Here is a 72,089-nt window from a genome sequence, read left to right on the forward strand (position 1 = left end):
TATATTCCAGAAAAACTGAACCTTCTCTCTAAAATGTCCTGAGTTTTACAAACTGTGTTATATTATTAATGTTTTCACTGCTTTAGGAACACCCTTTCCCCAAATTTTCCACTTGTTGAAATTCTGCTATTCCTTTAAACCTACATCATGAAACATTCTGATTCTCCTGTTTCAACCACTCCTCAGTAAGACCATTTTGACTTGCTCTGAAACTCCAAGAGAATTTACTTTTACATTTGAAATCAGATTTGAGTTGTTTCTATTTGTGTCTTCACTTCCTTCTAACAATTCTTTTCTCCTCCCAGAGAGAGAGAGAGAGAGAGAGAGAGAGAGTGGGGGAGGGGCAGAGAGAGAGATAATCTTAAGCAGGCTCCACTCTGAGTGGAGCCCAACATGGTTCTTGTTCCCAAGACCCTGGGATCATGACCTAAGCTGAAATCAAGATTCAGAGGCACAACCAACCGAGCCACCCAAGTGCCCCAAATAATTCTTAATTTAGAAGCTTAAACCCTGTCAAGACTAACCACAATACCTCATAAAGAGTGGGTACTTTAAAGTTGTAGAACAATCATATCCCTATGTTCAGTGATTTAGGTGACATTCATCTAACTGCAAAGAATGATTCAGCTATTCTTACAGGTGCTATGATGTACCTGTTGATTATAGAAAGAAACCAAGTACGTTAGAATTTAGAGATTAAGGTCATAGAATCATGGATTTCAGGATGAGAAGGTTGTTTCTATTACAGTGACATCATTTTGTAAATGGAAAATGAGGCTCAAAGAAAACTGAAAGATTACACAGAAGGTAAATGGCAAGCCCAGGGCTTGAACCTTGAGTCTTTATGTTTAATTCAGAAACATTTCGACCACTCTCAAATAAAAAAAAAATTTATATACTACTTTAAAAAGTGACAGGTCCTGGAGACAGAACATATGAACAGAGGTCGATGGTCATGCAATTCTGATTTTCAGTGGGTGTGTTCCTGACAAAGTGCTATGTACCCACACACATTCACACACAGACTCAGGCAGACTTGACACACTTCCTGCACAGATGTGTCAATACCACCAGACCTTAGTATGAAAGACAAGTTTCTATCTTAATGAAGTGGGAGGGATTGCCAGTTCCTGATTATAGTTTAAATGGGAATTTGCATTTTTTTCTATACAAACTCTAAGAAACTTGCTAATTACATTTTTCCCCCAATCCCTATTTGCTAAGGTCAGCGTAAAGTTTAATCTGTCATTCTTCATTTGTTATTCAATATCCTCCTGGAATGAATCTCTTCTCTTTAGGGTCTGTTGCATCTACATGAGATACAGGATACGGCCAGTTCCTCAGCCAGGTTTGTCTAAAGATAAGCAAGTGTAAAGACAAGTTTTCAGACACTTTAATAAACCATTTCTTCCCTTCTTTCACTCTGCTATGCTTTAGTCATTTACATACTAAATTCATTGATGAGCTCTAGAAAAGTAATGATTTTTGAGGCTATTACAGTGTATCATAAAAACTGATAACATCTAGACTCTCAGTGCTTCAAACAGCATCTCCATCACCTAAAGATATAGGAGGAGAAATATATATCTTTCCACCCCTAATATGCCCAGAAATACAGAAACAAGGAATGTTCATAAGCTCACCTTTCCGTTATGTTAGAAGAATCAATTATCTCAACAATCTAAGTCTTGAGCATCTAAATACGCTAAGATTCTGCATCAGACAATGCTCATGCTGTAGGTAAATGGACACCTTTTGAGAAGCAGTGTTATAGGACTTGAGACCAGTGATTATATATGACAACAGTGTATGTGAGCCTTCCTCCAGAATCAGCATATCTTCCTTGTATGCCTTCATGTGCCTTTTAGTGTACTCGCCTGACACTTGTCAGCACATTATACTTATTTCTTCTTTTATTTTGAATGTTTCTCTCTTTTTAAAAAATGTTTATTTATTTGTTTTGAAAGGGGGGAGGGATAGAGAGAGAGGGAGAGAGAGAATCCCAAGGAGGTCTGCCCACTTAGCCCAGAGCCTGACACGGGGCTTGATCTCGTGAACCTTGAGATCATGACCTGAGCTGAAATCAAGAGTCAGACACTTAACAAACTGAGCCACCTAGGCACCTGTCTTTTATTCGTTTATGGATACTTAGATACTATAGGGAAGTAATTAATTTAGCTGTGTAGAGTTGAACATGATGATTATTTGTCTTGATATTATCTTTATTCATGTACTAAAAAAGACCTCTAAAGCTAAAGTCAAATATTTTCAAATTGAAAAAATAATCAAATGATTGAAAATGGTTTTCACTGGGATCTGCTCTATATAAAATCTCTTGCCTCGTTGGAAGCCAGCCATTCTTCTAGTTCTAAATTTTATACCACTGTGAGTAGTGTAGCTTCTTGATATCAGAATCTACTATCTAACACTTCTCATACAGGTGTGTGTTTTTTTCTTAATTCCTTGATGTATATATGTTTGGGTGGGAATTTAATTGCTAACTGCTTCAATGATAGTTGGCCTTTTGAGTCCTAATGTTGTATTTACACATCACGTCTATTGAAAAAGTCAATCTCAGTGTCCAACTACATTTTAACAATTCAATGTTTCATAGAAAATAAATACATGAACCAAAAATATTCACTTAGTAGTAAAATATATTATTAAATAAATTAATTTGTATTGGTAACTGTATATCATCATCAGAACACTTTAGTTATATGTATAATATATATGAATTAGACATACAAAAATATATATAGCAAATATTTGAGTATTTACATGTGTCAGAAACTATCCTAAACACTTTTATTTTTTGAGAGTGAGAGAGAAAGAGAGAGACAGAGAGAGACAGAGTGTGAATGGGGGACAGGCAGAGAAAGGAAGAAGATCCATAATCTGAAGCAGGCACCAGGCTCTGAGCTGTCACCACAAAGCCCTATGTGGGGCTTGAACTCATGAACTGCGAGATCATGACTTGAACTGAAGTTGGACGCTTAACCAACTGAACCACCCAGGTGCCCCTGTCTTAAACTTTCTATATGCATTTTCTTGCCAAGTATCACAGCCATCTATGAGATAGGCAATTATAAACCAGTTTACAGATAAGAAAACTGGAGAGAGGTTAAAGATCTTGCCAGTAATCAACCAGGTAATACCGTGGGTGAAGCCAGGATTAGAAACCTAAGAGCCTAATTCCAAATCCCACGTTCTACGTACCATAATATATCTCTGATCCCTTGGTTGTTACTTGACAAGATCAGGTGAATGTCAAATACATTTTGCTATCAGATATAGATCCTAAGGTTTCCAGAATATGTTCAAACCTGCATTATTAGAAATCAAGTCCTGACTAAAACAAATAAAGATTTGTTAAGACCCAATGGGACACAGAGACAGGACATAAGAATGTGTATAAATAATACAAGACTGGATTGTTTATGTGCCCAGTGAGTAAATATTTAGATAATGTTACAGAGAATTGTCTGAAGAAAATTGTCAGCAGTTTTACTTAAATTCTTTCTGTCAGAAATGAATGTGTTGGAACTTTGGACAGGCAGTCCAAACAACATGTGGGTGGCAGGGGGCAAGGTTAGGGTACTGAGAAGCATAAATCCCAAGAGTAAAATAATCAGTCATGAGCACTTATAGTGTGTTTCCATGAAGAAAAATCTGCTGGTCAAGCTGGACTGTACAATTTTTAACAATGAAGATATTTGCTCTCTGTTCTTCAAAATACTTCCAGAACACAGTAAGTTTTCAATAAATCATTATTAGTGTGTGATTAACTTCATTAGAATGGCAAAGGATTAAAAATATTCCCTCCAGACAATTTTTTTATTTTTTTTAATTTTTTTTTAATTTAACAGTTTTAATACTCCTTACAATAATTAAAAAAAAGAAAAGAAAACAAATTGTACTGTGGGTGTGCTATATTGCAGTTACTACTCAGTATGCCAAATACTCCCCTCCGCAACCCAGAGGGCTGGTACATTCATGGATTCATACTTCCACAGGTGATAGATAGAGCTGCTATTTTGTGTGTGTGTGTATACACACACACACACACACACACACACACACATATATCTTCCTGGGACATATTATCAGGCCACACAGTTACTATAATAACACAGAAATTGCTTTGATGCTAAAAAAAAAAAAAATTTCCAGAACCTTATTAATTTCATGATTTGTGTTCCTTGTAATAGATTTTGTTAACACATAAGCAAACAAATGATATTTAATCTCCAATCTTAATAAGGAAAACAAATTTTAATACATAGCCTCATAATGCTATACAAGCTATATCATAACAAATAAAGAATATCAATGACATTCAGAAATAATTTTTATAATTGATTGATTACTGATCATCTTCTTGATGAATCCCTGCCTGCCTTGACAGAATATTGTCAATTCTAATAGAGTGGGTCAGATTTGGTTGGTGACATAATTATCCTTTACTTATATGTTTGGCATTTTTTTCTCTTTCAATGCCTATAAATACTGAACACTTGCATAAATTCCAAAGTTATCTGACCTTATATTTTCACTAGGTATCTATGAAAATAATTTATGGCAGAATTGGATATATAATTTGGGGAACTAAGTAGAAAGGCAAATTTCTCCTCAGATCCCCATTAATTGCATTTGCTATCAGAAAGAAATTAAGCTGCAGAAGATACAGCATTGTATCTACCGTGCTTTTTTAGCCTGCCTCTGATCCTTCTGTGTCTCACACAAACGAAGAATGTTTTGTATTTGGTTCCTAGAAGATACTGAAAGCCTGTTTCAAATAGACCTACTTGTGATTTCTTGTTCTGACAAGGACCAGAACAACAGCAGTGGTGTCCTTCCCATCATCAGTATCACTGTCAGGGAAAGAAGAGTGCCAGCACCGAGCAGTCTGCTCAGGCCTCTCTTGGCATCAGCAACCGTGGTGCTGACAGCTTCTTGGCTCACTGAACACTTCCAACATACCATGCAATCCAGACCCCGAGGGCCTAAATGGGCTGCACTTAACATTTTTCTTCTTATTTAGCATTAAGTAGAGTCATGTATGCATAAAATGATTTAACAAATGTTCTGTGACCATTTAAGCTATCTCAATAAATACATTCTTTAATGAAAAATGGTCCTCCAATGGTTCTCTTTCAACTGACTTTTTTTTCCTAGAAATATTTTCTAGATGGAATAGTAGTGGCCCAGTTAGCATGGAGGACCCTGCAGGTAATAATGGACAGAGTTAGGCAGAAGGTTAAGAATAATGGCTATTTCAAGTAGATAACTGTTGGGATCTTAGGTATTAGAAAAACCAAATACATGGCCACTTTACTTGACTTTGAAATAAATGCCTGAGATATATGCCGTTCTTTTCTCCTCCTAGCTCTGGTCTTCACAAAGCAGCTCCTACCAATGCAGGCTTTCAAGGCACTGATACATTTAAGAGCTGTTAGTCTGGATTGGAGGGAGTTGCTTCACAGACTCAGGAAATCTTGACATCTAATATTATTGCTTTATTATAATATAGACTTGCAGATTCTTGCAGACTTGCAAATTCAAGTCTTTACTGGGTGTGATTCGAAACAAGGGGTGTTTAGTGCATAATAATACTGTGAAGTCCCAGGGTCTTTCATAACAAGATCAGTTCCAGCCATTAAATTTTGGATGAGCTGAAGATTCCTTATACAAGTAAGGGATAATGCATTTGAGTGACTATATTTTTCTTGTTTTTGAGATTACTAATGTGTTCTTTTTCAAATTCCCAACAGTTCTTGATACATATCCAACTGTTTTTGTTTCATAGCCTTCTGTTTATTTTTAGAATGTTAGTCATATTTTTTGAGAAGCTTATTTAGTTTTATTTTAATTCTTTTTTAGATTACTCTTTTATTTATGTTACCTCAGGAGTAATCTCTCATTGGGATCTTTTCCATTAAATTAATTTTTCGTATGACAACCATATTTTGGGAAGAAATTTCTTGGCTGGCTGGTTGTTTTCTCTCCACACTTACTCCTCCATGTTTGTTTGCTCTGCACTTGTTTTCCCAGGACCCCAGAGTTCTCATATGAAAACCAGCTTTTATATTTCTGATTGTGTGTTGTTGTCTTCTGGAAATACAACCAATCCATTTCCAGGGTTAGTATGTCATTTGGCCCACTTTTTGATTGAGGGATCGTAACTGCCCTTCCTTGACACTCCAGAAATATTGCTTGTCATAGGCTACTCATCCTAACCAGAGTCAAAGCTATTTCCAGCCTCCATTTGCAAACTCCTGCTCTGTTCCTTCACAGTGGGTGGAAGATTGTTCGAGTTGCTTCTTGTGGGAGTTGAACACAAAGATGCTGCAAATTATTTATGATGTCCTGTAAGTCTGCCTCTTTGAGTTGCTATTTTTTTCATTCCATTTCTGCCGCTCAAATAAAGTTAATCTGCTTTTGTGCACAAGTAGGTCTTTTAAAATATTTCATCTTTATGTGTGTTTTTAGTATGGGGATTCAGTGCATACTATCTCTAACATGTTTTATTAGAAGACCTCCCAAAGGCATTTTTTTAAATATATTTTTGAGGTGCCTGGGTGGCTCAGTTGGGTAAGCGTCCTACTCTTGATTTCAGCTCAGGTCCTGAGCTTGTGGTTCATGAATTCAAGCCCCGCAAATCAAGGCTGCTTGGGATTCTCTCTCTGCCTCTCTCTCTGTCTCTCCCATACTCTCACTCTTACTCTCTCAAAATAAATAAACTCTCTCTCTCTCATATATATATATATGATATATATATATGATATATATATATGATATATATCATATATATATAAGGTTATATATATATAACCTTAGACACTTTTAAAATAAAGTCTGCAACAAAATCCAAATATCAGAAGAAATACAGAATATATTAAGTTTCAAATAAAAGCAGGATACTTATTTGAGCATGAGGTTCTAGATCCAAGTGTGGAGAGACCTAGGAGATCATTTTTAAGATAGATATATACAATATTTTACAGTTTTAATATATTTAGCCCATGGATACAAAATTTAAAATGTCAAAACATACCTATTGGGATCTATCAATCTATCGATTGATAAATCAGTAGATGATTTAAGAGATTCTGAGACTTGAGTATGTAATCCTGGCACATATAAGTCTTCAACAAAAGGCATGTTCAGATGCTGTCAATAAAGTACAATTGACTTTATCTTGTAAAATATCTTACTCTATAAAATATCTTACTCCCTTAAATACCTTTAAGTATCATCAATTAGTATTACTATTAGTATTTGACACAAAAGGTTGTTTTAAAAATCTAATATCACATTAAATCACTTTATTGCTTCAGTAAAAAAAAGCTTAAACTGGTAATATGAATATTCAGAATAAGCATAACGTAAATCAAATTTCTTACTGATTTAATCAATTTAAAATTCCAGAAGTCAGGGGCGTTTGTGTGGCTCAGTCAGTTAAGCATCTGACTTTGCCTCAGGTTATGATCTCTTGGTCCATGAGTTCAAGCCCTGCATTGGGCTCTATGCTGACAGCTCAGAGCCTGGAGCCTGCTTCAGATTCTGTGTCTCCCTCTCTCTTTGCCCCTCCCTTGCTCTCTCTCTCTCTCTCTCTCTCTCTCTCAAAAACAAATAAACATTAAAAAAAATTTAATTGCAGAAGTCAAATGAGGAAATATATATGCTCTTCGGAAATAGGTAGGATAAGGGGCATCTGGATGGCTCAGTCGGTTGAGCATCCAACTTTTGATTTAGGCTCAGATCATGGTCTCACAGTTTTGTGGGTTCAAGTCCTGTGTGGGGCTCTGTAGTGACAGCATTGAGTCTGCTTGGGATTCTCTCTCTCTCCCTCTCTCTCTCTGCCCCTCCCCTGCTCATGTTATCTCTGTCTCTCTCAAAATAAATAAATAAACTTAAAAAAAAAAACATGTAGAATGAAGTTTTCTTCCATTGGAAATAATTGATTTCTTATAAGAATTTACATACTAATCTTATCAATCAATGCTGGCAATACTAACCCGTCAATTTTCATTGTGCCCATACTTAAAAATTTTTATGCTAGTTTTCCAATGAAAATATGGCAATATGTTAAAGTAATAAATTTGAACCATCCATTTACTCAGCCAATATATTTGGGGACATCTACCCTATAAAGCACATAGCTAAGTTCTATGTGGAACACAAAATAAGTCACACTTTTTATGATAGTAATCACCTGTTATTTTTATTTACACAGAATCTTCTTCTTTGAGGGATACTCTATCCCTAGAGAACCTGAACCTGGTATATCAACTTTCAATGAGTAGCACTCTATCAAGATTTATTAAATTAAATAATGAAGATTAATTCTTATGGTATGATCTAAATGGGATGACAAATGTAAAGAACAAAGAATTTAAAAATGTAAGGAAAAAATATATAGCTTTAGTAAACAAGAAAGCCATGAAAATAATTACATTATATCTGATATTTAAAAAATAATTTTCTGAGGTGTCTAAGTGGCTCAGTTGGCTGAGCATCCAACTCTTGATTTTGGCTCAGGTCGTGATCCCCCACATTGTGCTCAGTGCTGAGTGTAGAGCCTGCTTGAGATTCTCTCTCTCTCTCTCTCTCTCTCTCTCTCTCTCTCTCTCTTTCTCCCCTCTCTCTCTCTCCTTCTGTCTCTCTCCTCTACTCATGCTCTCTCTCTCTCCCTCTAAAATAAAATGTAAAAAAATTAAAAATAACAATAACAATTTTCTTACTCATAGTGAACATAAGAAACAGGTTGTTTATGTATATGTGCGTGTGTGCGTATATATATATATATACGCACACACGCACATATATATACATAGTGCTAAGAAATTGTCTAACATTCAGTAAATTCTTGTGGACTTTAACTGACTACGATTCTGCAATATTCCATTGTTGGGACTCTCAGCATTTTATTTTAGTACAATCAACCACCGGGTCCTCACTTCTCCCCTGTTTTCTCTCTCCTTAAATTTCTGTTCTCTATCCTTAATAACATCTTTGAAATAGGTATACAACTTAAAGATACACACTTTAAAAAAAAATTGATCACATAGTATCCTCCATCACTCCACATTTGTGTAAGGCAGTGTCCTCCCAAGATTGACACTGATAAAGATTTTTTTTTTCCCAAGTAAACTCTAAGCTCAATGTGGGGCTTGAACTCACAAATCCGAGATCAAGAGTAGCTTACTATACCAATTGAGCCAGCCAGGCTCCCCCTGACAGGGATTTTTTTTGTCAATATTTCTCCTAGTTGCTCCAAATTGTATCTTTTTCATTATAAGTTTATTTGAAAATGAAACACATTTTTGTAAAGGGGGTTGGTTGAGACTTCTAGCCATGTCTTTCTTAGAGGTTTGTTCTTTTCTTTAAAATACCAAGGTTTACACATCTATATTTAGTTTAATCTCCTTGCTTTCATTATCCCAAACTTTTACATATCAGTAAGGCTGGTTTCCACCCTAAGCTGAAAGGTAAAGGTGGATGGTTAGAAATAAAAGAGACCATTGAGTTGCTCAAAGCATTTTAGTGGCTACTGAAGGCTATACTACTTTGTGGAGATGTTTTAAGGGAGTGGGGAGGATTGAGACTGAATTCATTCCCAATGAATTGCAAGCATATATCTTTTTATAAACATTTATCTTTCTCAAGCAGCACTCCTAAATACTTTGTATCTCCAAACTGCTATTAATTCATTATCCTGCCATTTCTTTCCCTTTTAGTTGCTATGCTGAAGGAAGAGTTAAAATCACATTCAAATGTGTCACTGGGGTAACCAAATTTCAATAACTGTTTTGGGAAATAATGTGATCTGCTGAACACACTAATAGTAAAACCCAAATAAAAAATAATGGAAGCGTTATGTGAAATTTGATGCACAAAATGATGTGCAAAGTTGATGCTCACATAGTCAATTTGGGCACTGTGAATAACCAATGTCACTACTTAGAGATTAAATATTTTAAGTATTAAGGTGCTTAATAAACTTTCTTTAAAATTAGAGAATAAATCTCATTAGGTGAAAGAAATTCAACATTTTCCAATGAATGAAATTAATCATGCATTTCCAATATTACATGTTTTAATTTCTGTGTCAATCCTTATTCTATTAACTGAAAATCTAGCTATTTGACTTTAATCAAAATATTGGTATCTAGACTAAGAAACCTAATATTGAGAAAAATGTCCATAAGATAAGACCAATGTCATGCCCCAGAAAGATGCTGGATTAACATCCTACCTCAAGAATCTCTAGCTATATGTCTTTGGGTAAGTACATATAGGGGTGTTGTTAGAGTTAGAGACAAAGAGACTAGCTGAGCGTTTGGCAGTAAAGATACAAAATGATAGACTATATCAAATTCATTATCATTATCTGAAAAATTACTCTAACAATATATGCTATTTCGTTATCCCTTCATTCAAAGTTCAGACACTGAGATACTCTGAATATATATTTTGCTCACAAAACATTTTACAAAGCTCTTATATGTCCAAGACTAAAGAGTAAACCCTTTACATTGTAGATATACTCATAAAGACAGGGTCTTAAATATAAAATATATATATAATATAAAATAGTGGGTCCTCATCTTACCACCTGAGTTCAGACATGGTAAACATACTTTTTGAGTTACCTATAATGAAGAATAAAAAACACATTAGAAAGTTGGTAACTAAGGAAATCCTTCTGAATAGATAGGGAAAGTTTATTTGATTACAACAAGAACAGATGTCACATAATTTTTTCTCAGGGCTTTCCTAAAAATAAATCTGCAATGTCATTTTTGCACTGTCTACTCATTAAATATGAGTAGATTAGTTTCAATTATTTTACTTTATTAAAAAGCAAGTATCTATAGCAAATTAATGGATGTTTTTACATGGTGAATTGAATCCATTTTGCTAAGGTAGAAAAATCTCATATTTTAGGAAAATAATTTTAGAATGAGTTCCCCTAAAATAATTGAGCTTCTTATAACCATGCCTATATGTCTGTAAGTGGAAAATAAGTAGAAACAAATTCTAAGTTAACTCATTATGATAATGGCACAGATCCACTAGATGTAAAGGGACCAAATACAATTAAAAGTTTAAGATTCTTCTGTTTAGAATAAACTTCACCTTCATCAAGTCAGATGGTTCCTCTTTGTCTATACATCCTCTGTATTTATTCCTTTGGTTATTTATCTTTAGGATTAGATATATTCATTGGCCTAAGGAGCCTTGATTCCTTATGGGTTAGTGAGGAAAAGAAATTTTAGGGGAATCTTTTAGCCTAAGTCAAGGTTAACATGCCTTGGCTTCTATTACTCAAAGGACTGGCAAGTCTAGTTGGGAATATGACCTGCCACTGTGTCATCATCACCTCACATCTGCTAGATGCTGACAATAACCCATTTTGGGGCTAATATCCTGACAAACATCACTCTCTCATGATTTATTTTTGGCATATCTGCAAGTATTCATGAACACTGCCAGAAAAATAAGTTATTCCTATAGGAATTCCTAGAATGAAAATTAATTATTTCCTTAGTTATGGTTATCATGTACTGATAGAAAGTTATGAAGCAAGAAAATGTGTGGGCAAAATAAGCTCTTAGTGAAATTCATTATATGTTTGTAAAATGTTAACCATAGTTTTATAACGTGCTCTTGAAATCATAAGAGCTCAGAATTATAAGCAAGAGGCAAGGAAAACATTCTCATGAATGATTGTGTGTTATGTAGAATGTTTATAATTGATGTTATAAATAAAAAGTGACTCTTTGATATTCTTCATTTAGACCCTGCATGAGAAAAGGGGGGAAGGTCTGCTGGCATTTTGCTAATTATGAGTCATGATATGACTAAAACCTGGTTCGTAGAGATTAAGGAGGCAGACATATCTCCCATATAACTTGACTGTTCAATAGCTCATGTTTTAAAACCAGGAATATAAAATCTCACTATGTTATGTGAAAAACAGTCATTTAAAATTATCTATAAAAATAAAGATATATAAATTCTTTAAAACATCTGTGATTGGAAGACCATTTAGAAAGTGAGAATACCTAAAAAAACTGAAATACATTATAAACAATGGCATTATACAGTTTAAAGTGTCAGAAGATTAGGTCAAAATTTTCACTTCCATTTAAATACTCCCTGCAATTGTATTACTGTTGAGGCAGAATTAAGATGTGTATCATGACAATCCTTTCTTGAAATCAAAACATGATTTTTTTGGCTGCATTTCATTGACAGTGGTGCTCACCAAATGGTCCATCTACTTCCCATACTTCTCAGCCTTTGTACTCTCCAGCCATTAAACTGTGAGCAAAGGTGAAATGAGTTACTTCTTTTTTTCTTAAGTTTATTTATTTATTTTGAGAGAGAGTGAGAGAGTATGGGGGGGGGTGCAGAGAGAGAGGGAGAGAGAGAATTCCACACAGGCTCTGTGCTGACAGCTATCCCGGGGGGTCAAACTCTCCAACTGTGAGATCATATACAGAACAGAAAGCCACCGAGGTGCCCCTGAGTTACTTCCTACCCTAAGAATATAAACATACTGGTAAACAGTGCTCCAACTGTTTCTTCCAAAGCCACAGTGATTCAAGAGTTAACACGTTGCAGATGATAAGCCTAAATTATTGCCTTAGTCATTTATGTGCATGTGTGTTTCATTTAATACTCTCAGGTATAACACAATGGGTAGTGTTATATCCATTTCATAAATTAGAAAATTGAGGATAAAATCTGTTGCCACTGCCATGATGGGCATACTGATTAAGAATATCATCTCTTGACAGAGAAATGTTCAAGTCTTTTCTTAGCCACTTACTTCTTACATGATCTTGGCTAGGCTATTTAATATCTTAGATTCTCAATTCCTTCATCTGAAAAATGGAAATAATTATAGTATCTCCTTGTAGAATTACAAGGAGAATCCAGTGATATTATATGTTAAATTCTTAACATGTTTTAAGCACTTAATAATGGAGAAGTATTTTTCTTATATCATCACAAATCCACAAGCTGCTTGACAACTTTTAATATTTAACTTTTTTTAATGCTTAGGTCAGGACATAGACAAAATCAATTTTTAGATGGGGCATTTTCATATCACAAAGAATCAGATATAATCAAGTTTGCAAGCATGGCACAAAGATATCAGTTCCTTACATGAATAGCATTCTTTCTTTGGTTCTTTTTCTTTTTTCTTTTCTTTCTTTTCTTTCTTTCTTTCTTTCTTTCTTTCTTTCTCTCATTTTTTTTAATGTGGACAATACACTTTACTACGCTTGTCCTAGGAATAAAACATTGCAGAATTATAAGTTCTGGGTCTCTCAGTAAATTCTTTTAAAAATATTTGGTTTTTATCCTTTCGTCAATTTTAAAAGAAGTACATTTTGAGGTAGGAAGATGGACACGTGAAAGGAGATCCATTGTCAAGATCCCTTTGTTAGTATTTCAGGGAGTCTTTGAACAATATTTATACCTAAGAATACAGGGAATGAATGATAAAGGTGATCTTTCTAAAATGATTATCTATAGCTGCCAATTGCCTAAGTCTTTCAGTGTTTTTCATTTACTCAATAATAAGATTCAAACTTTTTAGTATATGACTATTTTGATCTGCCCTCTGTTGATTTTTCAGGCCCATCCCCATCTTGTGTATAGTGAGAGTTTAACTAAACTATATTCAGTTTCTCAAATGACCAAAAGCACTTATCTCCCCAGTCCTTACACTTGGGGAGCTGATGAAAACATCCCTACTGCAGAGCTGGGGATGATTCTTTTCCAGAATGAAAATATGACCCCATTAAGAACACAGTCATTTTCAGTCACAAGCAAAGAAGTTGTTTGGAAGGTAAACCTTCTGATTTTCCAGAAAGAGAGGCCCAAAGGAGACAAGCTGACCTGAGAAACGGAGAAAGGGAAGGAGAAAAGGCCTCGGAGTTCCTGGATCTAGCCATACACTGTGTCAGAACGATCCTATCTTCTTCCAATATGCAGATGACAAATATATTTCTTGAATTTGCAGCTATACTATGTTTCACACAGATTTTCGTTTGTTTTTAATTTTCCCTCAAATATCCTTAAAATGGGGACCCTAAACTTGGTAGGAAGAAAAATCCCTGGAGAACCTTGCTATTGACCGATTTATACCTTCACTCCTAGAATTTCTAATGTAAATGCTTCAGGAAAGAACACAAGAATTTGCATTTTTAAGCCAATATCCTGTGTGTCTCTTATACATCTGAGTGTTTTCATAGCTCAAGGAAAACTAGCTTTAAGGATTCAGAAATTATATGTCTTGGTAGTGCTTGAAAAACATCAACATGATGCCTAGTGCATGCAGATATTAGGTCTTCTCGTCCCTGCAAGGAGACATGCAATGAATAAATGTTGCTTTACTCACTCAGCTTACTGAAAATATGAAATCAATGACTATTCTTATAGAGGTATCTCCTCTGATCGATGATCATTAGTGGTCTTTACCTAACACTCTATACCAATGCACACTAACAAATGATCATTGAAATGAATGACTTCATATTGTGCTAGGTGCAGGACAGCTGTTGCAGAATCTTCGAATGTGAACTTGGACTTCTCGCTGCTGATAGCTGCCGTGGCCCGTGTCATTGCACCATCTGCTCTGCTCTCACGCACCAGCAGCTGCCGTTCTTGCTTTGGCACCATCTGCCTGGCTATCTCGGCGTCCCATCTGTACCACTCCTTGGCACTGCTAAAATTACAACACATTTCCCCTCTACTCCTAAATAGAGGGATTCCTGAGTCATTTCTCCTTTTAGATTCAGGGAAGCCTTTTGTGGAACATGTCGAGGGCTCACATTCAAAATCCCTTTCTTCTCACATTTCAAAATTTCATACTAGTAATGACTTTTTTTTTTTAATTTTGGAGGAACTCAGTCTGGTTTGCCACCGCAGAAATGCAGAGCTTCACAAATGCAATTATAACAATACTTGAATGACGATGCCTGTCCTTAAAATCATCATCATCATCATTATCATATAAAATAATTTTAAAAACTCAAAATATTTTACTGTGTATAAAAGAAGAGAACAAACTCTTAGGGACATTTGCAATTTATAGTTATAAACAAATATGGTGACTGTATGCTTATTACATATTTGCTCAACAAACAAATATGCCTATAAATATTGTACTACTCCTATCAGTGGAAAATATGATATTTTTAGAACATGAATTTATAACCCAGTCTGGAAAGCATAAATGTATGTAAATGACTGATATACAAGAAATATAATTGATTAAAATCTTTATTTAGAAGAGCTAACCCCCTCCGGCTCTTCTTCAGTGCCCCTCTTTATCTCTAGAGGCAGATGACCCCCACCTGCTCAAAATGGGAGTTTTATACATGGAGAAATTGAACAAAAAAATCTTTGGATTTACGGATGCAGAATGAAGCACAGAGCAAGGATAAATTATAAAAAATAAATAAAAAGAAGGCATGTTACATGGTAATCTCTATGTGGTAAATCAGAATTCTAATTCTAATCTTCCTCCCTGCTCCTAGAATGCCAGCAGCCAATTCTGTCCCTTACTTTTTAAATTAAAAGATTATTTTTTCCCTTGGGGTATGTGTGGGGGGGGGGCCTCCACATTGTGATGTTTAAGGTGTTTAAATATTTTTTAAAGAGAAAATCATTGTTCTTACACAAACGTAATTATGTCAAATCAAAAACCAATCTGGACTTAGTAAGGAAAGATTTTTATTCAAAAAGACTATTATAAGGGAGAAAATGAGACTTTTGCAATAGGGGGAGAGACCAGAACTAAGTCAATTCAATTACAGTGAAGCAGAGGGCTGTAGGAGTTTTAAGGGCTGGGGTGAACTAGAAGAAAAGTACTGGACAAGATTGGGGGGATGTCATAAACCATCTCTGTTTGCTAATTAGTTTTTTTTTCAAAGTAAAAATAAACTTCTCACATCTTTATGACAGAAAGTAGTTTTATAACTTGGAGCAAGGCACCCCACCACAATTAAGCTCCTACCTCTCACAGAAATAGGGAGATGGGGTGTTATCTCTTTGACATGATTAAAAACAATTCTGGTAAGAAAAGGAATCTTTGTTATCTAGGGACATTACATAGAAGGTAAAGAATAATCTTTCCTAATGGACAGGAAGGCATTAACCAATAAAACAAAAGAGGAAGCCCGTTGGAACTGAGCAAACTTTGTAAAAGCATTTATCTATATCATTGCTTCTACTCAGATTCAGGTGTGATAGAATAGTTTTGCCTTTCTTTGTATGTTAATTGCTCTATATGCTTTCATATTTTAGAACAAACTGAAGCTTTAAGGTAAAAGTATTCTATTTCTCCTTGAAAAAAGAACGTATACACATGTCAGTGTTGTTCCTCATATCAACTTCATGAACAATACTATTTATAACTTCTAATCAAAATATCCTAACTTCTACCGTACAGAGAAAAACATGGAAGGTAGGTAAATGAGAATTGTCACAGGAAAACATGTTAAGAGATTAACTGAATACATGTAACTGTCAATGTTGAATTTTATCTGAGCACCATCTTCCTGGAAAACAACAATACAAGAACCACTCCTCCCCACTCTGTGTTCCGAGAGGAGGCTAATCACAAAGGACCATCCTGCTCTCACATATTTAGCGATAAGACACTTTTCCCCCTTGCTCACAACTCTCATAATACTTATGACTCCTTTGTTTACTTGCCTCTGTAAAACCCCAGACTCATCCTTTTCTTTGAGATTTTCCTCATCCTTCTCTCCCTATTGCAATAGAGTGAATAAAATTAACTCTTTAATTTATCTGTGCATTTGCCTGTCACATAGTCATGTACATCCCTTTTATAATAATTTGTTCATGATTTTTGGGGGTAGGAAGACATTTCCTACTCACACAACGAAAGTCAATGTTCTTCTTGATTATAGACACACAGACTCAAGTGTATAAATACACATATAGAGCTTACAGCTGCAATGCTGTAACTTCAACCTCGGGTCACAAGTAAACAAACAAAAACTCTCACATTCCTTCACTAGAAGGCATGAAATTATTCATTTATCTGAGCTTGCAAATAGACATATAAATGAAAATGACTAACAAACTGGAGTCTCCATCATGTCCCACCTAGTGGAGACCAGATTTCTATCCTCCATCAACCAAGAACACCAGACAATAAAACTGAATTTTCAATTATTGTTACCACCCACCAATGGGGAATAATTTACTGGTTGTGCATGAATCAGAAACAAAAACAAAAAAGAACAAAAACAAAAACATCAGAAGAGGGGAGGGAGAAAGCAAAAGTAAAAAGAGAGTCAGAAGCATTAAAATTTCTTTGCAGTTTGGAATTCACTTTGGAAAACAAGAGAAGCCATACCTGGACTTAAGCATCCCATGAGATACCCTTCTCCATCAACACGGTTTACCTGACCCTGACAGGTAAACCCCTGGGTATCTAAAAGATAAGCCACTCTGATGTATGATTACTCTATGGTCAAGTTTACCAGTGGCTAAGCCCCGCCCTTACATACTGGCTTCCAGTTAGCGTCTGAAGGGTTTCATTCTCCAATATGAGCTGACAGCCGTAGATCAGCAAATATTTTGAGCATAAAAATAAAAGGTACCAATGCCAACAAACAGGGAAAGTAATTATAAAGTAAAAAGAGCCAATTCAGTTTACAGTTTTAAAAAAAATGGTGAAAAATGACTACATGTTATGTAAACATGCTCCTTGTGTTATCTCATCCACCCTTACCAGAAGCAGCTTTGAAATGATTTACTCAACAAACGCAAAGGCAGAGATTTCCAAATGAGGTTTACGAGGTTACAGAGGCAAATGCAAAAAAGAGGTAGGCAGGTCCAAATTTTGAGGGAAGTGATTTTTTAACTAAGAATATAAAATGTTTCATAAAAGCTATGAAGAATCACTGGGGGATCCTGTATAGGATATGATAACGCATAAAGCGGGTTCACAAGTATTGACATTATTGAAGCATAACACATTGTATGTTTGCTTTGTGATTTTCTGATGCTTATCCTGAGCTTAAAATAAGTCACTTATTTTAAATAATGCTTAAAATAAGTCCCAATTTGCCTGTAAGTATTTTTTGTAAAAGTTAGAGCCCATCATTTTTGTTTGTTTGTTTTTTTACTTTGAAAACACTCAAGTCATTTTTAACATGTTTTTCCAGCGATGAAGAAATTAGGTAACTAAAAAAAAAAAAACCAAAGAAATGTAAAACAGTTATTTTCTTTTCTAAGTATATAAATATAGTGGCTTTAATATAAAATCACATGTTAGAAGGAAGGGCCCATTTGTAAGGGTACTGAATTTTTCTCATGGGAAAATAGGACAGTGTCTGTATATTAGTGCTTTAAAAACTCCTGAGAGAGAGACAGAAACTCAAGACTCTTTCTAGAGAAGTCTTCCAACTGTTCAACTATAATTATTTCTTCTAAGAAAACCAGGCGGAATTCAGGATGGCTTTGTCCAACAGGAATCTAAAACACAACCTCTCTTAATGTACATATAGAAAATATATGTGCTAAACAATTTGGAAAAAAAGCAAAGTCCTGGTTGTAGGATTTCTCAAATTGTTATTATTATTTTTTTTTTTTTTGCAAAATGGATTCAATTATGCAAGGTTGAGTATCTCAGGCTGCTGCTTACATCATTGGTCCCTTTGAGGACCAGTCAGGGTGGTTTAAGTTCCATTGGAAAGGTAGAGGCACCTGCTTCTTTAGCAGGGAACTAAGAGATGAGATGCCATACTTGCCATCTGAAGAATTCCTTAAAGTTGGAATATTTGGGTAACGTGAACCAAGGCTGCCCCTTAATGTTCCATTTCTGAAAGTCACACTTTAAGTTAAAAGTTCTGTTCTGCTGTCTCTCTCTGTCTCAAAAATAAATAAACGTTAAAAAAAATAAATAAATAAAAAAAGGGGGCGCCTGGGTGGCTCAGTCGGGTTAAGCGGCCGACTTCGGCTCAGGTCATGATCTCGCGGTCCGTGAGTTCAAGCCCCGCATCGGGCTCTGTGCTGACCGCTCAGAGCCTGGAGCCTGTTTCAGATTCTGTGTCTCCCTCTCTCTGACCCTCCCCCGTTCATGCTCTGTCTCTCTCTATCTCAAAAATAAATAAACGTTAAAAAAAATAAATAAAAAGTTCTGTTCTGAAAAATCTCCATATATCAACAGATCATAGTATCATGGTATCTTTTTTAAAAAGAAGAGGGGGAAAAAACAGTTCTTCATAGGAGGGGGTTTTGCTGTTGTCTTTTTGGTATCTTAAATGTCAATGATCACGAAGACTTCTGGCTTCCCTTCATTATAGACTTGCATCGCCAAGTAGGTTATTGCTTTGATTTCAGTTCCCTGAGGCTACGTGAACAATGAAAATTCTTCTCCTCACCCAATTGACTGTAATCTGAAATTTCTTTGATCGTATGATGTGCCTTCACTTCCCAGGGTATGAAGAATTCATCAGCACCTAAAGCCACTCATCCAAAAAGTGAATCAGAAGAGACTGTAAGTCATCTCCTTGGTTTTCTCTTTCTAGAGTTTGGACAGGCTCCACAGTCCCAGTATCTGTTATGTAACCAAACATGGCCATTGCATATTGCTCAAATGCTTCCTCCAGAGTATCTCTGAATGCATGTAATGGGACATCTTCTGTAGGATCCATATACTTGTACTTCCCAATGACTGGAAGATACTTGGCCTTGATTGTCTTCTATTCTTCCGTCAAATTATAATCTCGAATATCTTCCTCTTCCTGTACCATAATTGCAGCATTGTACACTCTCTTTAGCCCACTATTTTCATCTAGATTCTGGATTTTGAAGATCTAGGTAGTACTGATACTTGTGCTATGTAACCCATATGGAATAGCCTGTCCATTTGTCAGGCTTGGTGAAGGCTGAGGGAAGAGGGGTATCTGGGAAAGTACAGGGAGTAATAAATAATTCTGCAAAGGTCAAACAGCAAGAAGTGAACTAGAAAGGGCTCAGATCAGGGCAGAACTAGAAAGGGCAGAAAAACTGGAAGAATGTTTTTCTTACATTTATATTAAAAATTAAAATTCACTAGTCTTTGAAGTTTATCATTTATGGTTTGAATTTTTCTGGCAGAACACAAAGAAAAAATTCAATACTTCTGAGTGTTTCCCATTTTCTGAAATGAATTGGGTTTATTAAAAAAATAATTTATAGCACTGAGCAGTACTATTTTCCTTAAGAAACAATATATTTTTTTAGCTCTTATATTATTTGGAGTTGCCAGGTTTATTTTTCAATAACTGCTAAAAATAATAAGATGATCTGTGATTAGTAGTAAAATGTGTACATTAGTTTCTGGTTTGCTAAAGCTCTATCATTGACTAGAAGTTTGTCCCCTCATTCGCTTATTTTTTTCCTAACAGCACAACTTTGGGACTGTGGAGAAATGCTAAAAATTCAACATGGCATATTGTTCAAGTAGAAAATTTGTGGAGCATATATTCCAACTTGTTTATTTTAAAAATAAGAAAACAAAAGTCTATCTTGGCTAATTCAGAGAAAAGTCATAAATAGGTATCTGCTTTGGCTATTGATCTAACAGTCTTTATGTTAGTGGCTCACATGAATGGTTTGGTTCAGAGAAATGAAACTATTTAGAGAAATGAAGTCTGGAGATCAACTGAGTTGCCAAATTTACATTTTGTCAACTGTGTCTACTAAGCTTTAAAAACAACTTTAAATCTTCCATCTACTATTACTATAATTTCATTACAGATAAAAATGTTAACACCAACAGCACACGTCAGCCATGTTAGAAAAAGAACACTCTTTTATATTTAACATAACTTATTTCTGTGAAGGCCTCAATACATTATCCTTACTTGTTTCTCATTTTGCTGTTGAGTAGTGTAAATTTCACACTGAAATATCACAAGTCCGAACACACACATTTAGGAATCATTTTAAGTGGAGTATTACCTGCATAGAGAAAACAGCTTAGCTAGAGTACATAGAAGTTTCAAGTTCATTGCTTTAGGATGCTCTCAAAATTTCACGGTAATCTACTTCCAGTTCATATACCTCAACATGGATTATCACCCTGTCTTATAGACCTCTTGTGTCACATTCTTCTTTTTGTCCTCATTACTGTATCTATTTCCCGAAGCCATGGAGTCATTGTAATGCAGTCTCCATTCTCAGAGGGCAATTGTTTTGTTCATAACTATGTCTTCATCATTTTCTACAGAATTGGCATTCACACCTGGCACAGAATTAGCATTCAATCAATGTCCATTAAATGAATGAGTGCATCATGTTGGAAGACACCAAATCCTGTTTATGTAATAAATACACCTATGTCATGTTTACTTATTCATGGTATTTAATCATCATTTGAAACTAAACTTTCCTGTATTTTTCTTCATACCTTTCTTCTTTCAGGTTGTATGACCTCTAATGGATACTAGATTTATAGTAATGATGATGATAAAAATAACTAGTATTTGGTGTTTGAAACTGATCAAGATGCTTCAGACGCATTAGAATAATGTAATCACTAGAGAAACCCTGAGAGGTGGGTATTATAATTACCTGTGTATAGAAATGAGGAAATTAGAGCAAAGGGATGTTAAGTGGCAATTATCCTAGTGAGAAGCAGCCACAGGAATCAAACCCGGGCATCCTCACTCCAGTTTACTTCTCAGCCATTTTATCCTACAGGCTTTCACACCTGTATTTGCTTCTGGTAACCCTTTAATTTCAGATTGAGCTATTGCCTTTAACTCTTCTTCTTCCCAAACTTTTGTTTTTTGGCAGAATTAGGCTCTTCTCCACCTGATTCTTAACACAGCCTTACTGATTTCTGTCACTCACCTGGTAAACTTTGCAATATTCTTCACCAACTCAACTGATAAACATTTGCTTCATGTCCCATTTTAGTTCCCATTCCACGTTAACAAGAGATACATTTGGTATACAGTTTGAGGCACAGTAAAAGAATGGATGTTGTGTATGTTTTAGGCAGAGATGATTTTGTTGTTGGGAACCCAAACTAAAGTTTACACAAACTACCTTAAGTGCACACTGGGAATTGATTTGAAGCAGAAAATAATTCTCTTTATAACCCAAGGACAGGAAATATGGCTGGGTATCACAAGGAACTAAAGTTGAGAAATTAAAACACACATATTTGTATAATTGTCTATATATCAAGAACCTTTCCAGAACTTCATTTCAGGTTGAGTTGACCAAGGTCAGGGGTGTTTATTCCCTCATCTCCCTCTAAGAAAGGTTTTCATGAGTTGTCTGTGTTCCTATACCCAAGGCCACAGCTTCCTATTAAGATAGCCCTTTCCCCATGGCTCTCTTTCTCACTTTCCAGCTTCCTATAACTCCACTTTCCCCTCATGAATTCAGGCTAGATGTGATAAATTTACTTACTATTACTGGTTATTGCATTGTTCATAGTGGTCTCTTTACCCCTTCCCCCCCCACCTCCAGAAATTCTCTTTATTAAACTCTTTTCAAATTACCCTACTTGAGAATGCCTTGTTTCCTGTTGGTCCCCTGACTGATATAAATAAATGATATCTAAATCTCTATAGTAAACTTTTAGAACGATTCAGATGATTTTGGCACTTTGCATTGCTTAGGAATTTTGGGAAGGGGTTATGAGTGCATTTTATATGTCCTTCCTCTGCCATTTATGTTTTAGGCAAAATGTTTAAACACTTTGACTTCTGAGAAAGAAGGGACAGACTTTTATACCTCCAGCTTCCTCCTAATATCTTCCTGAAAACTGGAGGGAAATAATAAACCTTTAAGCTGGAGATAGAAAAACTGGATATAGAGTTAAAAAGGGGATGGGATTAGGGGTTTATAACAGTTACCTCCAAGATGGCTCCAACAATCCTTGCCTCCTGTTTTGTTTTGTTTTGAGATTTATAAAAGATATTTATACACACACACACACACACACACATACAGACACACACACACACATGTATATTTATGAAGAATTGACTCACACATGATTATGGAAGCTGAGAAGTCTCATAATCTGCCATCTGCAGGCCAGAAATTTGAGAAAGCTGGTGGTGTAATTCCAGTCTAAGTCTATAGACCTAAGGACCAGGAGTCCTGGTCATAAAAGTCCCAGTTTGAGGGCAGGAGAAGACTCATGTCCCAGCTCACCAGTCGCTTGCCTCCTGTTATTTATCTTCTTGTGTGATCTCCTTAACTGAATTAGGGCTAGTTTCTGAGACCAGTAGAATACTATAGTGTATGACTTCCAAATCTATGTCACACAAGTTATGGCAGCCTTTCCCTATAATTCTGAATCCCTTGTTAGAAGTAAATAGCTGCAGTATTTTAAGGACTTTCAAGCATCCCCAGTGGAGAGGCCAATCAGGAGAACAAATAAAGGTTCCCACCAACAAACAAAACCAACTTGTAAGTCTATGAATGAGTCAACTTGGAAGCAGTTAAGTCATCAGAGACATAAATGCCTGCAGCCTGCAGATAATTGCATCTGACTACAATTAATGAGGAACTCTAAACTAAAATTGCTCAGTTAATCTGTTCCCAAATTCCTAACCCCCAGAAATCGTGAGAGGTAGTATGTATTGTTTTAAGTCACTTACCTTTGGGATAATTCATCACAAAAAGCAAAGAACTAAAGTAAAGCTGAATAGAACAATGTATACTGATTTTCATTCCAGATTATGGAAGTCAGGAGGACAGAATATGTGACCCCAAAACGTGCCACTTTGTCATGTGGTTTTGAACTGAAGGCAATTAAGACCCATTAGGCTCAGGAAAACCTTTTCTCTCTCTTAACTGCCTAAAAGAATTTAGATAGGCGATCTATAGCAGGAAGAGAGCTATTACTTTAGATAAATTTTTATATCAGAAAGAGTTATTTGCATGGGCAGGGCAAACATCTGTTTACCAAACATTTGCTTTTGTCATCTTCCTGTGAATTGTCTTCTTTCCCTTTGAAGCCCCAGACTCCTACTCCCTTGTCCAAGGAGCTCAGGAAGGAATATAAAACCTCAATTTCCTATGAGTCTCATATTTTTATGGGGCTCCAGTACATATGAAATTTGTTTTGTTCTTGTTAATATGTCTTATATCAATGTAATTATTAGACCAGCCAAAGATGCTAGAAGGGAAAAAGGGAAAAGTCTTCCACCCCTACAGGAGCTATAAATTATAGAACAAGAAGGGGAACATTTCAAAGGGCTGTGACATCCAGGAGGTTTATTAGAATCAAATTCAAAAAATTAATTTGACTTTATTCTGTGTGACAAATATTTGGATTTCACAGTGTCTAGAAAATTTTAAATGGGTGGGGCCACGTTTCCAGGCAAGTCTAGAGTCGTTGAGTCCTTGCAACATAAAAGACTGAAGCATAAATACAATTTTCCTGAGTGATGTGAACAAGTGATTTGCCTCAAATGGGTCTTTAGTAGGTAAGAGTTCAACCATGGGGGAAGAGAAGAGAGAGGAGATCGGGGCCAATAAAAAATGGGAGTGAAGTCTTTGAATTGGAATTGTGTGTGTGTGTGTGTGTGTGTGTGTGTGTGTGTAGTGCAGTCAAAAAACGCATACATGGAAGATATTATGAGGTTGACTCTTGCCCTCAGGTGTTACATCCATAATGTGTGTATCTGTTCTTGTGCAAGCACCATTTTCAAGTCATGTTTAACACATAGATCCTTGTTTCTTACTTTTCTACAGTTATATGTTGTTTTTTAAGAAAATAATTGATTTTTTATAGTTTTTTTTAAATGCATATATTTGAATCAACATTATGTGCTTACAAACACATTAGTCTTCATCTATCTCTTGAGGGTTTTCTGGGATAGTTCCAATTAAAAATATTCCATCATGTTGTTATATCATATGTTAGACCAATGTGTCTTGATTTTTTGTTTTAGAAAAAAAGCCACTGCAGATCATTTCTTACTATGCTGAGAAGCTTAAACAGAAAAAGAACAATGTATGAAAATAGGAGAGATGTGAGCAGAAGCAGCCAACTGGCATCCATGTTTGGGGCTCACATGCAAATCAAGTTATTCTTTGCTTTCCAACACTTCCCAAATTCCTTTAAAACCATATTTGAAGCTGGATAGCAACTCTATATGAAGACATCAGTGATATAAATACGGACAGCATTGTGTTGGGTAGAGCAATGCCAGGAATTGACAGGACCAGCAGATAAAACCAAAGCAATTAAGTTTCCATAAACACTTGACTTGGATTGAATCAACAGTCTTCTTTATAAATAACAGTGTAGGAAGACATAAATGACAAATCATACATTCCCAATATATAAACCATGCTGGTTTGATGAAGAAGCAGAATTCTTTTCCAGCTTTCTTTTTACAATGTGGGAGAAAAAAAAGTGGCTCAGTAATTTGTGAGTTTTACTTCTGAAATCATCCAAAATTTTCTGTCTGCAAAATATTAAAGGATTTATAGATGAGCTCTGGTGTGCTTCCAGCTTAATACAATCTCCCATTGACAACAACAAAAGTATTTGTATGGCTACAGTGAGCGATTTTTGAATGGTTAGTCCTCCTTCCCTACAGACTGTTTCCCAGGGATTCATTATGAACTCTTTGGCAAGACTGGAAAATTTAGTCTCAAAGAGCCTCCAATCTCTGTTATTTTTATTTCATATTCCTTTGCCTCGGCACATAATACAAAATAACTCATGACTATACACTTTTTATCTTACTTTGTCCCCTGAAATATTCCACAAACCTTTCTCAGGAAAGATCTGAGGAAAACTTTATTATTAAGTAATAATGTCTTCTTTCTTCCAGGGAACAAAGCAAATTCCACAGTGGGGGAGGTGGGGGGAAGAAAAAAGAAAAAGATCCTATAATAGGAAAAGATAGGATAAAATTGGCAGAGAGGGAAAGTTAGGACCTGAGGTCCCTGGGAGGAAAAAGATATATTTTCAAACAATTATGGGAATGTCTGACCACAGCAAACTACCCCCCTCCCCCCACCAAGGCCTAAGGTCCCTCTTAAGAATGTAACAGACACCACCTACTCCCCCTCAGGTTTCTCTCAGGAATTAACAAAAGACCTGACTAAAAGTAAGTAGACCATAAAATCTATGACTCACAAGGAAAGGCATGGCCATAGACAACCCCTCATACAATGGAAACGAGCCAATCAGGAATGGACAACCCAGCAAGAGTTGTCCAGCCATTAAGGGTAGAACCTGAGAATAAACAAGGGGGAAGGGAAAGAGGAGCTGACAAGGACCTTATAAAACAAAGACCCTTGCCTATAGTCCTTGGGCATTCACTTTCAAATATCTCTCTTGCTAAAGAGAACTTTCATACTATTCTTCTTTTCTGATCTTATACTCTAATAAACTTTTACCAGCTGCTCATTTTGTGTCTACTTCTCCATTCTTCAAAGCACGAGACAACGAATCCCAAGTATCGTGGTAAAAAAAAATCCCGCAACAATACCAGTATGTGATGTAGATAGAGATTTCAATATAAATGGCCACACACTCATATTTTCAGAATTTTCAGATAACAAATTTTCAGAATAATATTTCAGAATAATTTTCAGAATAATAAAACAAATTTTCAGAATAATAAAACATCTGATTACATTAGTTTCATAGTGGTTTTTCTCCTCTCAAAGATTATTTCTGTCTGTGCCATCCTTCTTTGCTGTTAAAGTCCTATTTATTCATCATCATCTAGCTCAGATAAAATCTGGAGTACTTAATATTTTACTATTTAGTATGTAGCATAATAAAATTTAGAATATCCAGACTTTTCAGTTAGTTGTTGCTACGTAACTTCTGGGCAAATTTCTAATAGAATGCTCCCATATTGCATGTGGATTTCCTGTCGGACAAGAAGATCCTGAGGAAAGCGGACTATTTATCTTTTCATTCCCAGAATGTCAAAGTGCCAGGCATTTATAGTGTAGCTGCCATAAATGCACTGAATATACTATTTGCAGGGACTAGACTGCAGACTTCATGAGATTGTGCGGTTTATGTTTGGTTATTCTATGTATCCTCAGTGTCTAAAAGAGGACATGATTCCTAGTAATGCCTCAATAAATATTTATTGAGTGATTGCATGTATGAATGTAATAAAGCTGATAAATTTCTTCCCTTATCTGGGCCATGGGGCTTCTTTCCATTTAAGTATCTGATTGTGGCTTTGTTATCTGATTGTGGCTCCACTGAATTATGCAGCTAATCTTTGCAACTCCTTCAACAGGAGGAAGTTTAAGATGGGTGAGGTCCATTGATGACGTCTGGATTCTAAACTAGAAATGCCTCCACAATCATGATTTGCAATCTTCACGGTCTTTAGCTTTGTTCTGATTATTATACACTCACCCTTTGTCTGCTGTAAATTCTCGGATCTCTTGTAAGCATTTTCCTTGCACTGACTTCCTCATAGAGCAAATCTTCCCTGCAGAGTATTGTTTAAAGCAAGGGCACACCATGTAGCCAAATACCCGGTTCTCATCAGGACACTGAATTTTACAAACTGTACAAACTTGGGTAAGTTATATAATGTCTTTAAGTGTCAGTTTACTTATTTGAAAAGTGAGGTTAATGACAAATGAGTACCTAATTGGATTGTCATGATGTTAAATAAGAGATTATATGCAGTCTTATCTTAACACTATCCATTATAATCCAGAAGGAAATGCTTATTATTTCCATGCTTTTAATAAGGGGATTAATATACTTAGACATACCATACAAATATAAGGTAATATTACTAATTCAGATCATTCTCATAAACTTCTTGTGGCAGTGCACAAAGACACTATTTTTCATGGAGGGCCAATTACCATCTAGTTACATAGATCTTAAAGAATGAAGGTAGATATCTCGTATTTCAGAAACTATATGACACTGTTGCAAAAATAACCAGGCAGTCATATTCAAAAGGCAGTGGCCTCTGTCTCTTTTGTAATTGAAGGCAGGCTAGTTTCAAATTTTACCAAGGGGAGTAACCAGGCATTTCATGGGTTGCCGTAAATCAGGTAAGTATATACCTGAATCTGTTTGTGTTTTCCATTATATGACTTGAATTACTTTGGTTCATATCTATACTTGTACCTATGGTTCTTTGTCTTAATTACTACAGCATTATAATAAATCTTGATATCTGATAGTATAAGTCTTCCAGCTTTGGGATGTTTTCATCAGTGTTGAATCAAGTTTATACAAGAAAATAGCTTAATGACTCATGATTTTGGGATGATTGAAATTTCTTAAATAGGATCTCTCTTTTCCTCTCTCTCTCTTTTTTTCACTCACACATGCATAGACACACATTAATCATAAAGAGAAAAAATAAACGACATATTTAAATTAAGACCTTTTGTTTAACAAAAGATACCATTAATACTTCAAAAAATAATCCACAGACTAAGAGAAGATATTAGCAACACATACATTTGACAATTACTTCATGTATAGGCTGCTTTTAGTCAAACAGGCTTGAGCAATGGAATGTAGAAAGGGCCATAGTGACCAACTGGCTGAATACAAACAGGTCCATCAGGTGACCCATTTCAAAATATCCTTAGGCCCTAACTAACCAATGGGCTACTTACATCTAGGCACAAATAGCAATAAAGGGAAGATTCCATTAGTTTCACTACTTCCTCATCTTCCCCTTTATTTTTTTATTTTTTATTTATTTTTTAATTTATTTTATTTTATTTTTTGAGATAGAGACAGAGCACTAGTGGGGGAGGAGCAGAGAGAGAGGGAGACACAGAATCCGAAGCAGGATCCAGGCTCTGAGCTGTCTGCACAAAGCCTGAGTGGGGGCTCGAATTCAGACTGTGAGATCAGGACCTGAGTCAAAGTCTCAGGCTCAACCGTTGGAGTTACCCAGGCACACCACTCATCTTCCCCCTTTAAAAATAGTCCCCTCCCACTATCTCCTTGCAAACAGTCTCTTCTCTACTGTCCTGCCTGCTGCTTCTTTGTGGTGTGTTCCATAAACTATCTCCTTTGTTCTGCCTTGAGTGAATTCTTTAACCACCAACGCCATTCGCTTCCACCCGCACATCACCCCACATCTGGGGTCCCCATCTGATCAAGAGATACCCCATTTAAACACCACACTTTATATCAAGAACATAGAATTCCTACAAATCAATAATAATAATAGTAATAATAATGACAGCCAACATAATTATAACAGCAGGCAAAAGCTTTGACAGAGACTTTATGAAAGATGGTATCAAAGTGCCTGATAAACATACAAAAATGTGTTCAATATCATTAGCAATTAGACAAATACAAATTAAAAACTGTGATAAATACTATTACAAAACATAATAGATCATTTAAAAAAAAAAAGCTGAGACGACCAAGTATGAGTGAGGATGTAAAGTTGATGGAAGTATAAAAGTATTAACTTCTAGAACTCCTTTGGAAAATTCTTTGATAGTACTTACTAAAAGAAAACATATGTATACCATATAACCCAATAATTTCATTCTTGGGTATATGTCTGCCTCCCAAAAAGTGAATACTAATATGTACCAAAAGACCCATGGACAAAATGTTTATATAAGTTTTATTCATAATAGATTTAAACTGAAAATACATGAAATGTTCATTAATAATAGAATGGATAAATAAATTATATTGTCTGCATACAGTAGAATACTACACAGCTATTAACAAAAATAAGCTTTGCATGCAACATGAATCAGTCTCATAGGCCTATTAAGGGGAAGAGGTTAAACACTAAAAATATATATTCTACCTATATGAATTTTCAAACTAATAAAATTAACCCACAGCTCTGGAAATCAGAATGGTTTTTACTCTTGGGACTTACTGACTGAAAGGGGGAATAAAGAATGCTCTACATCCAATAATGCTAGAACTACTATACTTATTGATTTGGGTTGTGGTTACACAGGTATGTACATATTTACAAATTTATCAGTCTGTATACTTAAAATTTATGTACTTTACAAAATGTAATTTTTACCTTAGTAATTTTTTTTTAATTGACAAATTCACAGAGGCAAAGAAAAAAAGATTGATGATATGTTCCTTTACAGAGCTTATTCTCCCTACGTCTTTGGTTCAGGAAAGGAAGGGCCTCTTTGTGTAAATGCTTTCTGGGAAAGTCATGGTCTAGCCAAGTTAATATGTGAGAATATATTCCCAAGGGCTTGCTAGAGGGCAGTAATCAATTCTCAGCCTTTTCCTTCTACTAAATATTAACTTGCAAATATCCACATTCTGCTCATTTTCTGCTAGGAAAACTTAAATATAAGAAAAATAATTTAAATAATCAGTATATCAATTTTCTGGTATTATTATCTAAAAATATTTTAAGAGTTTTGGCTTAAAATTATCTATTGCATATAAAATAATTGTGTTAAGTAGGTTTTGATACTGAAATCAGTGAGGTAATATTTCTGCAGCTTCCATAATAGTTCTGTTCAGAAAAGGTGCACTTCCTTGGGTATGTGTAACTATAATTCCTTGGTTAACATGACCTACTTGGTCCTGAGGTTTGCAGCTATCCAGGCAATGGGGAATCATTTAGACCATTCTGGAGTTTAGCACTGATCCAGGCCCAGCCATCAATCTGATCTAATTCTCTAGTGAATATGCCTCAGTCTGGGTCCCCAGACCCTCTCACCCTGGACTCACTTATTTCTCCACCCCTACAACCGCTACTCGACCTTTGAGTCATGCTCTCCAATTCTAACCTCTATGTCTTCACCTTTGTGTGGGATAACTTTTGCAGGATTCCCTGTTTGCCCAAATCTCTGCCTATTGTCTGCTGTTTCCAACCCTTTAGACTGACCCTTGAACTCTATCTCTGAGGTCTAACCCAGGCCCCAAAATCTGTACTTCATAATAATTCTTGGCTAACAGATATAGTTTCATAATTACCTGGATTCAATCCTTATTAAAAAATGCTTAATATATTACCAATGTCTGATTATTAACCTTTACCTTCATGTTTTGTTTCAGTTGCTCCAAGTGCATATTTGACTCTTCAATAAACAAAGGTATCCTCCTTTTTTCCTTGTAGCCTCTGTTCTCTGAAGAATTGAGTGTGCACATTTTACCTATTCATAAATCTCAAACCAAAACTTGGGGTCCAGGATCTGAGGGTTCTATTTTAGCATTACTCTCCAGTTTAGTTGTCCTTAACTTTGAGTTTGCCCTTAGTTTGCCCTTAACTATGCCAAGTAAACTTAGTCAGACAAAAAAGGACAAATACCACATTATTTCACTTTTAGGTCAAATCTAAAAAACAAACCCTAGAGTCACAGACACAGAGAACAGATAAGTGGTTTCCAGGAGGAAGGTGGTGAGGGGCAGGTTGGGAGGGTGAAATGAGTGAAAGGATTAATAAGTACAAATTTCCAGCTATAAAATAAATAATTCCTAGGGAATAAAGCATAGAGAATATACTTAATAATATTGTGTTAACTTGGTGAGATGACAGATGGTAACTAGACTTATTGTAGTGATCATTTTACAATGTATACAACTGTCAAATCACTATGTTGTACACTTGAAACCAATAAAATATTATATGTCAATTATACCTCAATAAATAAATAAAAGATTTTCAACACAGAGTCACGAAGGAGCTGTAGCTAGTTATTAATAAATTATATGCTAATGAAAAAAAAACAAAGCTCTTTGAAGGAGCCAAAAATGCTAAAATAACGATAATCCCCATTGACACTAATTGTCCCGTGATCACTCTCAGGAGTCACAATAGTTATCTTGTGATTGCTTTCAATTCTTGCGTGGGTTACAAATCCTGGCTTTAAATCATCACTACACAATATTGTATCAAATTCCTTATGCATCTTATATCATAGAACAATGATTTTTTCACCCATTTATGACAGAAGAAATATATTATATTTGTATGTAAAATATCCAGGTTGTATTTATACATTTACAATAATATGGGTAATGCTGTATGTTTTCAAAGGCCTTTTATCAGAATTAATTAGAAGCCATTTACAAAATATGATATGCTTTTAAACTTGGATTATGAAGCCCATTAAGCAGATTGCAGCATTCTGAAAAAAAAAAAAAAGTAATTAAACTCTAAAGAACTGGTTGTGTTACATAGCCGTGATATGCCATCTGTATCTCTGGCATATTGGACTTCATTCTAAACAAAAGGAAGTTGATTTTAACAGAACTTGTGTATTTGCCAGCATCATAGATAATAGGAGAGCCTAGGATAAAATGCTAGTATTTTAACTCCAGGATCAGTATGAGTTTTATTGTATCTCAGGATAGTGAATTGACAGATTATGCACACGTGTGTGTGTGTGTGTGTGTGTGTGTGTGTATGTCTGCATGGGCATGTGTGTCTGAATTAGCCAATTTTTCACCTGTACAAAAATTAATTCATTTATTAAATATTTATTAAACACTATTATATATCAGGTACACTTAGAAATAAAATTAGATTTATGTCAACTTAAAAAAAATTCCAAAGATTTCAATTGATTTCAATTTTGGAGCACAAATCCAATGGTTACTCATGAAAAAAAATCCTAAAAATGGCTTGGTGCTTATGTTAAAATATACATAAGTAATAATAATAATAATAATAATAATAATAATAATAAATATATAAATTGAAATTCTGGGAAAAATAGGATACAATATTTTATACAAATTATTTGTTTACGAGGAAATCTAAGTACTAAATTTGTATATAAGGAAAAAAATACTTGAAAGACTAAATGTAAATGGCCTCAAAACAAACAAGTTGTTTGACTGGTGTGAACCAGATATTTTTTTTTAATTTCTTAAACCTTTTATAACAGTGTTTTTGTGGTATAATTAAGGTACGTCTTAGTGTGTACTCAAGAAAACATCATAGCAATTAAGATAATGAGCATACACACCACCACCCCAAAATTCTCCTCAGAAAATGCAACAACAGAAGTTATAGACAGCTTCATAATGGGGACCAACTGGAATAATAACACCTCAGTGTGGTGGGTACAAATATTAATGCATAAAATGTATATATATTAATGTATACATATATTAATGTATATATATCAACTTATTATACTGCAGAAACTCTTTTTATTTTATTTTTTCTTCAGTTAACTCAGGGGGAATATGTTTTACTGGAGTTTTTAAAGATTATGTAAAAGATTATTTACAGAATTCCCCTCATATCATGTTTGGCAGTGGGTGGGGGAAGGTTGAAAGCAATGGCCAATCATTATCATGTGTATAATTCTGCACAAATCATTTAACCTGTTCTTTGAAAGTTTTGTTTAAAATGAGAACTGTTAGCCTTTTCTGCTTTCAACCCAGCAGGACTGATTCAGAAATAAGGTTGGCAGATTATTAAAAGAAGGTGTTAACCAAATTTAATAACGTACATTTGCTAAATTTAATAACCTAGAGTCAACTACCTTATCAAACAGAAATAAAGGAAAGAGTATATTAGCTCTGATTTTCCTGATCATTCTCAGCAGAGTGATCATATACACAGAATATTTGTAAGTCATGCATATAAATTACCAGTATTATGATCACATCTCTTCTCTGTGGGTAATAGACAATTCAAATATAATCCTGTTGTGTTTTTATATCATTTTCCTGTTGCTACTGTAACAAATTATTATAAACTTAGTGTCTCAAGACAATGCAAATTTATTATCTTACAGTTCTAGATGTCAAAAGTCCAAATGGGTCTCACTGGGCAGGCTAAATCAAGACTCAAGGAGGAAGCACCAGGGGAGAATCCATTTCCTTGCCTTTTCTTACTTCCAGAGAATGCCCACATTCTTTAGCTCATGGTCTCTTCTTTCTTCAAAGTTAGCAATGGGTGGGTCCAGTCTTTCTCATGATCCATCACTGACATTGATTCCTTCTTCCACATTTAGTACCCTTATGAGCTCACACGGATAGTCCAGGATAATCTCCTTACTTTAAAGTCAGCTGATTAGCGGTTTGGATTCCATCTACTACCTTAATTCTCTTTTGTCATGTAATGTAACATATTCAAAGGTTCAGGGGATTAAGACATGAAATCTACCATGCTTCAAATCACAGTTCTGTTCTCCTCTGTTGGTTCCACTGACTAACATATTCAATTTTGTTCTGATCCTACAGGACTCTTTTTGCAGAAAATGCAAATGTACTGCAGAAGTGGTTTGAAAAAAGCTTTATTATAACACATTATTCTAGGAGTTGACAATAACCTAAATTTGTGTTTTCTTTTCAGGGATGACAATGAAACACTTATTGTATTTGGCTGCCACTGCTGGTTTCCTGACTATTTTGATTGTAAGAGTATGTGAGGATTATATGTTTCATAATTACTTTCCAGGAAAGGATAAGAGCTCCTCCTGTAGAACTCATTTCATTATAGACATTGTTGTGTGGATGCTATGCCCTTTACTCACCTCTGTCTCACCATAGACTCTAGCATGCAAGTACCACTCTTAATTTCGTATTGCAGGGAAAAGAACCAAAGCATAGGGAGGTGAAGTCATGTGGCCATTGTCAGAATACTGGCAAGTGGCAGAGCTTGAAAGTAAACCTAACCAGTTTAGCTCCGTGGGCTCATGCCAATTTCATTTACAGCCCCTCTGGATGATTAAAAAAGCTGAGAATGTAGAGCATATAGCCAATCCATGCATTTTCTATGATTAAATGGGAAAAAAAATTGTTTGGATTTTGTTTAACCCAGAAAAAGTAAGTATTTCCATATCCCAATTGAACTATTTGATTTGTGACTATAACAAGAATTAAATATATCAAAATTAAATATAAAATGAAAGGTGTGAACAGCAAGAAGAGAAGTGTGAGGAACTGTAAGCAATGGAGTCAATATATGAGGTCTGCATCCTACTACTTATTAAAGGCAATAACTTCAATATTACAAAATAAAAACAAAACATTCAATGGTATAAGGTATAGGGCCTTAGGATTTTATGATCACCCAATAATATGTATCTCTATATAGCCTCAATGATATTTTAAAAATTACATTTTTTAACATATCCAAAATATTTTTATGATGAGCACACATATGAGTGATTTCTATGATTTCATGGGCTAGCTCGGAGAAGTCAAGATTGGAAGGCATCTAATTTTATAAATGAAAAAAAATCTATATACATCAGACTATTGGGGTGCTGATTTGGGTCTTATTATTCACACCTCTTCCACAAAGAGAAACCAGGTAGACCTCTTGTCTAATACTCAATAATGCTCTAGTAAGTTGGAAGTAGAGTCTTAAAGAAGAGTTCTCCTTCCTTCTCTTTGATTATCTTCCCATTTTACTTCCACAGTATGAAGGGGGGATATTCACACTTCAAAGTAAGGAAAACCTAAACATAGCCTCCATCAGAGGGAAAGAAGAAAGGCAGCAAGAACTCTACCTTTGCCTTTAAAGCATAGTCTGGGTTGGTTTAGTCTAGGTCACTAGGTCATTTAGCTCACGTTCTAGGAGACTGCCTGGCTCAGGCTGCCATGTGAAAGAAGGAATCAGTATCAAAGTTAAAAGCCCAGATCAAAAAGCAGGTAAGTAGAACCCTTTCCCGTCAAGGCAACCAGAGCCTAGTCCATTTACTGACCAACAATAAAAAGGAAAAATATGAAAGGGTTGAAGGCATTGATAAAACAACATGTATACATTCTATGGAAAGATAATTATTGGAATATTTGCATGTAATTTTACAGAAAATTTGCTGAGAAAACTAAGGCAAAAGTAAAAAATTAAGAATTTTTTAAAGTTTATTTATTTATATTGACAGAAAGAGAGAGCAGGGAAGGGACACAGAGAGAGGGAGAGACAGAATCCCAAGCAAGTTCCATTCAGAGAGTGAGGAGCCTGACTTGGGGCTCAAACTCACAAACTGTGAGATCATGACCTGAGTCAAAATCAAGACTAGGATGCTTAATGGACTGAGCAACCCAGGTGTTCCAAGGCTTAAGAATTTTAAAGGAAAAAAAAACCCATAGAACAAATTAAGCCCCAAACACAAATTCATTACATAAAATTTAAACATTAAGCCTAGTTGAAGTAAAAAACAAACTGTTCCTCTTTGTCCAATGAAAATAAACAGTATGATATATTCCCTTTTTAGACTCCAAGTAGAGACCAAATAGACTACCAGGCTTGAATCTTATTTTAAACTCCCCTTCAATGTTAGAGTTTACTGAGATAGTAGGCATCTACTTGGACAAAAATCACTTTTTACTGAGATACAGTTTTCTGTGAGAATCTAGTAGATGTTACACGAAAAGATCTTTGTAGGAAAAGTACAGGAAATCTTGATCAGGTAATAAGGAGATCTGATCTTGTCTGAGGTACTTAGAGACTTCTCTTGGAATGAGGTGGTGGTAGACCTGAGATCTGAAGGGTTAATTGTCATCACCTAGTAGAGCAAGCCACAAGAGGATACTAACAAAGTGACAGGCTTGGACTCATACTCTGAGGCAGAACAGAAGCTGGCACATTACAATAATTAAAAGAAAATCACTGAGACAAAAGCAGATAAAAGTAGGGGAGTATGTCTTAAGTAGAGGCTGAGAAGTCAGCAAGATCTTCACAGACCTTATAAAAGATTTAGTTTTTCTAAGAAATTGTTGAAAGACTTAACAGGAAAGAGACCCATTGTGTCAGTGTTGTAAAATATTTACTCTGGTAGATTCCTGCAGAATGGATTGTGGAAGACTGGATAGAGGGGTTGGAAGGAGAGTGTAGGGGGGGTTGGTATGTATTTGAAGGCTGGGAGGCCAGTAGGAGGTCAGGCTATAGCCATAGTCAGTCCAGGTGAGGAAAGAGAAATCTGAGAGGTAGGAGAAAAAATGAAGAGAATGCGTTGTCCCTTACATGGAGAGAAAGACTATTTCTATACTGAGAGCTTAGTCAGAGGAGTTAGCAGCCGAGTTAGCATTCGAGGAGTTAGCATTCGAGTAGAATGAAGACATTACAAGAATATTGAACTTACAAATTAAGCTTGTTGTGACCTTAATAGGAGCTGTTTCAAAACAAAATATCTCAACTTCAGAACTACTGGCATTTTGTATGGAATAATTTTTTGTCAGGGGAGTCTGTCCTGAAACTTTCAGGATGTTTAGCAAAATCACTGACTTGTATCTACAAAATGGCAGAGTACTCGCCCCAACCCAGTCATGACAACCAGAAATTTCTCCAGACATTGTTTAATTCCAGGGAAAAGAAGAGGGGCTCGAGACGGGGTATATTACTCCTACTATAGAACTTTTGTTTTACTGGAATAAGTGGGGGAAGGGTGAATGCAGACTATATTACTGGAGGGTGGGAAATTACAGACAGCCAGTATGGGCAACATTTTCAGAAATTGTGATAGGGAAGGAAAGTAGAAAGTACAGTGATTGAGTGGGGAAGTGGAATAAATGCAAAGTTTTGTTTGTTTAAGTTACCAGCAACATGATTATGAGTAAATGCCAGTGGGAAGGACCAAGACAAAAGAATGGTAGAAGATATACTGGAAAGATAATGAGTAATGTGAAATTTGGGAAAATGTGGAAGAGAATGGGGTAAATAACACTGGGGACAAAGCTTTTGAAAGAATGACTTTTTTTTTTCATTTTTTGAGGAACTGTTATACTATTTTCCATAATGGCTCTACCATTTTACATTTCCACCAACAGTGTATCAGGATTCCATTTTCTCCACATCCTTGCAACATTTGAAATCTCGTTTTTTAACAATAGTGCACCTAATAGCTGAGGTGATATCTTATTGTGGTTTTCACCTTTATTTCCCTGATGATCAATGAGGTTAAGTACATTTTCATATACCCGTTGACCATTTATATGTCTTTTTTGGAAAAATGTCTGTTTAGGTCCTTTGTGTATCTTTTTAATCAGGTTATTTGTTTGTTTGTTTGTTTGGTTGGTTGTTTTTTTTTTTTTTGCTATTGGGTTATATGAGTTTTTATATATTTTGGATATTAACCCCTTATCAGGTATATAGCTTAAAATATTTTCTCCCATTCATTAAATTGTCTTTTCATTTTGTTGATTGTTAAGGAAACAATTCTTGCTGTGCAGAAGCTTTTTAGTTTGATATAATCCCACTTGTTTATTTTTACTTTTATTGTCTGTGCTTGCCAAGACAAATGTCAAGGAACTTTATACTTATGTTTTCTTCTAGGAGTTTTCTGATTTCAGGTCTTACATTTAAGTCTTTAATCCATTTTGAGTTGATTTTTATCTATGGTATAAGGATCTAATTTCATTCTTTTGCATGTGGATATCCAGTTTTAAATTTGCCAGGAGGGTAAGTCTTAAGTTACATGTTTTTACAATATACACAAAATAATAACAATAGTTATAATAAAGGGGGCAGGGAGAATCTTTGAGAGGTGATTGTTATGTATGGTCTTTTGTTTTTTTTTGTTTGTTTGTTTGTTTATGGTCTTGATGGTTTCACAAGTGTATACTTACCCAAACTCCTTGAATTGTATACATTAAACGTGCATAGCTTTCACATGTCAATTATACCTCAATAAAATAGTTTAAAAACAACAACAACAACAACAACAACAAAGTATGACCTGTTCAGTAGTACCACAAAAGGTAAGGGGGAAAGAATGAGAACAGATATAGGCAGATTGGTAGACTGACCAAGAGAACCTAAAACAGCTATCATCAGATATTGTCTCTTTACTGAGGAAACTAGCACATATCACAATCTGCTGAGAGAAGTAAATGTTACTGAGGTAGAGTGCACAAGTTCTACAATAACATTGTGGAAAAAGACAAAGTGAGTTAACGTGGTAAATTAATAGAATTGATGAGAAAAATTAACGAGCAATTTGAGATTAGAAATCCTGATTTGGGATGACACCAATATCTGTCATTTTGTGGGATATTTTTCTGACAATGCTCATCTGACTCCATGCAGGCAAAGAAATTTTTGGTCCCATCCATAGTGGGGGTGTTCCTAAATAATGATGGGCAGGGAAAAGATTCGATATTTTAGCAAGAGAGTTGTTGAAATAAGAGTACATGAATAGAAAAGAAAGAAAATTCAAGAGCGGGGACATGGAGAAAATGATGAGCTAGAAGGCTAGAATATGTTGAAAAGAGTGATTGACCGTGGCAACTTGGAAGAGCAGGAACTGATGAGGCAGGGAAAAGTTTGCCCAGGGGATTTGGGAGGTATGGCACTTGGCAGTGATTATGAGATATAGACTGTGATCATCATGGTGGAGACTAAAGGCACTTGGAGGAACCATCTAAGAGAGGGAGAATTCAAGGGGCCTGAGGTATCAGGTGGCTGGAGTCATCCATGTGAATGCGGCAGTCCTTGAGTTGACTGAAGAAATGGGTGGACAGGATGAATTTGTTTCAGGAGACCCAATTTCTGTGAATGAGAGGAAGTAATAGGGAAACTGTCATAGGAGAGTAAATGGTCAGTGATAAGAGGGTAGAGCAATATGTCATGAGTTTCAGTGGAGCAGAGTTCAGAGGAGCAAGGGAAGTTATGTCTTGGAAATGGTAAAGGGATTCTGGTGGGTTCCCCCCCTTTCCTGTAGTCTAGACTAGAGCTACCTGGAGTATAAAGGAAAATAGCATCACATGAATGTGTTTTTGAAAATGATGTTCACAGGGGACAGTCTCTAGAGGGGTCCTCCAGATTTCATATTTTTGCCTTTCCCCCGTACCATTTTATGTTGGCATGAAGTAAATGACAATAACTACTCTATTTGAATAAGGTATGGTGTTGGATCTCATCCATTCAGAAACTCTGCTGATAGCCCTGTGGTAGCTGAGGAATAAATAGATACTACTCAAATTATACTACCTAGATTTTGCCACTTTTTTTAGTAAAAGGCATGAGTAAATGTGATACATAACATACACACGAATGAAGCTGCTTTTTATAGCAATTAATGCTAACCTAAAATACTTTTTTAATTTTTAAAACATGTTTATTCATTTATTTTGAGAGAGACAGTGTGTGAGTGGGGTAGCAGCAGAGAGAGAGGGAGAGAGAGGATCCCAAACAGGCTCCATGCTGTCAGCACAGAGCCAGACGTAGTCCTCGATTCCACAAACTGTGAGAGGATCATGACCCGAGCCTCAATCAAGAGCCAGATGCTTAACGGACTAAGCCACCCAGGTTCCCCAAATGCTAACACAAAATATTAAGGTCATTTAGTTTTCTTGTTAGTTGAAGGATAAAAGGTAAACAGCTTAAAAGAACAGTCAGGAATTCTAGATTGTAGCTGATTTGCATTCTACTTTATATGTACACATACAGATGTAAACATTAATGCTTTTTCCATTTGCATTAGATAAAAATATAGACTCTGAATTGGAGATAGTAGGGGCTTTGTATTCAATAATGAAACTCTTAGATTAGACACATCCTTAAGATTGTATTCAAGTGCAAGTGGTTTATTTGGGAAACAAGGAAAACACTTACAGTAAATGGGGTGGGGAAGGAGCCATGGAAGGGAATCAAGATATCTTCCACTGTGATTCATATTGCCTGATAAAAAGTGCTTTAACATGGCCCAAAGTACCAATCATAAACTGGGGGGAAAAAAGAATCACAGAGCATTCAGTGCATTATGCTATAGACTTATAAAATGTCAGATGACATTCAGAAACCCACAGAAATAGCACAGGAGAAATGGAAACTAATCTCCTGAGCTATCGTAAATTTTAAAATGCTGTAGATCGTGATTTATTCAAAATAAACCACAAATTCATACTGCTATAGGTCTGCCAGTGATATAGTATATAAGACGAATTTCACACGGAAGAAGCGACACCAATTAATAGCTTTCTGGTAACAGGCAAAACCAGCTCCAGTTCCATACAACACACTCCTCACTGAATTGGCAACTGTCCAAGAAGAAATCGTTACTGTACATAACAACCTCAGGAGAGGGGTAGTTCCATCAGCCAGCAACATGCTGAAGATGGTAAGATTAATTAAATAGCAGCGACGATGATGTCAGTAGTAGTAATAGTGTTAACTGAGCTTTTACTTAACTTCTATTCACTTTCAATCTACTAAAAGTTTGGTCTTCCCAAAGAAAACTTTGACCTAGCAGCAAAAGAAACAGAGGCATGGAGAAGGTATGTAACTTTCCCCAAACCAGTGATTTTTGGTTTGGTTGGTTTTAAAGTTTATTTATTTATTTTGAGAGAGAGAGAGAGAGCGTGTGTGAGCAGAGCAGGGCAGAGAGAGAAGGGAGATAGAATCCCAATCAGGCTCCACACGGCCAGCATGGAGTCTGATGTGGGGCTCGAACTCACAAACCATGAGATCATGATCTGAGCCAAGATTGAGAGCCAGATGCTTAACCAACTGAGCTACCTGGATGCCCTCTCCCAAAATCACAGGCATTAAATGACAGAGCAACAATTCCAACTCAGACAGTCTAACTCCATTCATAATATACCCTGGGACAGTGCTTTATAAACTTGAGCGTGCTAAGAATTACTTGAACAACTTGGTAAAGCACAGATTCCTGGGCCCCACTGTCTGAGATCCCGATTTGGGGAAGTCTGGGGTAGAGACCACTGCAAACTCCCAGCTGAAGCTCATGCTGCCAGCCAGCATTGTCAGCATAGTGAGCTTTAAGTGAGAGAGGCGTTTCATAACTGTCTTCACTGGGGAGCAGCCCAGAGGCTAGACACTCACCTGAGAAGCAAGATGTCCAGATTCTAAGTCAGGGGGTGCTGCCAGATAAACAAATATTGACAAATCTATTTCCCAGTTCCCTTGCACCTTAAAAGATAAGACAAATGGTCTTTCCACTATAAACCTGCTGTGTGAGCAGATTAAGTGCTATAAAACAAACAAATTCAGGACAGTCTCAGATGTACCAGGTGATTAGCCTTGTATTCATTATCTCCCAGAAATATCCCTCAGGTTTCTGGGCAACTTTATCCCAATTCCTTTAACCCTGGATGGACCTAAGGTACAAGAGTTAGAAATAGTGCAGGCTCTGGAGGGTGATTCTAAAGGACAGCTTTCTCATGGAAATGAAAAAGGGTGGAAAGTAAGTGAATAAAAAAATTATTTTGAAATTTATCTCTTGGTCATCTTAGAATCAAAAGTGTTATTCAAACAAAACAATAAAAATCAGTAGCTATCATAGTCAGTCTTGCATTGTGAGTGATGTAACTGACATATATATTGTGCTGACTGTTGACAGGCACTCTTTTAGAACCTTATTACATTAACTCATTTATTTATTTATTTATTTATTTACTTACTTACTTACTTACTTACTTATTTATTTTAAGTTTGTTTATTTTGTGAGAGAGAGAGGGAGAGAGAGAATCCCAGGCAGGCTCCACCTGTCAGCACTGAGCCCCACATGGGGCTCAATCTCACAAACCATGAGATCACGACCTGAGCCAAAATCAAGAGTCAGACACTTAGCCACCATGCACCCCTACATTAATTCATTTAAATCAATAATTCTGTGATGTAGATTATATTATCATCTCCATTTTGCAGATGATGGATCTGAACCTCAGAGAAATTAGCTAACATCCAAAGTAATAAGTACTGGATAAGTCAGGATTCAGATGCAAATGGTCCAACTCCAGGCACCTGCTCTTAACTGTTTGCCTCCCTTAGGACAAACAGGGTTCAAACTTCTTGGTTTCCAGGAAAGCAAACACAGTTAGGAGGTACTAAAGAAAAATTTTAGAGTAAATGGAAAATATAACTTCTGATTTCAGAGACTTTTTATGAATTAAAGGTAACTACAAAGGAAATAGAGCACAATGTAAGAATAAATATATTCAAGTGCTGAAGTGTAAAGTTATGAAAGATCAAGACAATAAATTAAGCGCACCAGTAAAACTGAATCATATTTTATTTTTTTAAAGTTTACTTATTTACTTCGAGAGAAGAGAGAGAGAGATGGGGAGGGGCAGACAGAGAAAGAGAATCCCAAGCAGACTCCATACTGCCAGCACAGAGCCCAATGCAGCACTTGAACTCATGAGATTCGAGATCATGACCTGAGCCAAAATCTAGAGTTGGACATTTAATGGACTGAGCCACCCAGGTGCCCCAAACTGAATCATATTTTAAAGGAAATATGGGAGTTGAATTGTTCCCATAAACAATATATAGGACATGGAAAGAAAGGAATTGATAGAGTTACAGCAGGGCTGAAGAGCTGGTCATAACTGCCAGGCAGAGGTTTTCTAAAAAGAGAAGTTTTCATACATAAGGTTAGAAGCTGATTAAATGGAATCAGGTATTAAGGACAGAATTCATAGCTTTGGTGCAATAACCATAAATACTCACTTGTGATTTTAATCATGGATACATCACCCAAAAAAGAGTATCTTTTTTTTTTCAAGTTTATTTATTTTGAGAGAGAGAGTATGAACAGGAGAGAGGCAGAGGGAGAGGAAGAGAGAGAATTCCAAGCAGGTTCCGTGCTGTCAGCCCGACAAATGGCTTGAACCCATGAACTGTGAGATCATGACCTCAGCCAAAATCCAGAATCAGACACTTGACCAACTGAGCCACCCATGACTCCCCCCTCCAAAAGGAGTATCTTACCATCATTAATCAGAGGTAATATTCTAGAGAGATTCTGCAAAGAGGTCTGAACCACAGATAGTATGTAATGAATGTTTCAGATAGTTATACAAGATAAGCATACTCAGATGGAGATTAGCACGCAGGATGTTTATTGGAGAACAATCTCCAGAATGACACCTACCTGTAGAGGTAGAGAGAGAAGCAGCATTGGGCATATAGAAAAGCTGGGTTGTGACATTGTCATGACAGAGGTTTCAGCTAATTTTTCAGGAAGCTGTACAGCTAGGATGGCCCTTCTGAATTGTCCTAAGTTGGAGGGAGGTGGCCTGTCATTTACAATTCCCACATCTACCAGTTGTTGGGTACAAACTACCTCCAGGAAGTGATTTTGCTCCTGGATGAGGACAATTTTTAGAAAGGACAGACAAGAGAGCTGTGAGTGGGCGGGACTCCTTGCAAGGAAATAAGTGCTTCTGTTTAGAAAGCAACCTGCTAGTGCATCACAACATGCACAAAAAGCAACTAGTTGTAAATTATCCGGATGATTTCTAGTCCTAATCACTTGGTAACCTGGTCATAGTAGGCAAGATTATTAGTGCATGCAATGATGATATTCCCACTGCCAGGAGATCCTGGGACTTAATGGGATGTGTTGTGTCATCTCTACTCCCTCAGTTAAAATGTATCCACCAGTAAAATACAACTTTTGTTGCGTGAAACAATTAAAGCCTACAGTTAGGTGTCATACAAAACTGATTCTGAAGAGTAAGTGAATGACCTATGTCTCAGTCTATATTACAAAACAAGGCCTACAACTTTTCTTGATAATGTGTTGCGTGAAGATATTGATACAGTCTTTTAAGTGGATGTACACCCTGTGAGGATTAAAGAGTATTAGGGAGAATTTTGCCAGAGTCCCGTAACTGGTGATATAGACTTCCTGCCTTTAAACTTACTTGGAGATACACCTGACAAAATTCTTCAACTCAGCACAGTTGACACACATTAAGAGTTAAGAACATACACTCTGAAGGTATAATAAGCTGGATCCTACTTTTTTTTGGTTCCTTATTGGTTGTGTCATCCTGAGAAATTATGCAACATCTCTGTGCCTCACTTTCCCCATTTGCAAATGGGGATAATAATAGTACTTCTCTTGTGGAGATTCTGTGAGCCAAAAGAAGGGAATATACATACAGAATTGGTAACAGATCCTGGCATGTAGTATTAGCTACTATTTTTTATTATCATTTGTCATTTTAGATGGAGATGTGTGACACTGTACATAGCCATCATTTATTTACCGAGCACATAGTATAAGATTTGTCATATCATAATTGTATTGCATGAATTATTACATTAAAACTTGAGAACAAGCTATTAGGCATTGAGGGTCACATTTTATAGAGGAAGAAACATATTCAAAGAGATTAAATAATATTTCAGAGATAAAACTACTATCAAATAACAGAATGGAGGGGCGCCTGGGTGGCTCAGTCAGTTATTTGTCCAACTTCAGCTCAGGTTATGATTTCACAGTTCATGGGTTCGAGCCCCATTTCAGGTTCTGAGCTGTCAGCATAGAGCCTGCTTCAGATTCTGTGTCTCCCTCTCTCTCCCTGACCCTCCCCTTCTTGCATTCTCTCTCTCTCTCTCTCTCAAAAATAAATAAACTTAAAAAAAAACAGAATGGAGTTCTAACCCTGATCTGTTTCACAGAAAGCATTTAGTTAAACTCTTTCATACTTCTGAGAGAGAAATGCTACATCTGAGCATTACTACCAAATTTTGATTTTGTAAATTCAAGGGCTAAAGTAGTAAGTTGAAAGTTTCGTCTTCCTCTTCTAACCAGAACATTTAATAATATTATTTAAATTGTTAGCTTATACAATTGAAGATATCACTAACCTTGGCTTTTTAGAAACAATAAACTAAAATATTATCATGGAAATACCAATAAGACCAAGCACTTCTACTTTACTCTTCCACTGTAGGACTGGAGTGAGGAAGCTGCACAAAATGCCAGAATGTTGTCAACACAGTGCGAATTAAGAGAGAGCAGCGCACCTAGGAGGCGAATTACAAGTAGGTATATGTCTACATGACTCACCTTGGTACTCAGAAGTCTTCGGTGATTGTTAAATAACCTGGCAAGGGTAAGTTAAGTCTTTTGGTATATTATATGGGCCCCATAAATGGCAGTAGATTGTGGCCCACTACACTTTTATTATTATCAATTTTTAAACTTGGATATTTCAGAATTTCAAATTCCAGATTCTGATCATCAGAAACAAGAATCAAAACTCTCAACATTATAGAATAGTTGAGTAATACAGTGATAACTGGATGGAGAGCTGGATAGCTGGAGGTTGTCTATTCTATGTAGTTATTTCAGCTACACACAACAATGCATTAGGGATATCTTTGGCTTTGAAATACTAATACAGATGATAGGTGAGTTATATTCAAGTCTACTGGGCTGTACATGTGAACAAATTTAGGTGCTCAAAAATGAGTCCATCTCATGACATAAATGTCCATTGCTTGTTTCCAGAAAAGCCATTAATACTTCCTACACAAGTAGACATTATTAACATTTTTGAGATACTTGCTTGTTACAAAATATTTCAAAGATACTAATGAAACTTCCATATTTACAGGTTATTGGGCATCTTTGCCCAATATTGTTGACCTGTGAATTAGCAATATGAGTCTCAGAGAAAGGTAGATAATTCCTGAATACCATGTTTGGTCAAGAACCCACATCACCAGTGGATGGCTAAATGAGCAAATGTTTGTTTCATGGTCCTTGCATAATGAATACCTGTGGGTAGCTGTTTGCAAGTCACAGGCCCTGTTACAACACACAGGCTGCTTGGATTGGTTTCACCCTTCTCCATCAGCTTGGAGACTGAAATGTCGAGGTGATTTCCAAGCTTGCACATCATCTCCTACTGTCGACTTCTCACCAAACCTAAGTACCACAAATTCACTCATCAGTGGGAAAGATGATTGCCAGCAGAGATATAGCTGAGTCAGCTTTCTTTTTATAAGACATTGCTTAGATGATAAGAGAAACATTCATAAAATGGAAGTGAGGAAAGTGTCCTTATATTTCCAGGTTTCATAGAGTATGACACAGACTGTTTTCTCCCTTTCAGATACTTTTTGTGGAGAAAATATGCATTTGACATCTTATGCTATCTCATGGTCAAATGTAATTGAAATCTGGTACAACGAATCTAAATATTTCAAGTATGGGGAATGGACGTCAATGGATAATGGCATAACAATTGAGCATTATACTCAGGTAACCTGCATACTTGCAAATATACACATTGTTTAAATGACTATAAGCATGTGTGGAATATAGATGACTGAGAAAATCATTCTACCTTTTCCTGCAAACTTACACTTGACCCACTGAGTTCCTGCTATCATTTGGAACACAAGGAAGTGTGATTCCCTCAATAGCTGGCTTGGAGAAGCTGCTTAACTGCTTAGTCTCCGTTTTTACACATTTGATTTTCTGGAAATTAACAAAATCATAAAACGTCACTTATATATTACATTTTTGATATTTGTAAAGAATAAAACAACAGTACCTTATAGTACAGAGAATCCTCTTCTTTCTAGTTTATTTTTATTGTAAAAAATTATATGTATATAATATTATTTATATACACATATATTATGTATACATACATATATGATACATAATAATTATCTATATATGCATATATAATATATGTATATATTTTATAAAATTTGTCATTTTAGTTACTTTTAAATTATGCAGCATTAATGTTCAGTAGCATTAACTGTATTCAAATTCTTATACAGAAATCACCGCTATATATCTTCAGAACTTTTCATCTTCCCAAACTAAAGCTCTGCACCTGTTAAACAACAACTTCCCATTTCCTCTGTGTCCAGCCTCTGGCAATCACCTTTCTACTTTCTGTATCTATGGATTTGATTACTCTAGGTACCTCATATAACTAGAATCATAAAAATTTTGTCCTTTTGTGTCTGCCTTATTTCACTTAGCATTATATTCTCATTTGACATCCATCCATGTTGTAGCATGTGTCAAAGTTTTATTCCTTTTTAAGGCTGAATAATATTCCATCATATCTGTTTACCACTGGTTGTTTATCCATTCGTCCACTGATGGGTATTTAAGTTGTTTCCAATTTTGGCTGTCGAGAATAAGACTAGTATGAACATTGGAGTTCAAATATTTGTTCATATCCTGCTTTCAATTCTTTTGAGTATACACCCCTAAGTGGAGTTTCTGGATCATATGGAAATTCTATGTATAATTAATTATTTGAGGAGCTGGCATATTGTCTTCCACAATAACTGCATTATTTCACATTCCCAGCAGCAATGAAGTTTCTGGTTTTTCACATCCACACACTGTATTGGTCTGCTTGGGCTGTCATTACAAATATCACAGGCTGGATGGATTAAAAAACAGAAATTATTTTCTTATAATTCTGGAGGCTGGAAGTCTGTGAATTTCTGCAGCATAATTTGTGAGAGCTCTCTTCCTGTCTTCTTTTCACTATATCCTTGCATGGAGTTTCCTTTCCTTTCCTCTGCTGATGCTTGCAGAGAGAGGGGCGGAGTGGAGAGAGAGAGAGAAAGAGAGAAATAAAGAGAGAGTACAAGAACCAGAGCTAGCACTCGAGTGCCTCTAGTGCCTTTTCTTGTAAGGACACAAATCCTATCAGATCATGGTCCCACACTTATGACTTGTAAATTAATTCCCTAGAGATTCCATCTCTAATTAGAGCTGTTGGGTTAAATCAGGTTCTTTGGTTTCTTGTTGTTGAGTTATAAGAGTTCTTTACATATTCTAGGTATCTATCTTTTATCAGGTATAGGATTTGCAAATATTAATTCCTATTACATGGACTGCCTTTTCACTCTGATAATAATAATGATATAATGAACAAAGATTTTTGATTTTGGTAAAGTCCAATTTATCTATTTTTTCCTTTTCTGTCTGTGCTCTTGGTGTCACATTCAAGAAATCACTGTAAAATTCAATATCATGAAGGTTTTTCTTTGTGTTTCCTTCGAAGAGTTTTTTATGATATTAACTCTTACACTTAGGTATTTGATCCATTTTGAGTTAGTTTTTTATATGGTATAAGGTACTGTCCATTTGCTTGTGTGTGGATATCTAGTTTTTTCCCACTTTTTTTGTCTCCCTTGAATGGTCTTGGCACCCTTCTTGAAAATCATTAGAACATACATGTGAAGATCTATATGTGGAATCTCTATTTCAGTTCATAGGTTTATCTGTCTATTGTTATGTAAGTGCCACTGCTTGTAGTAAGGTTTGATATTGGCAAATATAAGACCTCCAGCTTTGTTCCGCTTTTCAAGACCATCTGCCTATTTTAAATCATAGACTTAATCACTTATAGATAACAATGCAGAAATTCTAAGTAAAAGATTAGCAAGTAGAATTCTTATTTTAAGATTGATACCCTTGTACAAAAAGGGTATGTGCTAGGAATCCAAGAATGTTATAACATTAGACTATGTATTCATATAATTTACCTTATCAACAGAGGATAAAAATAAAATGGTCACCCCGAGAGCTAAAAATCTGACAAATTTGTGACATCAATTCCTGCCTTCTATTTCTTTCAGATAAAGGTAGACTAGACCCACTATTTACATCATAAGACCTTTAGTTTCATCATACTCAGATAATAATATTTCCTCTTCCAAACACTTAAAAATTTTATTGTTCAATTCCCACTACACACCTATGATGTAGAAAATGATATTATTATATCCCACTTTAAAAACAAAAAATTTCAAGATATAAATCGAATCGGTAAATACCATACAACTAGAAAGTGGTAGAGATAGAATTTGAACTTGAGTCATTTTGCTTCAAAGGCCAATTCATAACTCTACACTATGCCTTTTCCCTGGTGATTAAGTAAATTTCCTCCTATGCTTTGATTTTTTTAAATCTTTATTTATTTTTGAGAGAGGGAGAGAGAGACAGAGCAGGAGCAGGAGAGGGGCAGAGAGAGAGAGACACACACCCACACAGAATCTGAAGCAGGCTCCAGGCTCTGAGCTGTCAGCGAGAGCTCGACGCGGGGCTCAAACCCACAAACTGTGAGATCATGACCTGAGCTGAAGTCAGACGCTCAACCAACTGAGCCACCCAGACACCCCTGATTTTTTACATAACCACCAAACAGTCTTCATCATGTTATCTGATTGTCCACATAGATTTGATAAAGGAATGAGCCAGGATTAGGGATGGCCACTAAGTGTGCATATGCATGTTTGTTGTCCAGACACATGGAAATCTTGCTATTTCTATGAATTCCTAATAAGTCCTGCTCAAAGAATACTGGAAGCAGACATGTTTATTTTAAGCCCTGGGTAACAATATTCGTATTTTAATCATTCAGCAAAACATCAAATTATTAATTAAAAACATCTCTTTGTCTTTACAGGTAGTTTGGGCCACTTCTTACCTCATTGGGTGTGGAATCTCATCATGCCCCAAAAGAATGTCAACTCAGTATCTCTATGTTTGTCACTATTGTCATGAGTATGTATTATACAGCTTTGTTTCACATAGCTGTTAGAAATATATCCTCCTTACATAATCCAGTTTCTCAAACATTACAAAAGAAAACACAAATAAATATTTCACTTCAGTTAAGCAGAACTTTAGGGATAAAATGTCATTTAGCCAATACCTAAAATATCACACATGTATTTTTATTTATATCATATTCATTTTAAAGTTTATTTATTTATTTTGAGTGAGAGAGAGAATGTGCACAAGTTGGGGAGGGACCAAAGTCGTGGGAGAGAGAGAGAATCCCAAAAAGCCTGCACTGTCAGGCAGAGACTGATGGGGGGGGGTTCAAACTCACGAACTATAAGATCATGACCTAAGCTGAAATCAAGAGTCAGATGCTTAACTGACTGAGTCACCCAGATGCCCCTATATCATATTTTTTAAATGAATTTATATCTCATTAGTAGAATGTCCAAAATCAAAGCTATTACCAGTAGCCTTGTTATGTGTTATTGATTAGCATAAGCAAAGAAACAATATTTACTTAAGCAATTCAAGAGTATATTTAGAATGCAAGGGCAGAAATATAGTGGAGTATCAAGAGTAAACAAACAAAAAATTGAAGTGTTCTCATGGTTAGCTTTTTAGTCTCTCAGTGTATGTCTTTTCTTTAGAAATTAAATTTCCATGTTATCATGGTATGAGTACAATTCCCACAAGAGATAATATGATTGCTTCAGTGAAGAATAAGTGGACTCCTTTGCCCTATCAACTGTGGTTATAGAGTAAAATCAGTTTCAGACAATGATTGCAGAATCCCATAAGGGCACACTGTATGGCTCCAGTGGTAATTATGAAAAATTAGAGACTGTTCAGAACAGGATATATTCCCCCAATAGTTTACCACAAATATCTGTTTACATGATGTTTAACTGTTATCCCTCATTTTTGTTGCAAAATAAAAGATGTTCAATATAAATCAGCAAAAACTATTTATCTGGTAATATGCTACCATATTCATACTTCAAATGAGGTCTCCAATATCAGTATAGATTCAATAGATATATTCATATAATAGCTCTATATGAGTTATTTTGTGGTCTTATCATTTCTTGATTTCAGTAGTTAATATTTGTTATGATTTTATCTATGTAATTAGTATTGAAGGCAGTAAGATCTCTTTGCATCTACAACACATAAATTGTACTAAATCTTTTCTGGGGCTGGTGGTCTCTAGTGAATTTCTGACAATACACAAAAGTAAAACATACAGAGTTGTGGTAGGATAATTTTCTATGGCAAAGATTAGCCCAACTGTCTGACAAAAATCCCTTCTTAAATTAAGTAATAATATTCTTTTATAAAGTGAAATTTAGGGGTGCTTAGAGGACTCGGTAGAGCATGAGACTCTTGATCTCAAGGTCATGAGTTCAAGTACCACATTGGGAATAAAGCTTAGTTAAAAAAAAAAGTAGGAGGAAATAAAGTGAAATTCTAACAATTCAGATATCAAAGGGGGAAATTATCAAATAGAATGCTGAGCATTTATTTTATTTTCCAAGCATATTAAGAATTGGCTATCATCCACATTGTTTTGTTTTTTGTTGATTTTTTTTTAGATGTCTGCAGGTAAGACTGTCTTCTCTGAATTTCATATTAGCTTAGAACTAGAGACTCTCTCTACTCTCTCTCCCCCAACTTTGTCACTTTAGATTTAGCCATACTGAGGGACTTTCATCTTTTACAATGCTCCCTGTGTTTCTACACAAGCAGCAACATGTATCAAGTTTTTCATGACATCGTGCAAGATGAAGTTAGAACATCTCCAATTATACTCAAAATTTTCTTAACATCCTCTTTTACATGACTATTCACCAAGTCCTTATGAGTATAAATAAAGAAAAATGACCTATTATAAGTGATTCTAAAGCTCTCCTGCTTGGTAAGATTTGACTGTTCATAGGCCCCAATCCTGTTAGAACTTGACTGTCCAAATAGGTGTAAATTGTCTGAAAACATTCTTGGGACCCCACAGTTACCTGTTACACATTCAAAAAGATAAATTTTCATCATTGTAAATCTAGAAATCTTAAACCAATCTTAAATACTATAATCATTATCTAGAAGTGGTTTTCAAAAACTGTTTTCAAAGTTTATTATAAAAAGTAAGTAAACTTTTATATGCATTGTTCAAACATCAATTTTATTACATCAATTTTTTCTTTATTCTGTTTTTAAGGGGCAATGATCTTGCCAAAAGGAATGAACCTTATAATGTGGGAAATCCATGTGAAGACTGTCCAAATGACTGTGAAAATAAACTTTGTAGTAAGTTTTACATTCAGTTTGCTTAATGTAGACTGTTGACCCAGGAGCCATGTGTCCTTAAAATTAAGCATTTGACAATATTGCACTTTTCTATAACTTTTATCTGAACCATCTCACAGGAAAGATCAATATTCCCAAAGATCACTCTCCCAGAGTGACCAAGAAGATGATTGATTAAATCTATTGGAATGGAAATTAGAATGTCTAGGCCTAAACTCAAGTTCCCACCCTAAAGTTAATGACCCTAATAGGGGAAACCTGGATAAGATGTAAATAGAAGTATAAATTTTTCTGTGCTCTATAAAAAAGTTTATGGGTTCTCTCATTGCAGCCTTGGAATTAGACATACTCTTTCAGGATACCAGCACTTTCAGCTTTCTTGCTACTCCATAACTCCCCTACCTGCCTGACCACTTATTAGGGCAGGTAATTTCTTACTGAGTGATCTTTATTCTTCTATGTTCCTACTGACACATCAGAACATATTAGACGATAGTCACACTGTCCCCTTACAATACTTCCTTTTCTTTCTTTTTTTTTAAAAAAATTTTTTAATGTTTATTTATTTATTTATTTTAGAAAGAGAGAGAGAGATGGAGCATGAACAGGGAGAGGGGCAGAGACAGGGAGACACAGAATCTGAAGCAGTCTCCAGGCTCTAGCTGTCACCACAGAGCCAAATGCAGGGCTCGAACTTGTGAACCACAAGATCATGACCTGAGCCGAAGTTGGCCACTTAACCAACTGAGCCACCCAGGTGCCCCTACATCCTTTTAATTCTTAAATAAACCTTACCTACAACGTGGTATTCATTAAATGGCATCCAATTAGATAGCAAAAGTTCCTTTAGATGGCAAAGTTCCTTTTTCTAGAGCCTTCTGAAAACAATTCCTTAATCCCTGAGGATAATGTTGATAAGAAAATTTTCAATAAGTTCATAGAGAAATAACTAACCCAGAAAAAAAAAATATTTTAAGTTCAGACTTGGAAAGCCAGAAGACTTATTTTCCTACACCTGACCAAGTCATTCTGTTTACTTTTATTAATTTTTTTAAAGTTAATTTATTTATTTTGAGAGAAAGAGAGAGTGTGTGAGCAGGGGAGGGACAGAGAGAAGGTGAGAGAGAGAATCCCAATCAGGCTCCGCACTGTCAGCACAGAGCCTGACATAGGGCTAAAACTCATAAACCATGAGATCATGACCTGAGCAGAAACCAAGAGTCAGACGCTTAACCAACTGAGCCACATAGGTGCCCCTATTTACTTTTAAAGTAAGGAAAATGGATTCTTTTTATTTTTCTCAAATTCTCTCTCTCTCTTGATAGATAGATAGATAGATAGATATTCTCTTTCTCCTTTTCCTTTATTCTTTCTTTTTCTTCCTTTTGTCTCACTTTCAACTTCACTTTTTACACCACATTTCTAGAAAGAAATGTTGTTTGAGAAAGAAAATATCTACTAATTATCTATGTTTGCTGAATGGGGTACATTTTCTTAATCCAAAATATAAAAGTAATGTCTATAGTGGAAAAAAAATGTCAGAGAAGTAAAATGAGAGTAGAAAAGAGAAACTATTACTTAAGAAGGTTAAATCTATGACACAGAACATGCATATCTTAAACCCTTTGATCACCTACAGATGCATGAGAATATATGAAATATTGAAGAAAGATAGATATCTAAAATTGGGCCACCCTGGAATGAAAACAAGCCTAAAAATATACAGACCTGGATATGTAGGTATAATCAACTTAGTGTAATCAAATAAATTTTATAAAAGCAAAATTCATGCTTATAAAATAGGGAAGTTATATAAATTAATATAGTGTATATAACAGTAGTAAAAGCAGTTAGTTCTAAGAGGGAAATTCATAACAATAAATACCTCTATTAACAACAGCTAAAAAAGAGCTCAAAACAACTTTATTCCTCAATTACAGAAAAAACAAACTAAGCTCAAAGTCAGCAGAAGGAAGAAAATAACAAAAATCAGAGTAGTAATAAATAAAATAGAGACTAAAAAGACAATGGAAAAGATCAATGAAAGAGCTGTTTTGTTAAAGATAACCCAGAAAAATCTTTAGCTTTAGTCACACAGAAGAAGAAGAAGAAGAAGAAGAAGAAGAAGGAGAAGAAGGAGGAGGAGGAGGAGGAGGAAGGGGAGGAGGGGGAGGAGGGGGAGGAGGAGGAAGGAAAAGAAGAAAATAGAGGACTCAAATAATTAAAAATAGAAATTAAAGAAGAGACATTATAACTGAGACATTATAAATTAGAGACATTATAAAGAAGAGACATATACCACACAAACCAAAAAGAACATAAGAATGCTATGCACAACTGTATGGCAACAAATTAAACAACTAATTTGAAGAAATGGATAAATTCCCAGAAACATACAACTAACAAAGACTAAATTATGAATAAATAAACATGACCCCACCAAGACTGAATGACAGAATAATTATATTCTGTGAATATAATTATGTTCTATGAATAAGTAGAAACTGTGAACAAAGTACTAGGAAGAAGATTGAATCAATAATAAAAAACCTCCCAACTTAGAAAAGCTAGAGACCAGATGTCTTTACCAGTGAATTCTACCAAACATTTAAATAACTAATACCAATACTTCTAAAACTCTTCCAAACTCATTTTATGAGGCTACCATTACCATGATACTAATATCAGGTGAGAACACTGCAGTAAAAAAAAAAAAAAAATTACAGTCCAATATATCTGATGAACATAGATGCAAAAAGAGCAACAAACTTTAGCAAAACAATTGCAACAATACACTGAAAATATCATACACCACAATCAAGTGGAGTTTATTCTATGGATACAAGAATGGCTCACCATCCACAAATCAGACAATGTGATATACCACACCAAAAAATGAAAAATAAAAATCATATAGCCATCTCAATAGATGCAAAAAAAGCATTTGACAAAATTTGACATTCTTTCATGATAAAAACTCTCAAACTGGGTATAAAGGGAACTTACCTCGACATTATAAAGGCTAGATATGACAAGCCCACAAAAAGTATTATATTCAGTGGTGAAAAGTTTGTCCTCTAAGACCATGAATAAGAGAAGAATGAATACTCTTACCACTTTAACTCAACATAGTACTGGAAGTCTTAATCAGAGTAATTTGGCAAGAAAAGAAATACAAATAATTAAAATCAGAAAGCAGAAGTTAAACAGTCTCTATTTGATGACATGACAGTATGTATAGAAAACCAGAAAGACTCCACCAGAAAACTGTTGAAATTAATAAGTGAATTCATTAAAATTGCAGAATACAAAATCAATATACAAAAATCCATTATTTTAAGTACACTACCAACAAACTATCAGAAAAAGAAATTTAAAAAAACAATTGCATCAAAAAGAAAAAACACCTAAGAATAAATTTAATCAAGGAGATGAAAGATCTATATATCAAAAATTTTAAGACATTGATGAAATATACTGAAAAAGGTACAAATAAATAGAAATATATTCCATGTTCATGGATTAGAAGAATTAATATATTTTTTAAATTTCCATACGACCCAAAGCTACCTATAGATTCAGTGCAATTCTTATCAAAATCCCAATGGTATTTTTTTAAGTTTATTTATTTATTTTGAGAGAGAGAGAGAATGAGGGAGAAAGAGAGAGAGAGCATGCATAGGGGTGGGGCAGAGAGAGAGGGAGAGAGAGAGAATCCCAGGCAGGGTCCTCAACACTGTCAGCACAGAGCTGAATGTGGGGCTCAAACCCACGAACTGTGAGATCATGACCTGAGCCAAAATGGGTTGCTTAACTGACTGAGCCACCCAGGTGCCCCTTCAATGGTATTTTTCATAGACTTAGAATAAATAATCCTAAAACTTATATGAAACCACAAAAGACTCCAACTAGCCAAAGCAATCTTGAGACAAAAGAATAAAGCTATTGGTATCAAACTCCCTGGTTTCAAACTATATTACAAAGCTACATATAGTAATCGAAACCGCATGGTATTAGTATAAAAACTGACACATAGATCAATGCAACAGGAGAGCCCAGGAATAATCCAACTCATACATGGTTGATTAATTTACAACAAAAAAGCCAAATACATGCAAAGGGAACAGACAATCTCTTCAATAAATAGTGTTGGGAAAACTAAGCAATCATAGGCAAAAGAATGGAACAGGACCCATATATTACACTGAACACAAAAATCAACTCAAAATGGATTAAAGATTTGAACATTAAACCTGAAACCATAAAACTCCTAGAAGAAAACATGGGGGCAAACTCCTCAACATCAATCTTGGTGATGATTGTTCGGATTTGACACTGAAAGCGAAAATAACAAAAGCAAAAATAAACAAGTGGGACTGCATCAAACTAAAAAGCTTCTGCAAAACAAGGAAATGCATTAACAAAATGAAAAGACGACCTATTGAATGGGGGGAAAACTTGCAAATCATATGTCTGATAGGAAGTTAATCTCCAAAATATATAAAGAAATTAGAAAGCTAAATTAAAAAATCCAATTAAAACATTGGCAGAGGAACTAAATTGACATTTTTCCAAAGATGTCCATATGGCCAACAGGTACATGAAAAAGTATTTAACATCACATCATTTCCCCAGGGAAATGCAGGGATATAATGCATACCTGTTAGAATGGCTCTCATAAAAAAGACAAGAGATAATAAATGTTGGCAAGGGTGTGGCAAATAACAAACTGTTCTGTGAAATTAAAGGGAATGTAAATGGGTGTAGTCACTATGGCAAATGGTATGGAGGCTCCTCAAAATATTAAAAAGTATAATTAACATATGATCTAGCAATTCTACTTCTGGATATTTATCTAAAAGAAACCAAAAACATTAACTCAAGAAGATATTTACACCTCTATGTTCTTTGAAGCATTACCTGTAATAGCTAAGGCATGGAAACAACCTAAGTGTCCATTGACAGATGAATGGATAGAGAAAATATGGTGTGTGTGTGTATATACATATATATAAAAATATATATATGTGTGTATATACATATATATAAAAAATATATGTATATACACACATATATCTGTATATATGTGTACATATATATACATATATATGTATATATGTGTACATATGTATGTATGTATGTGTATGTGTATGTATGTATATATATATATTCTCTGTATATAGTGTAGTATATACTATGTATAGTATACTGTGTACCTTTGTGTGTGTGTGTGTGTGTATACACTATGTATACTGTTCAGCTATAAAACAAATGGAAGTCTTATCATTTACAGCAACAGGGATGGATCTTGAAGGCATATTCTAAGTGAATAAGTCAGATATAGAAAGACAAATACCATATGATCTCACTTACATGTGGAATCTAAAAAACCAAACACACAGATACAGAGAAAAGATTGGTGATTTCCAGAGGCCTTGGACATGTGGGGTGTGGATAATTTCATTTATGTGTTTGAGAAGTTTATCTGTTTCTTTAGTGATGGTGAATTTTTGAGATAATACGGTGTAAACATGCTTTGTCCTTCCAGCTAACCCCTGCCTCTACTATGATGAATACAATAACTGTAAGACACAAAAACGTAGTTTTGGATGCAGCCGCCAGTGGGTTCAACAGTTCTGCAAAGCTAGTTGTCTGTGTGACACGGAGATAAAATAATATATTTGCAAGTATAATGTGCTGTTAGAAAATGTCTGCTGGATTACACCTTCTACCTTACTTTGCTTCTGTAGCTTTTGCTGAGTTTCATTTGGTTTTAATTACATGTGAGACATCTTTACTAAGCACATACAGGCATCAGTAGATTTACATCAATGCCACCCACTCCTGTCCTGATCCAACACTGGTTTAAAGTTCCTTACTACAGAAGTGAAGCGTCCAGCCCAACACCTGCCCCACGTTTAAATCATGTGACCTGTAGTTCTCAGGTTGACAAAATTCAACTCATGGTATAACTGGCCCCTTGACAATAACTTTGTCTTTTTGCTATTAACTCCTTCCCCTGCTACCTCCTCGATGTTTGTCTTTCCTGCCCAACTAACATGCACTGTAATTCTTTATATCTTAACTTTACTTCTAGTTTAAATTGATGATTAAAATAATTCACAAAGCAATTGAAGAGTCCAGTCTTATTACTTACAAGGCAAATTGCTTAACTGGAAGTGATTTAAATGTCTTATTGTTTGATATCTACATTTGTAAAGCAAGGGTGGAATTGTTTTCCTTAATTTAACAAACTATATATTCAGCACTGATTATATACAATATAATACATCTATAGAGGATATTGTCTCCCTTATTTCAAATGCACACATAAATATTAGTGAATCTCAACACTAAAGAAACCTGCTAAAGTGTATGACTACACAGAGATCCCAGCACCTGGTGTTTTGTTTTCAGTTTCAGTTTGTTCTTTTTTCTCCCCATAGATATGATCTTTCTTTCTACAAGTTTATATAAAAGAAAGTTCTCTAGGTTTTCATCATTGGTCATATCATGTGTAAGAAAGAGGCAGTAGAAACCAAGTTACTTTGAGGATGAGAATTGTTTGTGTGACCCCAATGAACTTCATATGCTAAATATCTATAAGGAAATGTGACACAAATTATAATGCAACTTTTTGAATACTTCCCAACATCACTCCCATGACCAGAGCTTATCAGGAGTGTTTGTGCACACAGCAACACACTTTCACATGGAAAGAAATCTCAGGGTAACTTCAGAGTCACTCTCATGATTGGACTCCAAAGCTCGAACACACTGTTCCATTAAAACTGCGTGTGTGTGTGTATACGCACACACGTGTGCACACGTAATACTGAGGCATGTCCGCAAGATCTGTGAAGCAAAGCTAGTAAAGAGCAGTATTGAGGACAAGTCTGAATAGGTTGTTGGATTCACAGTGGAGAGCAAATGGGCACAAAAGTTGATCTGATTACAGGGAAACCTAAAGAAAAGCCAGACTAATGACTTTTATTTGATGCCATGAGCAAAGACAACACAGCCCTGATTCTCAATTATAAGAGCTCTACGATAAAAATTGGGTTCTATGCAGTTTTGTGTGGAGACGTGTATAATAGAACAGTCCAAGATGTGCAGACTGACAACTGGTCCAAATTAGGGGTCACTGTGAATTTTCAAAATGTTCTCAAGGGTTAAGCAGTTTGGACAGCATTTTCATAATCATGTTTTCTCTAATAGGAAAGGGCATCATTGTTCCTTCACTGGTGAGAGCCCAGAGATCCCTGGACAGTTTAGGGATCATATATCCTGAACCATTGAATAATAGTGGGGATGTGGTATGTCTCATATTCTTAGATCAGCCTGTAACTCTCTCCAATTTCCCAGTATATTAAGGAATATTTATAATATGCTAGTAGTACTTAACAAAGAATTAACAAAGATGATAAAGACTATGACAATGGGGGTACCTGGGTGGCTCAGTCGGTTAAGTGCTGACTCTTGATTTTGGCTCAGGTTATGATCTCATGGTTCATGAGTTGGAGCTCCGCATGGGGCTCTGTGCTGACAGCACGGAGCCTGCTTGGATTCTGTCTCTCCCTCTCTCTGCCCCTCCCCCCACTCATGTTCTCTTGCTCTCTCTCTCTCTCTCTCAAAAATAAATAGACAATTTAAAAAAAAAGACTGTGACAATGATTTTTCTAAATTTTCAAAAAATATCACTTAAGTTACTTTTATATTTTTTCTATTAAAATTTATAGTTAACTATATTAGATAGTTCAGCACAGAAGCTAGATAAAAAGTCAGCAATCAAAAAAGATGTTCCAATACATAAGCAATTTCTCCACCTATGTTTTTTCTTACTAATTTATACTTTACCTACATTTGTATCTCATTGACTTTGCAATCTTTCCTTTTGAGTTTTTCATCTCAACTATTTTTTTTAATTTCCAATATTTCCAAATGGTTATGATTCATAAACATTTGGTCATTACATTTTCATTGTGTATTTTTCTATAATGACATTTGTGTTTATTTCAAATGTGTATTGACTTTTTAATAATTCAGCTTCCTTTGGCAAATGCTCTGTTGTTATCTTTCTCTCACAACATCAGAAGATAACTTTGATATACTGAAAATTTCCCCATATTTGTTAGTTTGGGTAGTTAAGTCTGCAAAAATCAGATAGGGCTTTGTCTTCCATTTTTTCATGGTGTGTTTGGCAGAGTTGGAAAAAGACATTAGTTCTGAGAGGCTTTATTTTACTGTCAATGGTCATCTGCTCCTTACCCTTTATCCCCCAAAATGCACACTTCCCATCCTCAAGACAACATCACTGCAGCTCTATTTTGCAACTTCTGTTCCTGGCTGCAACCCTTTTAATTAAAAAAGACTAGAGGCTGCCAGAACTAAGTATATTTCTGGTTCTAGGTTCTTGGCTCTCCACTCTACCTGCCCCCAGCAGTGTCTTAACACTGAACATTACTCTGTAATTGGCAAAGGGTGAGTAACACATATTTAGAATCTATCTCTAGGACACTCATCATTAGGGAACAAGTTTCTTCTTCCAACTTAAATTTTGCAATTTCCTTTCATTTGGCACCTTGCTGACTATTCTAATCTAAATTCCAGACATACTTAGTACTTATTTCATCAAATTTCACACCCCTTCCAACTGCTACCCCAATTAAGCCCTTCCTTTCTCAGTCACTGGCTTGACCTTATCAGGGCATGAGGGAGAGAGAAACAATGTGACTATCCTATACAGCAGCCCATCTCCTCTTCTTGGTCTTTCAACTTCTAGAACTGAGGGCATGTCTTCGTGCCCCCTCAGAAAACAAAAGGATGCAAACATCCTACGGTCCATAAACATTGCATCCATTTTAAAACTAAAAAAAAAAAAAGGACTCTCAAAATTCCTGTCTCTTTTCTCTCATCTCCAGGGCTAGATGAGGGACAGAGAATAAGCATGTACTGTTTAGGTCTCTAATTTGTAAGAAACTTGGTGTCACCCGGCCATTTTTTGTAGTACATATATTCTTCAGAGATGTTTCTGATAAGCCTGTTAGAATGAGTTCTCCTTGTCCCCTTCATAATCTGTCTAAAAATTCTCCTTGGTCCTACATAATGCTGTATACACAAAGAAACATATTCTCATTCTTTGTCTTTCCTTTAGCTAGACCTTATCTAGACTACAACTTTCTCTCTCATTTTTATTTCTCCCTTGTGGCAATGTTATACTCAACATATTATAATGGGTGAATCCACATTTTATATCACAGTGCAAAAATTATTCAATTGGATGTAATTATTTTTAGGGATCCTGGACTCAATGCTGATGTGGGGTGGGAGGGGTGGGTCCCTCACATACAACACCAAGCAATTCTCAGACTCCATGGTGTTTGACAATTCAACTCAATTCTGATACTATCTACTTGAAGTTAGCATCAGATTCCCTATGTTAAGGGTTCAGTTCTGCAAGACTGTCTCTTTACCTCCAACATCAGATGTCAGAGGCAAGCCCTTGTCTGTTTCTTTTTTCTTTAAGTTTGTTTGTTTGTTTGTTTGTTTGTTTTGAGAGAGAGAGTGAGAAAGAGAAAGAGAATGTGAGCAGGGGAGTGGCAGAAAATCCCAAGCAGCCTCTGTGCTGTCAGCACAAAGCCTGACATGGGGCTCAAACCCACAACCCACCAGATCAAGAGCTGAGCCAACCTCAGCTGACTCAGTCAAGAGTCAGACACTTAACCAACCTAGCCACTCAGGTGCCCCTCTTACGCACGTTTCTGATTTACAAACTACAGATTGGAGATTCCAGTGACCTTCTCCTTACCTTTGATTAATTTGCTAGAGCAGCTCATAGAACTCAGGGAAACAATGTTTCAACAGGCAGATGAAGACATACATAAGGCAAGGTGCCTGACAAAGAAGTTCCTGTTATGGAGTTTGCAGCCTGGGCTCAATGACACTCAAAAATGTCCTGGTTCCCTAAGCCTGGAAGTACTCCAAAAGAGAAAGATTAAAAAGCTTTCCCTTTTGAGTTTTTATGGAGGCTTCATTACAATGTCATGATTGTGGACATTGGCTTATTCAACCTTCAGTCCTGGTCCCTTCCCTGGAGGTCAGGGCTGGGGGGAGGGTGGGAGGGGTGGGGCGGGCTGCTTTCCAAAGGTCAACATGACAGAAGACACCCTTATCACCCTCAACACTTTTAATATTCCAAGGTTTTGGGGAACTGTGAACCAGAAACAGGGCTGAAGACCAAATATATATTTCTTATAATCTTTATAATAGATTAATACATTTCTTATAATAAATTTTAAATTTTCTTATAATAAAAGATAAACAAATAGTCGTTTAATTAGAAAGCATGCTCTACACTATGCAGGCCTTCAGAAGGTAAAGGATATATCTATGATAGTGATGGAAAGGTGTTTTATGAAAACTCAGTGACAGATTGCCTTAGTGACATTTTCCTGTTTCCTATTAGAAGTTGTAAACTTTTCAGTAATAAAAATTTATGTAAGAAGAGAAGATTCCTGGGTGTGTATATTAGAAGGCATTTACACAGGCATGCTTAATTTGATTTCAAGTTGTTTCTTTTTAAGTTTATTTATTTTTTAAAGTAATCTCTACCCGCAATGTGGGGCTCAAACTCCTCACCCCAAGATCAAGAGTTTCAGACTCTACATACTAAGCCAGCCAGGTGCCCCGATTTCAAGTTTTGGTTAAACAATTTGTTACCTTATCTTATAATAATAAAACCAAATTAAAGCTACATTTTGAAAAAACTTAGTGTTTGAAGTATCAGAAAAGTAACTCTTGGGGAGCCTGGGTGGCTCTGTTGGTTAAGCATCCAACTCTTGATTTCGCCTCAGACCATGATCTCCTGGTGCATAGGTTTAAACCCTGAATCAGGCTATTGCACTGATAGTGTGGATGGAACCTGCTTGGGATCCTCCCTCTTCCTCTCTTTCTGCCCCTTCCCCACTTGAGTGTGCTCTCTCTCTCTCTCTCTCTCCCTCTCTCTAACAAAAATAAATAAACTTAAAAATGATAAAAAAAACTGTTACTCTTTGTGTTTTTTTTAAATTTTTTAAAATGTTTATTTATTTTTGAGAGAGAGAGAGAGAGAGAGAGAGAAGAGGAAGACACAGAATCTGAAGCAGGCTCCAGGCTCTGTGTCGTCAGCACAAAACCAGACTCAGGGCTGGAACTCACAGATGAGATCATGACCTTAGCTGAAGTCAGACGTTAAACCAACTGAACCACCCAGGTGCCCCTGTTACTGTTTATTTGAACTCTATAGCTTCTAATCACTATTTTGTTAACATTTTAAGGAAGGAATCACTTTTGAAATATTTCATTGCAACAAAAAATTTTAGACCATATTTTTCTGGCTGTTCATGTTTTTTTGCAGCTTCACTCTGGATCTTTAGGCGACTATGAAATGCAAATGTAATCTCAGCAGCATACCATTTCTCTCATAGGGTTAGGTTGAGCTGGAGATGATTTGTCTTGTTTATTTTTAAATGATTATTATTTGCCTCAATTTAATAAAATTAAAATTCCCATTCAAGTCCTCACATTATGGATTTGTCTTATTCTATGCCTATGTGAGTGAATAACTCATTATAGAGTTTAGTAGGAAATCAGTATTAAAGACCTTAAGAGAATAAATATTTGTGGTTCAGACGGTTTAGTCATTTTATTTTGTCCCTCTATCTGATATCCTTTGTAGTCACTAACAAAACAACAACAATATGTGAAACATAAAAATGTAAAAAAATAAGTTATCTTACTCTTTATGTGAGAGTACTATGTTAGAGAAAAAGATAAATAGGTGAGGAAATCAACAAAATGCTAGGAAGGTACAGCATATACTTTAAAAAGTGTGAATTAAACATCCAGCCACAACTGTTATATCTGATATGTAGCTTTATAAATCTAGTTCTGCTTTAAATACGTTTTTAAAAATTGCACAACTAATTTTTTCCTTTAATTTTTTTTTAGTGTTTATTTATTAATATTTAATGAGAGCTTGGTCTACTTCTTTTCATAATTCAGGTGACTAAATTGGGCATTTTGGCAATCATAGGCATATGGGTTAATGGTCATCTCAGTACCCAGAATCTCTTCATAGCATAGTGAAACATATATTTCATATTAATTGTCAACAGAAATGTAATTGATATAATAATGCCATGAATTTTCAATCAGTTACTAATAGAACAAATAATAGATTATTTTAATTTCTTGTGTCATATATAAAAGTTGATTTTTCAAACATCACTCTCTGTATTAATAATCTGTATTGATATCTCTCCCTTTGTGTTCAATCACCACTACAGGAAAATAGACTTAGACTAGTGCGCAAACAAAATATTATGAAGGTAGATCTTCATTGTAAATAAATAAGCCAAAGAAAATACCAGCTGAGTGGCTGAATCCTTGTCTTCCATTACCTCCCTGTCTTTTGATTATTGTAGAAATTCAGCTGATGCTTGAAATCATTCCAAAAGGAAAAAAAATCCATTCAGTGTGGATGAAAATAGAATGAACCTTAGTGAACATATATAACCCACTTCCTGTTTCTGAGGTTAACAGTAATGGGCACCAATTATATACCTCTCATCAATTTCTCTTTAAATCACATATACATATTTTTAAACTGGGATTAGGTATACCTACAGACTATTATGTACTTGTATATACAAACACTAATATTTTTAAATTTTTAAAAGCAATCTCAACTAATGCTTTGATATGCAGTGTTTTTTTCACATTATTTCTTATAGTTCCATTCTTCACCATTTAAATATTTAATACATTTAGCAAAAAACCCACACAAAACCTTATTACTCAAATAACAAACATTGATTAAGTGGCTATTTTACATTTTTATTGGAAAATTTTTGTTTTATAAAGCAAGGGGAGGGGCATGTGGGTGGCTCAGTCAGTTTAGTGACCAACTCTTGATGTCAGCTAAGTCATGATCTCACAGTCAGGAGGTCTGGCTCTGCACCAGGGCTGGAGCCTGCTTGAGATTCTCTCTCTCCCTCTCTTTGCCCCTCCCTGTTCTCTCTCTCTCTCTCTCTCAAAATAAACTTTAAAATAAAATAAAGCAAGGGGAAACAAAAGGACCCCACAAATATAGTTAGAAAATTCATCACCTCTCTCACAAAAATTGATACAACATAAAGACAATCAGAATTGATATGCAGGACTTAATATGATCAACTACTAAACTCATTTGGCATTTATTGAACATCTAACCAAATCAGCAGAAAACATGAAGCCACTTTGATATGCATGAACTTAAGAAGACTGAACTACATTTCCCATGATGATCATTCCTATGAATTTCTGGTCATTTGAGGTCACCAAGGAGATTCTTGTGGCAGATTTCTAGGTGGAAATGAAGCGGAAACCATTTTGTAGCTTTTGGAAGTTGCTGATAATCTGCTGAATCAATTTGTTAGAAGTAGCAGGTCGATAGCAACCGCTCCATCTTCTGTTGGATCTTCCTTCAACTTCTACAGTATCTGCGGTGGGTAGGCATAATTAACTCCAAGATGAAGGGCCTCACTTCTGCCAGGTGTCTGTCACCCACCCTCCATCCTGGTGGGTTTTCAGATCATGAAGTTGACTCCAGTCTGATCTCTCTCTCTCTCTCTCTCTCTCACACACACACACATCTGTCCTTCCCAACTGCCTCTCCAGTGGCCTTAATCTCCAGCAGGAGATGTGAAGAATAAACCTTACATACTGCTTAAGTCAGCTCACACATTTATGTAAGATCAAATTTCTATAACAAATCCATGTGGTGTTCTTTGAATAAACTCTCTCAGGCACAATACACTTTTTTAGTACACACAGGTATTTATCAAGATAGAAGATATTCTGGTCCTATAAGAGAGGTCAATATTTTAAAAGTACTTCAAAGCATACAAAGTGCATTGATCTCTATCTATAATAGAAAAGTATTATAAATCAGTTACAGATATATCTGGAATATGCGCAAAATTTTGAATACTAAGTAATACACATTTAAATAGATCATGAGCTGAGAATAAATCTAATAGAAAATTAGGAAGCATTTTTAATACAATTTAAAAAAAAACATAAAATTCAAAATTGTGTGAGAGGAATTTAAAGGAGTGTTGAGAGAAAATTTAAATTGCTAAATAACTATGTTAGAGAAGTAAGTTCTTATTATAATTCTGGTAATCAAGACAGTATAGCAGTTGGACTAAGATACTCAGTGGAAGAGAATAGAATCCCAAAACAGATGCAGGCATAAATTACCAATTTATTTTAAAAGCTGAATATTCAGTGGAGAAAGGAACACTGGGTATTAATAGCCATAAATTTTGAATTTTGCTCCATATGTTTAAAATTATAAATTAATTCAAAATGGATTCTTGACCAAAGTGTAATGTGTAAAACTGTAAAGTGTATAGAAAAAAAACAAGCAAAATATGTGACAATAATAAGGTAAATTTCTTAGAATCGATGCCAAACATATGATTCATAAATGAAAAAGTTGATAATTTGACCTCTTTCAAAACTAGAATTCTTGATTTTGGAAAGGCACAGTTAAGCAACAAAGCACCATTAAAAGATGAGTAGAAATTTGGTTCAAAATTACATATGTGAAACTGGAATTGTATCCATTTTATAGAAGAAGTCTGATAACAATCTGAAGACAAAAGCAATTATGATCTTCAAAGTTTTGAACAGACAATTCACAGAAGAGGATATATAATTGGTAAAAAACAAAAACAAAAACAAAAACAAACAGGAAAAGATGTTCTATATCATTCACCAGTAGGGAAATCCAAATTATTATCACAATGAGATACAACTACACATCCACTAGAATGACAAAAATGAAAAAGAGCAAGTGTCAGTGAAAATGTGGACCAACTCAATTCATGTTTTACTATGTGAATGTTTAATGGCACAAGTACTGTCAAAAACAGTTTGTCAGCTGACCATTCCACTGTTATGTATTTAACCAAGAGAAATGAAATCACAGCCCATGCAAAGATGCACACCAATGTCCATAACAATTTTTTTCTTTTTTCTTTTTTTTAAAGATTTTTTTAATGTTTATTTGTTTTTTGAGAGACAGAGAGACAGAGCATGAGCAGGGAAGGGGCAGTCACAGAATCCGAAGCAGGCTCCAGGCTCTGAGCTGTCAGCACAGAGCCCGACGCGGGGCTCGAACCCATAAGCAGTGAGATCATGACCTGAGCCGAAGTAGGACTTTTAACCAACTGAGCCACCCAGGCGCCCCACAAAATTTTTTTTCTATTAGCCCCAAACTAGAAACTCTTTGACTGTCTATCAAGAAGTGAAGAAGAACAAGCAAGTGTTCTGGAGGTGTGACTTTCTTTCCATTCAATTGGAGAAAGACTTGAGAAATTACTAGGTTCACAGTACTGTCATTTAAAAGCACAAATAAGGAGAATACATCAGCCTGTCAAAAATCATTATAGAGCTACTGTTTGTGATTAAAATTAGAGATACAATAGAGATGTAGCTATGGCCAGGATATCCATGCGTCTCCCCACGATTACAACATAGAAAGTGAGTAACGCAGTAATATTATCCATATTCAGAATGCTGACGAGAATAAAAATTGACCTATTTACCACTGTAAAATTATGAGATGCAATATAGAAGAGTGGCTTAAATAATTTCTTGACAGAATATCGACAGAAGCAAGAAATGAATATGAAGATATTTGAAAGCAAAATGCAGTTTTATTAAATTCATGTAAGACTAATTTTCACAAGTATGTAGACATTTTACAATAAAAAATAATACTCAGAATTCTCTCCCTTCAGGTGTGACTATATGAAATTGAAATGCATGGAAAGAATATACAATCTATAATTATTATATTTCTTAATACCTTTCAATTTTGCTATTTTTTAAATAGTGATCTCATCAATTATAAATAAAGATTTTCTGGGTGGCTCAGTCAGGTAAGCAACCGACTCTTGGTTTTGGCTTAGGTCATGATCTCACGGTTGGTGAGATCAGGCCCTATGATTCTCTCTCTCCCTCTCTTCTCTTCCCCTCCCATGCTTGTGCTGTCTCTCAAAAATAAACATACATACATACATACATACACGCATAAATAAATGTTTTCCTACAGTTGAATCACTCAGGAGTAGGTCCAAAGGAAAACAATACTGCTCTGATCAAAAATTTACTCCACTGAAATTTTTATGGAGATGCAGGGAAAAAAGATGATACATTTTCTAGTGTCTGCTCTCAAGTCCTTGTGCAGGATATCTGGAACTATGTCAACAATGCTCAGTAATGTTATCTAATTCTTTATGCATATTCTTATCCTTAAACAATGTTTTCTAATGTATTTGTGACAGAAGAAAAAATTATATATTTATTTATAACTCTCAGATCACCACATTTTGTCAAAAATACAGAAAATATATGTTCTCCAAGGAATTCTTTCTGAAATAATTAGAACCCATTTATAAAATAAGGTATACTTTGAGTTACCTGTGGATACTGAAGTCTGTTACGGAAATTGCAAATTCAGAAGAATAACAGTAGCTGTCTTTAGTGAGTTAAATGTGACTTCTACTCTTCTGACATTGAATCTGTCATCAAAAACAATTCTCATTAACATACCCACAAATTTCAATTTGGGGATGAAAATGAGGAAACCACTGCAAAAGGGTAAAGCAGATGCTTTCATTTCGTGAAGAATGAAAAAAGTTGAAGAACAATTTTTCAGACTGACTCTTGCTTGCAGTGTTTTCAGGGGGGAAATATTTTTAATAGAGATCTTTCTCAATGTACTGTGAGGTTATGTTCTGATAATCCTACGTTAAGTTGAAAATAATGTGAGTTGATAACACACTTAATACACCTACCGAACATCACAGCTTAGTCTAGCCAGCCTAGGCTACATTAGTTACATTAGTCTACAGTTGGGCAAAATCATCTAACACAAGTCCTGTTTTTATAATAAATGCTGTGTTGACTATTTCCTGTAACTTACTGAATACTGCACTGAAAGTGAAAAACAGAATGCTTGGGTACAAAACAGTAGTAAATCTATCATTTGTTTAAACCTTGTGATCCTGTGGCTGACTGGGAACTGTGGCTGCCCAGCATCAAGAGAGAGGGTCACAGGCAATATCATGAGCCCCAGAAAGGTCAAAATTCAGAACTGAAAGTGTGGTAGGGTCCCCTCCCTAAGGAAAGGAAAAAAAAAAACCCTCAAGGCAACCTGGTTATGCATAAGTACCTGACAACATCCATCAAGATCTTGTAACATGAGACCACTTAATCTGACTGCCTGTTTGTGAGTTACCATATATGGGAGACAAAGAAGTAAAAAATGTATAAAAAACCACACCACCACTTGGCATTGGGGGCTCAGTTCTTCTGGTAGGAAGCCAACTGAGTTGTGCTGGCATGAATAAAGATGCTTCCTGGAAAAAAAAGCCTTGGTGTCACGACTCTCTGTGAGAGAATCCTGCTACAAAAGTACAGTTTCTACTGGATGCATTTCAGTTTTGTGCCATTTTAAAGTCAAAAAGTTGTAAGTTGAGCCATTGTAAATTGGGAACTATCTGTAGTTTTTCCTTTAAATTTTTCCTGTCCTCTGGTGGAAATGATGAGCAGAAACATTATGTGAACACAAGAAGTCAAAATAGTCTTTTCTAATTAGGTTGAAAGCAAATATTTCCTAACTCCTTTCCAAATTTCTCTTCCATTTGTTTTGCTTGGCTCCAGTCTCATCTATCAGCAGCTTATGTAATCATATTGACAGAAATGTGGTTTCCCCATATGCACCTATTCACCGTGGCAGAGCCAAAGCCTTTTCACTCAAGAATTACCCATGTGCAGGTAAGGAGAACTCATGGATTTTAATCTCACAGAGACCCTAGAATGGCATATGGCAGTGCTTATATGGGTCACATCATTATCTGCTGGTTGGAAATTTCTATATTGAGAGAATGTTAGGAGATGGAACAAAAGGAATTAACTGACCTTGGGGGGGATCTGGGAGGCAAAAGATGCTCTGAGTGGGGGATGAGTTCTGATAACATCAATCGCATAAGGGGCTCTTTGCAAGGGCTAGGAGTTGTCTGACCCTGGCAATTCCTTCACCTTAACCAAGTGTCTTCAGCTTCAGGGTCATTGTTCCCTGGAAACAGAAAAGGTTACATAAAGCATATTTATATATTTTCTATGTTAAAAATGAACTTTGTTCTTCCTCTTTCAGTGCTTGGTTTTGTTTAGTTTTTGATTTGTGAGCATTAGTTTCTGAAAGAAAAGAGTGTACCGATTAATAACAATAAAACAAGCAGAAATAATTTCAATTGCTTTTAAAAATTTTTTACTTGGTAAATGATAGTCAAGTTTCATTTTGTGCTCTAGTACTATAACAGACATATAAGTATGTAATTAATTAATTTTGAGCCATTTTGTGCTTTATTCTAAACATGAGAAAGTGGAATTCTAGAAAATTTGTTATTTATCAATATCACAAATAATAAGAGAACTTAAGTTCAGACCTCCAGTTTTTAAATATTTGGTATTTTTTTTAATTTTTAAAAATGTTTTACTTTATTTTTGAGGCAGACAGACACACACAGACACTGTGATGGGCAAGGGACAGAGAGAGAGGGAGACACAGAATCTGAAGCGGAATCTGAGCTGACAACTCAGCTCAATGCGGGGCTTGAACTCATGAACCGAGAGATCGTAGACCAGCGTCGAAGTTGGGTGCTTAGCTGACTGAGCCACCCAGGCATCCCATACTTGCAGTTTTTAAATCCACTAAGGATAAGTATTATTTGTATTATATCACACTGCATTGAGTTAATAGGTTGAGTTATTAGCTTCATTGAATTATCATATATTATATAAATACATACTCATATATATCATATATATTCACTTTGTCTTCTGCATCATAAATGAATAATAATAAGGGAAATGCCAGTCATTTGAAAAAAACATGATAAAACATTCTATATACATTATATTTTCATTGCATAAATAAACTATTGAGTATATACATAACAAAAATAGACTTGAAGGATATGAATTAACTGTCAACATCAATTGTGTTGGATGCTGAAAATACCGGTAGTCATTAGTGACATTTTACACTTTTCATTAATACCTTTTTCTTAGTTTGTGCTTACATATAATAAACTTCACAAATTAAAAAGAACTTTTGAAGAGTTTTAATATATGTGTGTATCAGAAAAACATCATAACCATCAAGATAATCAACATGCTTATCACCTTAAATGTTTTCTTTGTCTTTTATTTAATCAATTTCTCCCCTTCTGCCATGCCTGAAAAATCACAGATCTGCTTTCTGTCACTGTACATTTATCAACATTTTCTGGATTTATGTAAATGGAATTATATGTGCTTTTATTTATCCTACTTTTTTACTTAAAAAATTAGCATTTATTTCTTGTTGCATACATCAGTAGTTTGATTTTATCATTCCTGACTAGCATTCCATGTACAGATATACTATAGATTTGTTTTTCTTTTTATTCATTCATATATCTATG

At 35.5% G+C, this 72,089-nt stretch overlaps 1 protein-coding gene and 1 pseudogene across 1 annotated transcript; one reads left to right on the forward strand and one right to left on the reverse strand.

Annotated features, from left to right (window-relative positions):
* Window positions 1-19,324: 19,324 nt before the first annotated feature.
* LOC106981616 (protein archease-like) lies at window positions 19,325-19,864 on the reverse strand (annotated as a pseudogene).
* A 7,566-nt stretch (window positions 19,865-27,430) lies between these two features.
* Window positions 27,431-58,658, forward strand: CRISP1 (cysteine rich secretory protein 1). Its single transcript, XM_027056356.2, has 8 exons — window positions 27,431-27,592; window positions 34,317-34,378; window positions 40,900-41,028; window positions 45,620-45,710; window positions 46,787-46,935; window positions 50,126-50,223; window positions 52,439-52,527; window positions 58,076-58,658. The coding sequence occupies exons 2-8, from the start codon at window positions 34,319-34,321 to the stop codon at window positions 58,201-58,203; spliced, it is 744 nt and encodes a 247-aa protein (XP_026912157.1). The 5' UTR covers window positions 27,431-27,592; window positions 34,317-34,318; the 3' UTR covers window positions 58,204-58,658.
* Window positions 58,659-72,089: the final 13,431 nt, after the last annotated feature.

This window comes from Acinonyx jubatus, chromosome B2 (assembly GCF_027475565.1).
Source record: "Acinonyx jubatus isolate Ajub_Pintada_27869175 chromosome B2, VMU_Ajub_asm_v1.0, whole genome shotgun sequence".
NCBI classification, from domain to species: Eukaryota; Metazoa; Chordata; class Mammalia; order Carnivora; family Felidae; genus Acinonyx; species Acinonyx jubatus.

Coding starts and splice junctions, on each gene's coding strand:
- CRISP1 (XM_027056356.2), top strand. CDS start 34,319: ATGACAATGAAACACTTATTGTATTTGGCTGCCACTGCTGGTTTCCTG. Junction 41,029..45,619: donor CCAGCAACATGCTGAAGATG/GTAAGATTAATT, acceptor CTTCCACTGTAG/GACTGGAGTGAGGAAGCTGC. Junction 50,224..52,438: donor GTTTGTCACTATTGTCATGA/GTATGTATTATA, acceptor TCTGTTTTTAAG/GGGCAATGATCTTGCCAAAA.